The sequence below is a fragment of the Polyodon spathula genome, chromosome 9 (genome assembly GCF_017654505.1).
Source record: "Polyodon spathula isolate WHYD16114869_AA chromosome 9, ASM1765450v1, whole genome shotgun sequence".
NCBI classification, from domain to species: Eukaryota; Metazoa; Chordata; class Actinopteri; order Acipenseriformes; family Polyodontidae; genus Polyodon; species Polyodon spathula.
This window is the reverse complement of record NC_054542.1, coordinates 25,061,123-25,133,211: the sequence shown is the minus strand read 5'-3', so window position 1 is coordinate 25,133,211 and position 72,089 is coordinate 25,061,123. Positions and strand designations below refer to the sequence as shown.

Here is a 72,089-nt window from a genome sequence, read left to right as displayed (position 1 = left end):
TTTCTCACTTTCTTGCGAATACTTTGCTCATTTATGCCAAGAATGACACATTGGTGCCGATAAGCCTTCAGACAGTGATATTATTGCTAATGTTACTGTAACATACGCACAGGTGTTTGTCGAACCCCATTACTCAAAAGCTAGAGCAAAATATTTATACTTATTTTTTAAAATGGCATTAACAGGAGGTAAGTTTAATCTTTTTAATAATAGTTAATACTGTATGTTGTGTCTGCCTAATTAACAGTTATTGTGCTGCACTTGTTTTTAATAAGGGTCAGCCCATGTCAAATCAATCACTTCAGGAAGATTTCTGACCAATTTTAATGCTGTTTGGCGGGGATGTTTGTGCCATAGAGATATAAGATTTCCCCAAGTTTCATGTCTCTAGGTCAAACATTTTATATGAGAGGACACCAAATATTTGACCCAAAATGGCTCCCAGGTCAGACCAATGACAAAAGTACCAATAACTTTTTTTTACTTTTAATGCTATAGTGAAAAGTAAACTTTTGTTGGAAAGCTCTCTTGAGCTCTCCAAATATGCTATTTTTGTATATTTAAAGTCAAACAGAATTTTGACCTTTGACCTCAACTGACCTGTCAGCCCCAACATGGACAACTAAAATCAAGGTTGAATACTGAAGTTCATACCATCCTCCAAATTTGTACCACAGATCAGCCTGTGATCTTGACTGGATCAGGAGGTATTCACTCATTACACTGTGTCACTGGGTGATACATTTAGGAATGACTGGAAAGGAAAAACAACTTGGAGAGGGGGAGGGTAGAGGGTTCAGTCAGTCTGTAATAACATGTATAGGACACCTCAACAATGCAGTGTGCTTATGATGCATCGTGTGTTGACTAATGGGATGGAAAACTGGTATAAAATGCCATTATACGTGTATGTAATGGAACATATAACTCAATGTGATGCAGACCCAAGAATTCATAGCTATGAACTGCTGATGGTCTTCTTTCTAGATGGCTTGCTCCATAGGGAGTTTCATTGAGGATACTTGTGAGTCAAGTAGCAGTGGACAGCTGTATGAACATCTACCAAGTGAAAAGCAGCTGACTGAGCTACGAGCGAGGTGTTTTCTGGAGCCGAAGTTGGCCACCGAAAAAAGTTCCTCACCAATTATGCCTGCCTCCAGGCAGATTTCTGGCATTTTTGGGTAGAGCACAAAAGAGAGCTTTCCAGCAATAGTTTACTTTGAACTGTAGCATTAAGAATACAAAAGTTACTGGTTCTTTTATGTCAATAGCTCATAACACACTTGTACTAGGCCTATATAATGTGTAAAAGTCCCCCCAGTTGAAACTGCACATTCCTTTGGTTTTGCTTTCTAAATGCTCAAGTATGTTTTCAAGAGAAAAACAAAGGGGATTTTCCAGCCATGTAAATTGGACATTAAATACATTTACAGTACTTGCGTTCTTTTCATCAACTTGACTGTGCAGAGCTGCAATACTACAGCTGGTTTCCAGTGACACAAGATACAGTAACTAAAACAGAGAGAGCTGCAGCTGCATTCATCTCTTTAGAGCTGTAAAGTACTGAAACTATATAGAGCGTAAATAGTTGCAATTGAGGATTTTATGTGTGTACTCTTTGTTTTTTTTTTTTTTTTTTTTTTTTTAATTTTAACATTTAAATGCATGCATAATAGCGCTCTCTCTCTCTCTCTCTCTCTCTCTCTCTCTCTCTCTCTCTCTCTCTCTCTCTCTCTCTCTCTCTCTCTCTCTCCTCCTCCCCCCCTCCCTCCCTCCCTCCCTCCCTCTCACCACAATCAAATCTCTCCCAAATGGTAGGGTTCTGATAATGAATTTTAAAACCCTGATGAAGTGCAATTAATATGAAAGCATGATCGCACTCCCTTCTAGCATAGTGATCTGTGTGATCTTTATGTGGGGCAGAATCCAATTTATAAAGGTGAATAATAATGTCTTTTACAGAAAGTCCACAACTGTTCTGTAGATCCTCTTTACAGTCAGGTGGTTTCCAGCAAACAGGTAGAAATCCTTGGAGTGAAATCAACACAGTCACCGTATACTTTTGTACCTTAATCATTGGTCTTCAGTTTGCCATTCGAAAAGCCCATAATAATTTAAGCGTGCAGAGATGTTTCCAATAATCACAAAGTCTAAAGAAACCATTTAGGCCTATACTACTACTAGATTTATTCAGTAAGTGATTTTTTTTGGGTACACCGGTAGCAGAAAACAAACAACATTTTAATTTGTGAACTTTTATCACACACAATCTCTACCTTTATTTATTTATTTAAAAGGTACAGCCAGGCTACTATAGTATGTCAGTTTCACACACTGCCCTGTCAATGTGGCTCAGCTGTGACTTATACAGTATGGGACCACCTTCTAAAGAGAGAATCACCGGATTCAGAAGCTGCAGTCTCAGCTCCCTTGTCTACTGGAATCGTCTATGTGTGGTGGTTTTGTGATTTGAACAACTGCTTGGACTAAGCGGAGACCATCAATCTCATTTCAACCTGTTATCAAACCAAGGCCTGCAGCAGTGAGAGGATTGAAAGATGATGAATGAACTTGCCATGCCACCTAGCCCCTGCAGTACTACTGCTTACATGGTTCAAAAATATATACAAATACACATATCCTTTTAATTCACAAATCCTGAGTCGCACACAGTAACAAAGTTTGACCTCCAGCTCTAGGAAGAATATTTAACATAATAAAAATTACAAAAACCATTAGACTGTTTCACATATGTATCGGATTAGCAATTTAAAGCTATTTAAATTGGGTAGTTGGCAGTAGGTTTGTAAAGCTATAGAGCGACTTCATTATTTTTAATACAACTTTCAAATTACTCCACAGCATTGCACTCTTACTAAACTGCTACCTTCACCGAATTCTAACTCGACTTTGCACTGAGTACCTCAGTCTCTCACAGCGCAGGGGAGACCGACAGCGCAACGCCCACAAAACTAAATGATTTTTCTTTATCCAGTGGCCATATAGAAAACCAAAACATATTAAACAAGTGTCCTCATTGTTCTTCTGGGCAATGTAGTTTAGAAACAAATCCTTGAACCCCATCTACCTGTTTAGCATAATGTGACTTTCAGGTTGTGTATCAGGACAAATAATTATACCTTTCTAAATAACTGAGAATCTGAAGATTATAATCCCCAACGATTATCTAGTTTAAATGTAAAATATAAGTTTTAAAATGTACTCAAACTTTTCTTTAGAATCTTTTTAGTGTATTATTTTTCATGCACAAAAATTAGATGGGCTCAGTTTTGGCAAGTATGTTTGGACCGAATTACATTTTCTTTATTAATTTTCAAGAAGCAAAAAATATTATTAAACCACTAATTGATTGTGTTCATTGTTTAATAAAAGCAAAATCCTTCAAGTTAGACTCTATTTTTGTGTCTGTTTTGTGCGACGGGGAGGGGGCAAGTAGATTGTTCTAGCAGTTTGTTCAAGAGGCTTTTTTAAAAAATTGCACACCCCTGGTTAATAGAATTGTGCAACCAGTTCAACTGTATTTTCAAATTTAAAATGCACCAGTTCTAAATGGGATTGTTCTACCATTCAGACAAGTGTACACATTTCAGATTTATTTCTTGGCTGGGTTACCCCTGAACATGAATGGAACCCACAGCCTCCCAATGCATAGGCATCTGGACTAACTGCTGCCCTGCTAAGTTGGTAGGATTTAATTACACTTTTTGGTTCGTTTAATTTCCTGAACCAGTGTTTAAATTCCAAACCTAAAGCGTGCTTGTTTGTATGATGTGTTAGCTTTGAGACTTTGCGTTTGGCTGGCAAGTGAAACTTGGTTATAGTTGCAGTGTAAAATGAGCAGGGCCGTTAAAGCTTGGGCTTGACTGATAAGCTGGAACTTGAGGCAGTGTGCCAAGTGATTCACACAGTGGACCTCAGACTTTGTAATAGATAGAAAAGTACCTTCAAGTTGCTACAGGAACACGCTGCTTGTGCAGAAACAAAATAAATATGATCATAAGTTAGATATTAAAATAAAAACAGAGAACATTTTCTTTTGAAGCGCTAACGCCTGTCGATGAAGGCTCTACTGTGTAGTAGCTGACTGCAATGGAAGTTATGTGTATAGAACTGAAGGGGAAGGTGCTAACGAAAGTCAAGGTCAACTTCCACACGGTAAAGCCTTCATCGAGAGGGCATGTGCCTAGATGTACCTCATATTGTACTTGTCAGAGTTGCTTATAGTTTATCTGGACAGTGTCACGTATCTGGAGTAATATTATTGAACCGTATGTGTCTGTGTCTCGGTTTGTTATTGCTGACGTCCAGTCGAGCTGACAGGCTGTGATTGGATATTTCTGCAGCAGGAATCCCCAAAAATCGAATCATTTGTATTACGGGGGAGAACAAAATAATACGCTAAATAATCTATGTAGAGTCAATTCTCGTTAATACAACTTTCAAGGGACCAGCAACTAGTTGTATTATCATGAGTCTAAGCCAAATGCATTTAAATGAAATTTCAATTACAGAAAAATGAAAAATATTATACATTTAAAAGTATTGTGCATTTGAAAATACAGCTGAAAGTGCACTTTTAAAAAGCATACACTGCAAATGAACTGCACTTGTAATCTGCATGTCCCATTCTGATCAAGCGCATTTTTAAAACAGCAAAGGCGTCCTCAATAAGTATTGAGCAATAGGAAATGCTGAACACTTGCATCCACAGTTTTCTGTTCATAGGCCTGCATTATTACATCCCATTTTTTCTGAATGGTTGAGAAAGCGTTCGCGGTAATGTTGAAATCTGCAGCAACATTAGAGTTATGCGGTTTAGAGTTACGCATTTTTATTTATTTTTATTTTCATTTGTGTTTGCGAGACTTCAGGACCTTGCGTGACTCCATAGAAATCTACGGGAGTTTTTCTAACAACAAAACATTCTGCCCGTAGAAGAAAAAAAGTGATTGTCCGATGGGCACGGTATAATGGTAAAACTTGTTGTCCCTCACACAAATCTTCTTGTCCCGGGCGTCCGGCGATATGAATTGCACACCTGTTAACCCTTTCATGCCTGCCTGTACCACTACAAGACGGGCTTATTATTAAACACCTTATAATGTAAACTTTCTGTAAGTGGTTACCTATATTACTTACTATTTCTGGAATCATCAATTGAAACTAACACCACCATAAGCCATACACTTTACTTAATTTCCCTAACTCTGAACTGACAATATGTTTGTCTAGGTCACACACACACACACACACACACACACACACACACACACACACACACACACACACACACACATATATATATATATATATATATATATATATATATATATATATATATATATATATATATATATAAAACTGGTGAGCACTTTATTCAATGGGCTCATCCAGTTGATGTCACCTATAATAACAAGCCAGTTATTACAGGAATCACGCGCTCATTAACAGCAGCAACAGAGCGCTACCCTAGTGCGAGCTGTCAAACCGAAAGGAATTGCAACCATACACAAACAACACATAACTTTAGCAGGAAAACATTGCTTAACGAAATGCTCATATCACACACTACTCCATGCAGTATTCTCTCTCATACATATATACTCCATACCAAAACATACCCTTCATATGCTGCATATGCATCCCAAGGCATATATCCAGCTGTTGGAATACTAAATCAAAAAGGTAGGATTCAACAGATATGAAACTGAAATGAAACACATACCGAACAGAGTGGTCTGTAGAACTTTAAAATTGGGATTTCAGCTTGTCATACAAAACTAGTGCGAACATACCTACATTTACTTTTCTGCTTAAACGAATTAAGTGCTTACATTCTGGCATGACACAAATGTACAAATGGCAAATTACCACACTTCTGGTAAATGTATTTATTTACTTTAAATTATTTTATACTTCACCATTGTGCGTTTAAAACAACATATAAAATGATTTCAACTTGTAATAGGCTAAAGACAATCAACTTCCACTTACAGAACAAGACTTCCAATACATTATTTGAAACATATAGCAGGCTGATAAAAATGCAAATTATCAAGATGCACATTATACAGTAGGGTACGCTGTTTCTTACCTGCCTGGACTGTATCAGTGAGATCGTGGTTTAAGGCTGTCCTCGGGAATTCTTTCAGTTTTCTCGCACTGAGGTTCAAAAGCCCAGAGTTGGCAGCTTCTTCCAAAGCTCTTTCCAGACCCCGGTTCAGCGGCAGATTACTGCATCCCAAACTGTTCATGTTAGTTTGGACAATACCCGAAGCGAGTTGAGAATGCGGTTGGGGCTCCGACCCCACCGTCGCCATATTCGTACCTTAGTTGTAATGTAAACAAATGTAACGTTTTTCTGGATCGAGATAACAGACACGGAGTTTAGTAGTGCACACTGCTAGAGAATTTCCTTTCTAAATATCTTGGATGAAGCCCACTGCGGCTGCGCTCCTATTGAAAAAAACATTGATCTCCTGCCAAGGGAAGTCAAGGAGAGCGGCAGCGAGAGGCTAGCGCCCCTTGCTGGATAGTCCAATTTCCAACGCGACACGGCTGCTGCAGCAGACTTGACTGGCCTCCTCACCGTCGCTGCTGAAGTGCAATTCAATGCAGCAAAATCGCACAACTAGGGTTCAGTAACGGGCTGGTACCTCAGGAAAACTGAAAATAATACGTCACTAGTTCCAAGATACATTATCCGTTTCCTGCTTATTAACTGTAAAATATGAGAGGAGCTTTTTTTTTATTTTTTTTTTTTTTTTTTTTTTTTTTTTTTTTTTTTTTTTTACAGTCAGAAGCACTACGGTATATTTGCACGGGACCATTTGCGATACCGCTGTACAAAAGAGCCGGCTTCTTTGCAAGGAGCGTATATCAGGCTTATGTCTTCGTATGTGATTACGTCACCTACCAGCCCTGCTGCTATCTTCCCCCGTGCACGCTACACTGTGTAACAAATGTCAAACTTAAAATTTGACGTTTTTCTAGACTAGAGAACCATTTGCCAAGTTGTGATGAAACTGAATTATTTAGCACAAATTATTATTGAGTGCATCATAATCTGGGGTTTTTGGAGGCTGTCAGTCCAACTGTCTGTATGTCATACTTTCAATATTGTGTATGTATGGAGAACCGCTTGATGAAACTTTCTTTAAAAAAAAAAAAAAAAAACTTTCTTTACCTACTTTAGTGTGTCATAGTCTATGTATTGGGGTTGTCTTTGTGGCAGTATTTTACAAATATCTAGTGAACCACTTTTCCAGTTATGATGCAACTTGATCTGCATTGTCACGCTTGAGCACAAGTTATTAAGAGCATCAAGTGTTATCTGCAATCCAAAAACTTTTTCATGATTTTCTCCAAATGTACAATTGTCTCACTTAATATTTAAGGACTGTATTCTGCAGCTGCATAAACACATTTACAGAAAATAATAAATAAATAAATAATAGCCCATTGTTCATATTAAAAGAGTACAAGCCTGACTTCTATGGTGCAAAGGATGCAGTGCACGTGACGAGGTCATGACATCCCAGCAGTGCAGCCTAGGAGGTACCATGTACAAGTTTTTGCCAATCAGAGCACCCGGTTTGCCGAAGCCAGTTTATAATTTGCATATGATCCTGGAACCGTAACTCCTGGTGCCTGGCTTGTGATTCCTGGCATCATGCCTGCTTTTGCAAGACCAGTATATAAAGCATCTCATTCATAATGTATCAGATTGAATACAATACCTTGTTGTGGATCCATGCAAAGCAAAAAAGCTATTTACATTACCTTTGATTTGCATTCTGTGAGTGTAGACGAGTCTGTCCTGTTGACTCAGCATAATATATATATATATATATATATATATATATATATATATATATATATTTAACATGCAGCACTGTAGGTACGGACGATAACACCATTAACATCCCAGGCAAGGGAAAAGAGAAAAGCAGGCCTTGCAAATCATGTTGTGAATGGGCAGAGGAAAACAAAACCCAATCCCTAGAATCAGCAGTATCATACCCTTTTGCTATTTTAGTATCGTCACCTTTATATCTTCCTAGTCACTGTTTTAACATTGCTTTTTGACTCTAATGCAAAAATATGGTGTGGTATTGGGTGTTACAATAAATAGCATGTCTGGAAAGACCTCTTAGATTAATGGCGTCTTTAAAAGGAAACAACTACTCAGTAATTATTCATAAGAAACATCAATTGTGTGGTGGAGTAGGGGGAGTAAAGAAGAAAAATATAGTCATGTGGTTTCAAACCAGAATACATTCCCCGAAGACCTTGAGAGCTAATTGGCTATTGAGTCAATAATGAGGCGCACCTGGTACCAATATAGAGGTGTATAAAAGCAGGTCACAAGTGTTTTTTGGGAGGCTGTGTGAAGGCCAAAGTCTGCTTGAATGGTTGTGAAGAGACCTGAAGAAAGGTACTGTGAATATTGTGTAACCTGTTTTTGTTAAGTGTTTTGGTAACCAGATAATGGCTTAGCTGTTCTTAGCTAGGACTTGTGAAAAGTTTAGTTAGCACTACAAAAAAAGGAGGTCAGGTTTTGTTTCATTGCTGTGTTTTGTTTATTTGTGGTTGTAAATAAATGTGTAGAAAAGTGCTAAAAAAAAGGGAGGGGGGGATAGCACCCCCTACTGACCCAGCTTGGAAATGTAAGAAATGCTAGGACTGTTGCTACAGCCCACTACTGTACAACAAGAGGCCAGCCACCCACAACGAGAGGCCAACAGTGTACAGCGAGAAACCAGTCAGTGGCTGAGGTAAAAATGGCAGCTGCTAGAAAGAGTTGCTGTTGCTGGAACCAGAGTTACTGCTGCCTGAACCTGAGTTGCCGTTATGTGCAGTGAGAGAGACGGGAGCTAAAAGTAACCAATAGATGGCTCTAGTGTTTCACAGACAATACAGTCCCCCCAAAAAACTGTTTACTGTAAAACCTGGACAAAGATGACACCCACTACATTTTACCAGATTAAAAACTAAATGTATTGATTTTTTCATTTGTGACTATTACAACTACACAATGTATTGCATTTTTATTGCATGGGAGTAGCTGTTATTTACTTCATGCTAATATTGGACAAGATAAAATGAGATAGTAGTGGTGGGGACCAACCAAGACTAAGCTTTGCCAGATGAAGTGGATTTCTTATTGGCCTGGTGTTGAGGGCTGAAGTATAATGCTGGCTCCAGGGATCAGCCTATTTGCGGCCTCTCTGGCGAATCTGCATACAGAAAGTGTGGCCTCTGGCAACCGTCCGGAATGGGCTGGGTGGGGCACTTTGCTGGGTTAAAAAAGAAAATAAGGTGCTGGCCAAAATCTGCCTGCATTCTCCAATGTATAGCAGCCTCCAATGCGAAGGCATATAGTGGAGGTGGTCCTTCATCTGTGTGTCACACTTTACACATTTGTGCATATATCTGTAGAACTGCTTTTCGACTATGATAAACATTTCACTGTAATTTTTGTTAAACATTATTCACTACACACTATTAATATATGTCATGGTCATCAATTATTTAATCATACATATACCTCTGATTTAGACTTTACAGCCATGGCGGGGGATAGATGTTATCGAAGTACTTGCTTTTCATAATCTCTAATATCAGAACTATGCTATTCAATTATGTCAGGCACATTCATTTGTTTAAAAGGAAATGGATAAAATGCATAAACATATATTGACAATAGACACTGAACTTAAATCTAACTAATTTAAATTAACTATATACTGTACAGACCCTAATGGAATACAAAATACATTTGTTTTATTTCATTGAAATTGATATGTATTGTAAACTTGATTTAATTAGGAGTTTTTGCCACTGATCAACACAAAAAAAGTCCATAATGTCAAAATGAAAACTAAAATCTACAAATTATTCTAAATTAATAACAAAACACGAAAGAGAAAATAATTGATTGCATAGAGTATTCACCCCCTTGAGTCAATATTTGGTAGAGGCACCTTTGGCAGCATTTACAGTCATGAGTCTATTTGGATAAGTCTCTACCGGCTTTGTACATCTGGACACTGCAATTTTTGTCCATTCCACATATTCTCAATTGGATTGAGGTCCGGGCTTTGACTGGGCCACTCCAGGACACTGACCTTTTTGTTTTTAAGCCACTCCAGTGTGGCTTTGGCTGTATGTTTGGGGTCATTGTCCTGCTGGAAAATAAATCTTCTCCCAAGTCCCAGGTCTCTTGCAGACTTCAGCAGGTTTTCCTCCAGGATTTCTCTGTACTTTGCTGCATCCATTTTGCCCTCTATCTTCACAAGCCCTGATGCAGAGAAGCATCCCCATAGCATGATGCTGTCACCACCATGCTTCACGGTAGGGATGGTGTTCTCAGGATGATGTGCGGTGTTAGGCTTGCGCCAAACATAGCGCTTAGCGTTGAGGCCAAAAAGCTCTGTTTTGTTCTCAGACCATAGAATCTTCTTCCACTTGTTCTCAGAGTCTCCCACATGCCTTCTGGCAAACTCTAGCTGAGATTTGGTGCAAGTTTTTTTCAAAAATGCCTTTCTTTTTGCCACTCTCCCATAAAGGCCAGTTTTTTGTGAAGCACCCAGGCTACTGTTGCTGTATGCACAGTGTCTCCCAGCTCAGCTGTGGAAGACTGTAACTCCTTTAGAGTTGCCATAGGCCTCTTGGTGGCCTCCCTGACTAGTGCCCTTCTCGCCCGGATACTCACTTTTTGAGGACGGCCTGTTCTAGACAGATTCACAGTTGTGCCATATTCTCTCCATTTCTTAATAATGGACTTTACTGTGCTCCGGGGGATATTCAATGCCTTGGAAATGTTCTTATATCCTACCCCTGATTGGTGCTTTTGAAGAACCTTATTCCGGATTTGCTTTGAATGTTCCTTCGTCTTCATGATGTAGTTTTTGTTAGGAAATGTACAAACCAACTGTGGGGCCTCCCAGAGACAGGTATATTTATCCTGAAATCATGTGAAACACCTTAATTGCACACAGGTGGACTCCATTCAACTAATTATGTGACTTCTAAAGACAATTGGTTGCACCAGAGCTTATTTAGGTGTGTCATAGCAAAGGAGGTGAATTCTTATGCAATCCAATTATTTTCTGTTTTATATTTGTAATTAATTTAGAACAATTTGTAGATTTTATTTTTCACTTTGACATTATGGACTTTTTTGTTTTGATCAGTGGCAAAAACTCCTAATTAAATCCATTCTGATTCCATGTTGTAACACAATAAAATGTGGAAAAGTCCAAGGGGGGTGAATACTTTTGAGAGCCATATATACAGTATAATGAGCATCATATCTTCACAAACATAATTATCACATTCCCTTAGCTTCCTATATATTTTATATACAAATATTACACATATTTACAATACGTGAGCACATAGGTTAATCGGGCATGTTGACTGAGGGCTGGGAAAGGAAATATACAGAAGAGAAAAAAAAGGATAAAGAAGAAGAATTTTTACTAGTGATATTTCTCATCAACCTTCAAGGTTTAGGTTTGTCCACACAAGGGCAGCAAAAACATGTTAAATCAAATAGACCCTATATAAATGTGTTTTAATATGTCTCCCTATGGGGAAATGCTTTCCCATTGCCACTACATCAGAAAGTAAGTTACACCTGGAGACTGCCATAAAAAGTTAGGTCTCTGTTTTTGCTCGTCTTCCAGATACTGAGCTTGCTCATTTTGAAGGGACTGACTTTAATGTGTGCTGTGTTAGCACAGTATATTGATCTAGCGCTCTTTTTTTAGAAGGGCCATGTCTCAATATTATTTGAAAGACATTAATTCAGACAATTTGGAGAAATGATGGTATTCCACATTGGGATCCTCATAAATAGTTGCCAGAGATATCATGGCACCAGTACATCTGGCATCATTCAAATGCTTATAGGACTGCACTCTTGGAAACCTTTCTTGTTTTGGTTGTTGCTTTTCCTGTTTCTGCCCCATCTGCTTTTGCTCCTGTACAGAGTGTTATTTTATGAATGGGTATTGTCAGCACCTTTTACACAGTACCTCAACAAATGTGTTGATTGCTCTCCATAAAGACATGTGAGCCATCATTATTGTAATGTGAACGTTGTACAATTATATGATGAATATATTTCCTTCTATGCTATGTTAAAGTGGTCTACCTAAAATAGAATTATATCAAACATCAATATCAATATCAAACTCCATATTGATTTGTTGAACCACGTAGGAACAATTCAACAATTTATAATAATTTCTAGTTTATCAGGGTTGATTAGTTCTCTTATTAAAAATACTGGTGCGCTTGCACCTTAGACTCTTGGGTGTTTGCCTCCATGCAAAACGGCTATGCGCTTTAGTTCAGCTTGAGGGGATCAGAGTAATTAAATATCTTGACGACTGGTTGATCTGTTCACAGTCCAGAAAGGGAGCACTGGCCCACATGATGGTTGTGATAGGACATCTGATGAGGCTGAGCCTCACCATAAACATTGCAAAGAGTTGGCTTACACCAGTGCAGTGCACTGCATACTTGGGGCTCCGGCTGGACACCACTATGATGCATGCATACTTGTCGGATGACAGAGTTGCAGCTATCCAAGGTTGCCACTCCCTTTTTCAAAAGGGATAGCAGGTCACCCTTAGATTGTGCTAGAAACTATTGGGTCTGATGGCCGCAGCTATATCTGCCATTCAGCTGGGTCTGCTTCTCATGCACCCGCTACAAGTGTGGCTCGATGCGTTCCACCTCAATGCCAAACGCGACAGATACCTTCGGCTGACTGTCTGACACGTGCTCGGCAGCCCTATGCTGCTGGAGGGCTACCTCTCACTTGTGCAAAGGTGTGCGAATGGGAGTACTGCTGAATCGCCAAGTAGTGATGATAGACATCTCCAACTTGGGTTGGGGAGCGGTCTGAGAAGGTAAAACAGTACACGGATCCTGGCCGGACCGTTGGATATCCCTGCACTTAAACATGCTGGAGTTGCAAGTGGCATCTCTTGCTCTCCACCACTTCCTCCAAGTGTTGATGCGAACGGACAACACGACAGTGGCCTACGGTCCCTGGGGTTGCATCGCTTGGCCTTCAGGCCATTGACATGGGGTCAGAGGAACTTGCTGTCCCTACAGGGCGACGCACATTCCCGGAGAGGTGAACTGGGCAGCCGACTTCCTCTCCAGGAGCGGCCCGCATCCGTCAGAGTGGCGACTCCACCCTCAGATAGTAGAGCGCATTTGGGAATGGTTCGGGAAGGCACAGGTCGACTTCTTAGGCTGTCCACTCGGAGTAGACGCCCTAGCGCACAAATGGCCGACAGCGTTTTTGTGCACTTTTCCACTTATACTGCTGTTCCAGGCTTTTCTCAAAGTCCAGTTACAGAAATGTCAGTTCTCCTAGTGGCCCCCAAGTGGCCCAGAAGAGTATGGTTTTCGACCCTGTGCCAGGCTCTCTTTAGCACCCAGAACGGGGCAGGTTCCCACTATAGGTCTGGCCCCTGAAAGGGTATATTGCAGAGTGCTAGGACAGACTCCACTAGGTCTTTATATACCTGTAAGTGAGAGTATTTCCAGGCTTGGTGTCTGGCTAGAAGCCATGACTCCAGATCTTGCCCTATGCCAGTTATCTTGCAGTTTCTGCAAGAACTGCTTGATGCTGGAAGGTCACCTTACACCTTGAAGGTGTATTTAGCGGCTATCTCTGCTTGCCGTGCCCCTATAGATTCAATGTCTCCGGGCACGCATTTTTTTGCTACCCATTTTCTTAAAGGCACATGGCGATTATGCCCTCCTAGGAGGACTGTTCTCCCAGAATAGAGCTTTAATGTTGTACTGGAGGTTCTCACGAAGGCCCTGTTTGAGCCCATACACTCCATAGAGCTGAAGTACCGGTCTATGAAGACAGCCTCCTTCTTGGCTATCACCTCCGCTAAGGGGATGATTGAGCAGCTGGCACTGTCTGTGCGCAGATCCTGATGGCTATTTAGGAGGATGGCAGCAGTGTGTCTCTGCGCACCAACCCTGCTTTTCTCCTCAAGGTGATCACAGCCTTCCACATAAATAAGTCTATGAAACTGCAGTCCGTAATGTTGTGGTGGTCATCTTCGAATTGAAAGGGAATGTTTGGTTACTTACCGTAACCCTGGTTCCCTGAAAGAGAAGACAACCACCACCCGCGAGGTCACTTCGGTCGCCCTCACGGGTTCGATGGAAAAAGAGAAAAGGCTTCCTTTGGATGGCAGTTTTATCAACTTGGTGGGCGGGACCGACTGCATCATCCCAGGAAGGGGCCTATCGGTAGCTCTGATATAAAGAGCACTGCAGTACCTACCCAATGGGCAGGCATATCCCATACCTAACGTCTTGGTGGTTGTCTTCTCTTTCAGGGAACCAGGGTTACAGTAAGTAACCTAACGTTATTATGGATATTACCTTTACAAGACATTTTGATGTTTAATTTAAGCATTCTGAATGTCTACTAATAACACAAGAGTTTTCATACAGAGGGATCCACAATACATTCAACTTATTAATAGTTAATGAGTGAGTTGTCTCAAATTACATTTTCTTAATGTTTATGACTTTTGCATTCTCACTGGTTTTAAAATTAAAATAGGTGTTTGCAAAAACTTTGATTTCTTTCAAAGCTGTGCATTATAAGCTAAACGGTCCATTGTCTGTAACAACATAAGGTAAATCTGTAACAAAAAAAAGACAAAAAGTTTTTGCTAATGCAAAACTTCTATTAGGGACATAAATGAGACTCCTCACTTGACTACATAGGAATGAAAGACCAAATCAACTTGTAGAATTCACTGGACTACATGTACCTCCAGAGTGGACAGATTTACTATTTTCTAAAAGGCATTGTTTAAACCTCTTTGGATTTTTTTTTCTACAAAGTGGTCGTCAAACTTTTTAAACCACTTTGTAAAAGGGAGGGGGTTAAAGTGGTTACAGTTAGGAAGATTATGCAATGAACTGGCAGATCAGCCCATTGAATTGAATGGAAAGGGAAATAAATGATGAACGCGAACCATACGGTTCTGTAGTGACATTCTGTTATTGGTTTTGAATGAATAATAATAACAATAACAACAACAACAACAACAACAACAACTGTGAACCACTAATATGAAAAAGTTATTCCATGCTAGATCTCCAAGTCTGTTTAATTTGCGCAATTTATTGCGTGTCAAAAGAAGAAACACGTGCCTTGCTACAGTTGCTATACTGTTTGGTTAAACCCTAGGGTGGAATAAGCGGCAGTCCCATGCGTACACAGTTATTGCGCTTTATCAGTGAACTTGAAGATTTCGAGCTGGGTGTGTCTCCAGAACAAATGCAAACTTGTTTTCCTCGGGTAAACTGGCCAACAGGCAGCTAATAAAAAGACAGGAAGTACAGGTTGAACTGACTCTCCCATTTGCTCTGTTGTGATGAGGAGCGAGTGAGGTATGTAATCGCTTTAATTTACATAAACTGTTGTTCAACTGGAGCGGCGACTCACAGTCAAGATTTAACAGGAACACACAAACGACAAACTACACAGGGTTCAAGAAGACCGTGACACAGTTCGTCTGCGTCCTCGGTGTTTATATTATAGCAGAATTGAAACTGCACTAAATTAAGTAAGTAAGTATTATTATTATTATAACGGAGTTCACAAAAATTGGGTTAGAGTTCGCGTGTTTATTTTTACTATTTAACTCGGTGGTGGCTGTGTACAGTGTGTGTATAACGCATAATTCAATGTAACACGGACTAGGTTGTAATCATTGATGCAGGATTAATTTGCCAAACTGTCACAAAGAAACCGAGCGCCCATTGAGCCGTGTATTCTCTTGTTAATCCGAGGCACCAATCGTGTCAGTACTAATGATGATAATTCAAATCAAAAGTATAAATGGGCGTAGATGTTATGATTTCACATTTCTACACCACAGTTAAATGAAAAAAAAAAAACTTGATAAAGTTACACAAGTAGAAGATTGTTTGAAGCATTAACATACACGGTGAAATATGTTCATCAGTGTAATAAATGTGTTGGATTAGAGCTGGTATGTTGTTTGAGTGGCTTTATCTTCCGAATACTACTAGAGAAGGCTGCAGTTTTACTTTTGGCTTGCTTGTTGGTTGTTTTTTCCTTTTATTGGCCGTATTGTATTAATTTACAATTATTAGACCTTAAGGTATAAGCACGGGTAATGATTAATGGCCAAGTAATGAATACATTTACAACACGGACTATCATACTCTGGTATTCACACAGCCACTTAATCCTCCGTAACATCAGACAACTTGCATGCAGTTTTTCTGGATCAAATGATACACGGCTTTAGAGGGAAACCAGAAAGTAACAGAAATTCAAGTGGAATAAATTATTTTGAAGGAAAAATAAGTTTTTTTTTTTTTTTTTTTTTTTTTTTTTAATAGGTTATTAACTTAATGCAGTGTTTTAATTAGGGACTGTTAAGTATTTATATTTCTTGCATTTATAAATGTATGCATTTGATGTAATTTATGCAATCACTCTTGTATGTTATTGTTTATTTGTCCATGTAGTTAGCAATGGACATTATTTATTGATCTTCAATAATAATAATAAAAAAAGTAATATCAACAAATCAAGTTTAGATGTAGCTTGAACTATGCTTAAAATAGAACATACAACAAGTTGCTTCATGAGTTGCCAAAATATACTTGTTTCATGGGTTTTTACGCAGACATCGTTCTATCGACTGCACTGTTCTTTGTGGCATGGTACTTTCAGACGCACAGAGGGTGCCCCTAAATGTTTGATTGTTGTGATTCTAGATTTATTGTAAAATGAATAGGAGCCAGCTTTGTATCTGTTGTACAAATGTTTGTCAAAGAGGATGGCATTGACCAGGACGTAAAAGGTTAAATGTTCCTTGCAGTGCTTGTACTGTAAATCATCTGGATAATTTGTGTGATTTCTTACTTTCTGTACATAATTTGTGAGGTGTTGAGAGTGGCCAGAAGGCCAGAAAGCAGTTTACTTAATCCTGTTTTGCATGGCTGCAGATTTACAAAATACAAAAAATGAATCTCATGACACAGTTAATGAGTTTTGGTCAGCCAAGGTAGCACTAAATTGATAAGTCCCATCTGCACAGTGTTATCTCTTTCAGCACCAAGGAAAAACCCCTTGCAGGTCTGTAGTGTAGAAAAATGTTTCTTTTGAGGTAGAAGTGAAAATCAGGTCTCCAATAATTCCGCTGTTATGACAGATTCCATCAGTCTAGTTGTTTGTGATGTCATAATGTGATACTAAAATATTGAATTATGATGACATAAATCATGCCTCAGTGAATTTTATTCTGTACACTTTTTTATGTTACGGTACAGGTCAGTGCACTGAATATTTGAAATTACGTGATTTATTTATTTTTTTTAATTAGGTTGTTCTTAATAGGATGGTTTGTTTTTTCTTCATTACAATCAGTATTTGTTGGGGTGTGTGTGTGTAATATATACATTTTTTATTATTTTTGCATTTTTATATTTTTAGCATGTGTCCAACCAGTGTTTGTTCAAACCATTGAAACAAAACAGTTCCTGGCAGCTAATGACCCAATCTCAGCCAGACACACGTTTGACTCCTAAGGTTTATAAATATTTGTAATGCATCATTTAAGAGAATCTTAGAGTGAACTTCTGCATCCCATGCGGACCTTGGATCAGATATCCAATTGTCTTTATAAATGTGTTGCTACTAAGCTTCCTTTTAGTACTATACAGGTTTAAAGTGGTAGAACTGATCGAGGAATTCCACTTTTACAGAGACATTTTAAAATCTGACAGCCTTGTTTTGCAACAGAATTATTTTTATAAAACAAGACTACACTGAAGTAGCAACACAAAATGGTATTGTAACCAGTAAGAAGTGATGAAAGCGGTCAATAGACTATGACTGCTTATAACAGTAATAGTATGTGTGTGTGTGTGTGTGTGTGTGTGTGTGTGTGTGTGTGTGTGTGTGTGTTTTAGGCACTGTGCAATGAGTTCCTGCAGAATCTCCAGAAAAAGATATGGCACTGTGAGAAAAAGACACAGTAGAAAGAATGACGTGGATCAACGCATTTCACAGATGGTAAGGCTTCTTAAATTTGTTATTAATGTGTAATCAAGTGTCAGACCTTTTTTCCACTTATTGATGGGCATTGGAGACTTCCTCAATGACTTTATGCATGTATTTGATTTGTTTGCCTAGTTCTGGTTATTAAATATATACTATATGTAGAACAAATAATATAATAATGTAGTATAATTGAATTGTTAAAGGTTATATATTCAAAGGTTTGGATAAAGTTTGAACCTGTGATGTGAAGCGCGTATAAAAGCTGGATATCCCCGTTCATGTCAGTTTCAGTAACAATGAACAGGGCATCAGATCCAACAGCATTTCATAGGTACTGTAAGTGCATCCATACACTAGACTGCAGATGTTACTGATGATTTTATAATGGAGGCATTAACCATTAAGAGGTCTTCTCTTATTCTGTTCTGTTACTTGTAGACTTGTTAAAGTAGTCAGTGAGGTTCTGATTGTCCAAGTCTGCTCTTGAGCGCATAGTCAGGTATTTGTAATATAACTCTCTTTTTTTTTTTTTTTTTAGCCTGGCAGCTCAGTTTAGGCATGTTTCAAATTGCACAGAATTAACCACAAATATAGGCATGCTTAGACATTTTAAATGTGCCCTGTCTTGTGTGAACTTAGAGTTGGTGTGAGTTTCTTGACATTGCTGGCAGTTTGGATATTTATCCTACTAGTATATTAACTGCAAGCAGCTTTTTGCTAGTTCTTCCTTGGAAAATGTTACAAATAGATGGATGGGGAGCAAGGTAAGATTTCATAAAGGACTGTCCCATTTCAATTTGTAGGAGACACTGGCAGGGGGAATGTAACCTTATGTCTGTTCACTTTTGATCACGGCACTATTTTGAATCAGGAGAGACCCACGGGAGGTATTATCCTCCCTTGCCCATTTATTGACGTAAAACCTCTAAAACTGAATGCAGACTCCTTAATTAGTGTATTGTGGTCACAAAAGCATCGTCTGCGGGTTGGGCCAGTTAAATAAGTAACTGGTTTCGCGAAACATTTTCCCATATAACCTACTGTCCTTGCATTGCACAGAGACTGCACGAAACAAGTTGTCTTTCATGATTATTAACACAACTGTGCAGTTACACTTTGCTTTAAACATGCAAGGTATGGCTACATTGTTAGATGGGGGAAGCACATTGACAACAGAGTAGGAAAATATTCCACCTGGCTAAATTCCATGGTATTTGGGTATGGTGGGGCTGTGCAATGCAGTGAGGTCAGCGTTTACGGATATAGGTGAAGGTACAGTACAATGGTCCATTTATTTTGCAATTGTAAGGAACCAAAAAAAACCAAAAAAACATGCAAAATATCAGAGTTGTACAGCCATGTTTTACATTTTTTTTTTTTTAGATTGACAAAGGCAACACTCCTCTTCCCCTCCTTGTGTCTGAATGTGAACCGTCAAAGGGAGGGAACCTTCAAAAGACCTCTTCTGTCAACCAGACTCCTCTCACCTCATTGCTTTCAGGTAAAGGATGTGACTGGATGAAATTTTCTGGATATCGAGCCCCATTCCCAAAGCTTTAACTGAAAGGTAGCATTTGAACGTTGTTGTTTATGGAGCTGACAATGTGAAACAGTTTAATGAATATCACATTTTATTAGTTCATATATTTGTATTTCTTTGTGAAAGGGCTCATTGTTGTGGACTACTGTTAAGCTGTCTGTTATTTTATTGTAAAAGACCAATAGAAATGCAGTACCTCCTGTTAACCAAAGATTTTTTTTAATATTGACTTGTTGTTAACATGGGCTTCTATTATCAAACAAGTTTTAACTGGATGCACACGTTAAAAAAAAAAAAAAATCTGTTCTGCTGACCTGTATTTAAAAAAAATAAACCTTAACCACATTTCCCTGATATTTACAAAAAGAAATGTAATGTAATGTAATTTCCTGTTGACGGGTAGATACTGTAAAGTGATGCACTGTTAGGGTGTGATGCACTGCTGTTACTGATTCTGTCCCCTGACTGTGAGAAGAGATTAGTTTTAAAAACTCTAAAACTATGAGTGATTAAGATGCTCACTAGTGGTGTGCATGGCCAGTAGTTTGTTCCCAGCCTCTGCCCAGTTACATAAACATGTTATATAATTTGGAGAATATTTTTACCTGTAATTCTAAATGATTATGGGGTATGTTATTAAAAACTGCAAACTCAATGAACATTCCCTGTGTCTTGCAGGGGAGTTTTCGAAGCCGGCAGTAATTGGACACTCTGACAGTCCTGCAGCAATAAAAGAGATTCTCATGTCGGTGCTGGAAACTTCAGGTGGACTGAAATACCAGCCTGTGCCCAAGAATGCTGCTGCAGCCAGAGACTGGTCAGATAGTAGTGATGAGGAACTTACGGGGGGAGGGGGGAACTCCGCTGATGGCTATGATGGATACTACAGAAACAGCAACGCTACTTGTCAAATGGACAATGAGACAACAGGACAGCTGGATTCTGTCCATTTAGACGGAGGTTTTGACCTCTTATCTCTACCTAGAAGTAGCCCTGTCATTTCCCGGGAAATGATTTCCTCACCTGTAGAGAGGTCCTCCTCCAATGTGCTGCTTTCATCTTCACCTGAAACATCTACCACCCCAGAAACGCACCAAGCAGAGTCACAGGATGAGCGGAGAAGCCCTTCCCCTCCACCCCCTAAACCGAGGAGCAACTCCCTGACAGACAACTTCAACAGGGTGTTTTCTACTGGCCTCTACTTTCCTTTCAGAGGCTCTGCGTTTATGGAAGGAGTTTGGGGAAACTCTGAAGAGGGATCCAACTTGGATGTCTGCATATATTCTGGTAGAGTGTTGCTTTTAATACAAATTATTGTATGTGTGTGGCATAAGTTTGGTCCCTCAGCATGGCTACAATTTTTGCTAGGTGGATACAATTTTATTTTCAATTCAATGTCAGTTTATTTTATTTATACAGCACCAGTGTATTAAAGTTCTTTACATGTCAGTTAAAATTGGAACAGAAGTATGCAGTATCAAGAAGTAGTAAGAATTACAAAATAACAGTACATAATTCTAATAATAATATCAATAAGTAATAACAAATATAAATAAAACCATTGAAGAAAACAAGACATTAATAAGAATGACAGATAAAACACAAAAACAAGCACATAAAATAGACAACTATTTTCTAACATTAAAACAGGTTAAAAAGGCTAAACTAGAAAATATTTAATCTTGACTTAAATATTGATCGATGCAGCATCTCTAATAGGAAGGGGTCAATGAGTTCCACAATCTGGGGGCATAATAACTAAATTCACTTCCTCCTCTCCTGTTCAGTTGTTCCTTCTGGAGGCACAGAATGCCAGCGTTAGCTGACCTTAAAGAACGTAGAGATTCATATGGGGACAGAATCTCTGTTATGTAATCCAGCGCTTTGTGTCAATAGTAAGATTGTAAAGGCAGTTTTAAAGTACACTGGAGTTTATATGAGCCCTTTTCTTTGTTCTAGTGAGACGTGGAAGTCCAGCAAATATAGCATTGAATTAACTTCTGAGCATCAGACAAAAAGAAAAAACCGGACTTTAGCAATGTTTTTTTGTAGATGAGGATATTGTGAAAAACATTTTTTTTTTTTTTTTTTTTTTTTTTTTTTACCATTTTGCTTCTGTGCTTTTGTAAAACTTTTCATATCTAAGAAACCATTTGAGGTAGTGGTTTAGTAGGGTTATTAGGGTTACCTTTAGTAGAGTTATATAAATCCTGCATACTAAATGTATTGAGAACCATTAGCTTGGTACATAGCTGTGTTATACAATTCTCGCACTAAAGTTCCTTTTATAAGTTGTGTTAAAATTACACTTCCACATTGTTTTAATGTTTGGGCACATGTTTTTCACACGTCCATTTTACATTCAGTAAATGCCATTATCTCCCCGTGGAAGCTGTGTTTTGGTTCTCAAAAATTGTTTCTTGAACTCTAGTAAAATTCTGTGAAAGACCTGTTTTGACCCCCCCCCCCCCCCCCCCCCCTTTTTTTTTCACCTGTACATTTTTTTACAACATTGCTGTGTATTACATTTATCATGTTGACAAGAACATTCTTAACCCATATTTGATAAAGGAAAAACAATGAACTGTAACATGACAACTTGGTTTCTTCTTCAGTGAGAAGTGAGCAAAACGTTGAAGAGCTGGTCAGTCCAGTGGATTACTCTGTCGGGCCTTTGAGTGCTAGCACTGAAATTGACAAGGTGAGGCAACAACTTCTGTATGAGCTGTTGCATGTGACATTATATGATTTACTATATTTTATAGGGGTGCAACTACATTTTTGCTGGTTAAACAGTGGTCAGCTTTCATTAAGTTTCCCTATGAGATTAATTGCAGCTCAAGAAACCACATACTGGGGAGGTGCTTGTGGTTGATGATACACATACATCATATGTACATGACACTACTCTCATGGGATGGGGGAGGGGGATGGTGACCTAGACTACTGGTTATCAAACTGGGGAGGGGATGGAGAATGTATCCTGGGGATGCATGAGAAGATTTTATTTTATTTATTTATGTTACCATTCACATCTTAACCCATATATTAAATGTCAGAATTTCTATTTGCCGATCTGACTGGTGCATTTTAAGCTTGCATATTATTGATCAAAGTCTACAATGTGTGTTGTTTATCGGCTTACTACGTGGTGTGTACATTAGTAAGTGTTGGACACAATAAGTAAATAATTATTTGCTGTGTTAAGTTTGCTCTTATTACAATGAAACAGTGGCTGATTCATGCAAAAAAATAAAACACAACCGCATTGACATACAGAGAAGCCCGTGGTTTGTTGTATTTTTTTACCGTATATGTACGTGTGTGGAGGGGGCCGCCAAGTACCAGAGATAAGAGGAAGTGGGGTGTGAAAGTTTGAGAACCAGTTAATTTAGATAAATAACGTTAGTATCATTTTGAAGCTTGTTTCAAAGAGTGGTTAAACACTTCATTACATTGGCTATACTAAGAACTTTTTTAAACACTCAAATTGCAAAGACTGCCCCCTACTAAGGACATTTTTTTGGTCCCTTGACTGGTTTAAATAGAGAGGTTTCACTGTACAGGAGACTAGCTAGTCTAGTACATGTCAACATACCACACTGTGACATAAGGGATTTTATTTTTGTTCAGTTACATTTGAGTTCTGCTTACTTGTCACTTTCAATTTCACCAGAAACCAGGCCTTGACTTTATATATTTATATATTCGCTAAAGGGCATTCAAGCTTTCTGCGTCCTTCTTTAGGCTTTCATACCACTGTGATCTAAATAGACATGTTCATGAGTGTGATCTACAGCTATGTTATACTGTAAATTTACATCAGAACGAAAATGCCCTTTTTCATCAGAATTGTTTTGTTACATCGGAAACACCTACTGTACTATGTAGAGATAATATTTCCTTGAAGTGTAGTTTTAAAACAATGTGGGGCACCACATCATTAATTGTCTTTGTTGCTAACTGCCTGCTTTAACCCCCCAGGAGAATGCACACTTCATCATTGCAGATATGATCGTGGCAGCTTTGGAGAACATGAAGTGTACTGTTCTGAGCAGGAGAGCTAACATGTCGGGGAAAGCAAGCGCTGCCTCTGGAGTCTCGGAAGAGGTTTCCGATGGCTGTCACTCAGTCACCAAGAAACACTCTGAGTCCACTGCGTCCTCAGATAGTGGCTATGAAGGTTCTGTGGTTCATTCTTTCTAACCTCTGTTATCCAAAGTAACTGTTCGGAAAATCAAATTACAACTGAAATTGTTGACTTTCCAATCAAAAGTATATTCTAAAACCCCTTTACCTTTAAATAAATATGTAACCTACCACACTGTGATGTACTGTAAATAGCAGAGACTGAGGACTGAATAACTAATTTACCATGACAACAGGGCTGAAGAGCACTGTGCAGAACAAAAGTTGCCATGGGGCTGTTGACAAAGCAAAGGTGTTCAGATAATCAAGGTTTAACTGTAGGTGTATATTTAAGGGTTTAAAAAGGATTGACAACTCTCATCATGTGGTTGGTATCTGGAACCTGACCATAGGTTGACCTTTTCATATTTTTTCTTCCTGATGTCATTGCATCATTAGTGTGATCTTGGTTCAAGCATTATACAACACAGTCCATTTTTGAGGACTCTTTTAATCATGACGGTCGATAGGGATACAGGCGGGGAATGGTTCATTAGCAGGGAATAGTATACCAGACAGTTTAGTTCTAGGTTATGAGGAAGTCTTTTCTATCAGGGGGGAAAAGTCTTGAACTGAGGTCATTGCCATTTACAATGACTTAACTTGTTTTGGCAGTTGAAATAGAATGTATACGTTCACCATCTTGTTTTCATGAAGCTTTATCCTCTTTTGTCCTATTCTAGGGTCCTAAAAATGGGGACCCTTCTGTGCGGATCAGTTTCATCTGTCCCACTCTGCATTGTGAACACAAGAACTGCCTTGATCGTCAACAAACTTGCACACTCCCAGCCCCGTACAGATTGTATTTGACTGCAATCTGATAAACTCTAGATGTGTGTATTGTGCGGCTATTGTGGCCCCCTTGTCTGTGCTCTGGTTTGAGTATAAGATGATTAAGTTGTCTCCTTGTTGATTTTGTTCCTATTTAGGTTACCCAGGGCACCAGTCCATCACAAAACATTCTCCTGACCTGACTGCCTCAAACCCACACCTTGAAAAGGAGGAAGAAGTATCTGGTAAGGGATCATAATCCTCACAATACAGATATTGAACATGCAACCAAAAGTCTTGCATTACCTAGAAATGTAGGATTGACACATTAATTTAATTAAATTTTATATATATATATATATATATATATATATATATATATATATATATATATATATATATATATATATGAACATAAATTTTGATATTTTATTTAACATCATGTAATAAAAGAAACTACAAACTGATATAGCAAAAGTCTTCTAGAAGCCACAATAGCTGTACAGTATTTCATGTTAGATTGAGAAATGTCAATTTTTTTCAGTTTGACAAATACAAAGCAGTATGCATTTCAATACGTGAACGTGACATAATTCAGCAGGTTTCATTTGACTTTATGAAGCAAAATTAGTTAATTCTATAAGGTGATTCACAACTTTTGGCCATAGCTGTACATGTGTGGTTCAGGAAATGGCACAATAGACATTGAAACAGCAGCTACACTTGACTAGCTGATTATCACCCATTATTGTGATAAATTGAGTTGATAATCGATAACTGAAAATGTAATTGTTTTCCAGATCTAGTTTAGGTGTTAAAATTGAATTTGGTCGGCTATTCATAAAACACTTCTTGACTGCTTATTTCCGCTCTGTTCTCTGGAGAAAGCTTATAAATATTTAATAATAATTATTTAGAGAACTCATTGCAGCAGAAACAAGGATCACAACAGCCCTGCAGTAGAAGTAAAAAATTGACAAAAGCTTTTTAATATTGGCGCTGTTCTAGTTTACACTTGTCAGTGATGCACATAGAAATGTAATGCAGATACGTTTGTTTTTATTTCTAGAATGCAAATTAGATGAAAACAAGCCAAGCACAGAAGACACTGAAACTACAAGGTACATTGGTGTCTGATGAAATAGATTTAACTATATATTCTACTTCTAAACAATAAATCAGCAATGTCGTGTTTAACTGTAAAACAGAGGTAGGTGTACTGAAGTGTTGCAGAGTCACAAACAAGTCTAAGTCTAGGGTGAAATGTACTAAACATGCGCAGTGCTGTTAGCGGCTTTTTAGGGAATGCTTTGCGGCAGCAGTTTTTCTTTGCAGTTCAGCTTTAGATGAATATATAATTATGGGCATTCCTGTATAAGTTTGCAAAAAGGGGACAGAGATAGCGCAAATGAGAGTTCACAAATATTATAATGAGATGTACTAAAGCTGCCGGCAATTACAACACTTACAATTGCATCAATTTGTTAAGAACTTTTGAAAGCACGTTTTAAACAGTTGCAGTTGTTGGCATTGTTCTGCTTTTTCTTGTGCGTTGCCAGTTGTACTCAATACATTTTATACCTAATATACCTAATTTTCACTAAAGTCCGGGTGTACTTTTACAAGACTTAAACACATTTCTATGACATTTCTGGTTTTCCCAGCGTGTTGAGAGCAATAGACTGCACACATGTGCCACTAACCCCTCCAGCTCATTCTGAGCTTCTGAGCAAATAATAATTTAAAATAATAACCCTGAAATCATTTAGTTTGTTTAAATGTGTACAATGCAGCATGATTTGATTTTGTTTTATCAGTAGGCTAAAGTAAAAAAGTGTGCTAGGTGTTCATTAGATTTTTACCTCCTGTACAGATTTATATTTACATAATGTAATGTGTAGCGTACCCAAAACACATTTAGTGTTATGATTATATTTAAAATAGAGAACTGTAAATGTATGTGTTTGCGATTTTTATTGTATTGTTTTTAAACCAGACACCTCCTTATGACGAGAGGCTACTGTATGACTATGAAAAGCTTTTTGGGTGTGAAGGTTGGGGCCCCACTATAGAATCTGATGGGATTAATTTTTTTCATTTTTTATATATAGAACAGTATTAAAATAGGTAAAATGAAGACGGAACAGAATGCACTGTACAGATGACGTTTGCATTTAACAAAAACAATGTTTTGATTCTTGCATGTATAGACGTTATCCTTCGGGCACCCTCTGCTGCAGCAAACCACAACTCAACACCAGCTATTTATTTGAACAATGTCGCATGACTCTCACAATGTATGCAAGAGGTCTTGCAATGAAGTATTTAAATAGGCGTATTGTGGATCTATTCGTTAACATATTTTTTCTTGGTACATACAACAATGTATACTTTGTGAATCGTCGCAACGAAAATGCAAATATGCAAAGCGGTATGTTGGCACTGTAGTATACTGTCATTGAGACCTTGATATAGACCTACAGTGTGAAGCGTTTGTCACTGAATTGTATACATTTCTTTCAGTATTACTAGTGTCGGGAACAAGAAAGATAATGTACTGTGAGAAATTAATATAGTTTAAATTAGACTGAAAGTGAGCTTACTGACCTGAATTCTTATTAAAAGCAAGTCATTTCAAAAGTCAGTGGGATTTTGGAGGCTCAGGCAAAGTATATTTTTCAATACATTCAGTTTATATTTAGCAACAGAAACTGACTAGTGAGTCAACTTCAGTTCAGGAGAGGGAATGGGAGAAACAGCTTTAATGTGGAAATAGTACTGTTAAACCTACAGGGGGGACACTGGGGACCCTACTGGAAGTCCTGCAGAAAAACACCACTAAATAGAACCTACAGTAACCATTCTAGTAGAGCTGATAACCGAGATTATTATTCAAATGATCATACAAGCATAAAAATGTCCATGTATGATCTCGTTGGGCCAGTCAGCAAGAAAAGAAACATTAGCTGCCTGAAAATCCAAGATGGCTGCCATTTTTCAAGATGGCCACTGGTTTTCTCCATTAATACCCTTTAACACAAATTGATATTGTCCGATTTTAACAATCCTAGTGTATTTGTTTTTGACTATGCTAAAACTAATGTTCTATAAAATAATGCCTCCAAAGTACCTTTGACGTCTTATCAATATGTGTTTGTCAATGAGTCCCTTCAGCCTGACATTTGCAATACAGACGAAAGGGTTATAGTTACAGATACATTAACCAGGCATATTAAATGCACCGCCTCCTGTTATTGTTTTACATCCAACAGTACTGTGGATCTGTAAAACAGATGAGGTTCATTAGATTACCCAGCTAGCTCTGGCACATACAGCTACATAGTATTGTGCAACTAAGACCGCAACGTTAGCACTTGCACCTATTACTAAAGTCTGTCTTTTCAGCCACATTTTGTCAGTTCCTGGCAACTTGCAGCAATAGGCGGAAGAGCAGTCCAACAGATCTGCCCCGTTTCACCTTGTTTGATCCATCCCCAGTCAGCAGGACTTTGGGTGCCTGGCTAACAACAGTCTGTTGCCTGCCCCCACTGTGTATTCTGCCTGATAGGCAGATCGATTTACATGTTGCATGAGGGTCAGATCTTCCAGGTGAAGTGTTCTCCTTCCTTTCTTTGAGCTCTTTTGTAGCTTTGTGTTGAACAGAAGTCTACAGCTATGATGATACTTTACAGTGTTTCTTATCAAAGTATTTTCTCTGCCATCACCTTCGTCTAGTGTGTTTGGGTCCAGCATGATCGGTATTGATAGCATGAAATGGAGGAATGTTTGTGGCAATGTTGCTATAGCCATCTTGTTCTCTTGTAGGAACTTGGTGGTGACTTGACCTGTCCTAATCCTGTTGACCAAAAGCATTTTACTACAGTCAGTTTACAATTTAGATTTGGTAGGTGTAGCCATTTTCCTTTTCCTGTAGTAGATCAACGGTCTAAGGCCGAGGGTTTATCCTTTGACCGCCTTATGCTGTATGCTCTTTGAAGTATGGGATACAGCTAGGTTTGTGCATTTGCCCTACACCTAGCCTGATCATTCATCCAGTGTCATTTTAAATTCTGTCTGATCTGTACATCATCTGGCTTGGCTCTCCTGCACTGGCACATCCTGTTGATTTTTCAGGTGCGGCTACCTAACCGATATGGGGTCGGTTAGATAACATTTGAGACACTAAATTTAAATTATTGCTACATGTTGAGCACTAATCATTTAGCTGACACTGAACCCCATGCTGAGTTCCATAGCAATGTCACCAATGTGCCCTGGTAGTGCCTTGACATCACTCTCTTTTCTGTGTGACAGTGTTTTCTGATTGCACTAGCAACTACTTGGAGCTATAGGTGAGAGCTGGGGTGAGCAATGAGGACCAGTATCTGTAGTCCATCCAGAGTATGTGGGTGACTGCTGAAGCAAAGGTACTTCCTCTGCTACTACACCAATTACTAATATACTACAAATGACGTTGATCATGCTGTACAACAACACTTATTTTACATCATTGCTTCTTGAAATGATAAAAAGAAACATTGGAGGCATTTACATTGGATAGTAGAATTTCAGCGTGTTCAAAAACATATAAATAGACACTATCAATTTCTGTCTTGAAAATAGACATTGGTAGGGAAAAATGGCAGCCATCATGGATTTTCACATGGCTAATGTTTGTTTTGTTTTTTTTTCTTGAAAAATGATCCCATGTGAATATCTGTGCCAGGTTTCATACTTGTATCATCATTTGAAAAATTCCTCCCCAAAATCTCTGTTATCCGCTCTACTATTAAAAATACTCCTGAGGCCATTGGTCTGCTTGACTCCTTGTGCAGTACCTTGTAGTATGCTGTGATTAGCAACCTTTACAAAGATTTTTTTTATCATGTTATAAACATTTATTTCTTGTAAAAGTGTTGAAAAACTCTACTACCAAAATGCAAAAACGCTTTTGCTCATTTGCAGCTTCAGTGCAAGTCTTCAGTAGAAAATATCTGCATGACACCAATTTGTCTGACAAATATTGCAGTTTAAACTGTGTCATGTCTGTTGTAGGATGACTCTGGGCTCGATTTCCATAGTAAAAGTATAGCAAAATATAAAAGCATAGGTAAGCATTGCAAAGACCAGAGGTATAGTAAAGCACATTTAAAACACATGGTAAACTATAGTGAATGCATATTATAACCATGAGAAAACTGCAGTATTAATGTGGTAAGATTTTATAAAGGTCCTGCTTAACACTAAAGTAGTTGGTATTTTGTTTTTCGATTGCAGTTCCTCATCACCTCCCATGAGGCCCTGCTGTGCTGAAGCCTTGGCTCAGCAGCTGGTCAGGATGTTCCGGAAGCAATGGCTACACTTGGAGTGTGAACAGCAGCAACAGTCTGGCAGTTTGCCCCCCTCGCTGCAGGAAGTGAGTTCAGTGTGTTATAACAGCTACACCAGATGAGCAAGGCTGTGTTAAGAGACTGAAATGTGTTGAAAATTAAACAGACTTCCTCAAATACAAGATTTTAAATAGTAATGATGGTGACATATGAAGTTAGTCATGGTGCCATTTTTACAAGTGGAGTTAGTCATGGTGCTGTCATATGCAAACTCATTAAAGTGTATTTGTGTCAACTGGAGGGCAGTTTGAGCCGGTTCCTTTCTCTGTTATTTGTGCCTGTCAATGTTTTTCAGGGGACAGATTCACAGTCCACTACGGTCTAGTTCTGTGTACAGAGAGCAGGTTGGAGAGGGAAATTTTACACAACCTACTGTGAACTTGTAACTTCACAATGTTGTGTTATTGGTTTTATTGTGTAAATCCACAAGCAGTAAATTACACACCACACATTGGCAGCCAAGGTTTAGGTCCAGGCGGGGATTAATAATATAAAATACAGTATAGAGTTAAGACAAGTATTTAGGTCTATTTAGATTATTAATGTTAGACCCACAATCATAAATAGCTTGTTCAGTGTGATAAACAGTACTGTTTAGTCTCACCATTTTTTTAATATTTTTTTTGTAGTCACAATTTTTACTTCTTGGACCAGACTATATTCTGTGTCTGTAGCACACTATCCCCGGCTAAGCCCATTATCTGTGTGTCTTTGTAACGCAGCTTCTCCCGGGCAGAGCTGATTGGATGGGTGAGTCCAGTCTGGACCTAGCTGAAGAGATTAAGCTGAAGTCCAGAATGCGAGGCACTTGGATTTGGGCTCCACCTCGCTTTCAGATCATCTTTATTATACACCCAGTGTCAAAGTAAGATCTGTAGGGCAACTTGCGTCATTGTGGCCTTTTAAAGTTTGTTATTTTGCAGCATGGAAAGTTGGGGTTTGACCCTCCATGACGGAAGTTGTCTGCAATGGGGTTAGCTGGTATAAAATTAGTTAGTCTCTGTGTTTCTTGACGTTTCTGAAAGCAGGGGCACTTGCAATGTAAACCTTATAGGGTTGTTTTAAAATAAAAAAATAAAAAAAAGTTAGACTTGTATCCCGGTGTAAAGGACCGGTAGGGAGTCTCTCATTGACCTGTCATTCATTAACACTGGTCTATGTGGATAGGCTTGACACCGGGCACGTTACACCCCACTAATAAAAACATTTAGTGCAGCCCTATAGAGATTAGGGCTATAACAGGCATCGGACCTTATCCTTGAAGATATTTCATTCAAAGGGGACTGACTTGTAACTTATTTTATTCATGCTGTAATTGGAGCAATATATATGTTCATTCATTCATTCATTCATTCAATCAATAAGTAATCAATGTGTTAATTGAATGTAAATATTTTTTGTAGCAAAAATAACAAATTCAACTGAAACATTTTGGGAACTATTTATAAATTCCCCTTGCTGCTTTTTAATTTTGAATGATTTGTTTTTTGCTCACATAGGCGGGACTCTGTTGTAGCTTCTCAGCATTACCTCTGTGCGGGTTGTGGAACCCAAGTGGAGCCAAGTATGATTTTATTTATTTATTTAAATTTTATTAATTTGGTAAACAGAAACCCATCATGTTAAATAACTATGAGGAGTCCCCGAGTGGCACACCTGGTAAAAAGCATGGCCGAGTGGTGTTCAGGGTGTCCTACAGTCTGAGGAGTGCAGTTTGCGTCCTGGCTGTGCGAAGTCAACGGTCTTCATAGGAATTCAAGAGTGAGCATTGCAGTGGCTCTGTTACTCCCTGTGGGTTAGGGAGGCAAAACCAAAAGAGACTTTCTTCTCATCACCTGGTGAAAAGCTACAATGTTTCATCGTCCGCCTCGATTAGGCAGCCGAGAGGGAACTGAGCTATGCAGGGCGATGTTGTTTTTATTGTTTGAAGGATGCTTATTGTGTGGGTGTTCTCTTATTTACACAGATGACATGTAAAGCACTCCTGCCAAATAACAGGCAGCAAAAAATACAGTTGTCCTGTTCTTGCTTTAAATAAAGTACTTTCAAAATATTTGTGTCCATGTAGGGTATATTAAGAAGCTGCGATACTGTGAGTACTTGGGGAAGTACTTTTGCGACTGTTGCCATAGCAATTTTGAGTCTGTCATCCCAGGACGAATCCTCATGAAATGGGACTTCAGTAAATATCCAGTGTGTAACTTCTCCAAACAGCTGCTGGATTATATATGGCACAACCCGTTGTTCAACGTTTCCTGCATCAGCAAGTCATTATACACAAAAGTAAAAGAGCTGGACAAATTCAGGGTAAGTTCTGGGTAAACCATTGATATGTAAAGTGTCAGCAGGAGACTGAGTGTGAATCCAGATCAGTCCTGGTCTGCCTTTTAAATTAATGAAGGTGTATTTGAAACATTTCACGTGTTAAAACCAGTTAGACATTTTGCACTGTGGCATCTACGGTATTCGGGTAATCTGGCTCAAAGTTGGCAATGAACACTTCATGAGACCGCATAGGGTGAGAGGAATTATTGCAAAATCCAAACACGTAAGGGTGCATGGAAAGAGGACATAGCTGCAGGAATGAGCATTGCACTGCAAGCAGCCAAAGTAACCTTTAATAGCCAAAGTATATTTAAGAATTGTGCTGATATTGTAACAGTTGTGTTTTTTTTTTTTTTTTTTTTGTCAGGAACTTCAGGAACAGTTAATTATTATAAAGAAGCTGTTGAAGTCATGCAGAGCCTCAGTAAGGTAAATAGCCTTTTTTTTTTTTTTTTGCAAGAGTTCATTTATCAGTTTTTCACATTCACGCTTTCCAAACAAATCCATTATTCAGCCATCCGATTTAATTAAACCTTTTACGAACTGATGATTTGCAAGATCTTTACCGTGCCAATAAGGTGTCCGTAAAATAACCCATGTGGACAAACATGTTTGACTTGGGAACCTGTTTAAATTGTAACGAACAACTCAAGTGCAATATTAAATTACACATGTATCAAGAGTACCGGTGGTCCAGTTATGATGAAACTTGACCTGGAAATTTGCCAGTATCATGACAAGGTCATCAAGACAATGTGCTTAATAAATTGCTAACAGAGTTCTGTAGCTGCATTTACAGATTGAATGCCCCAAGTACATGTTTATCCAGTCCCTATACAGTGGTTCTCAAAAGTATTTTCCACATTTTATTGTGTTACAACATGGAATCAAAATGGATTTAATTAGGAGTTTTTGCCACCGATCAATACAAAAAAGTCCATAATGTCAGTGAAAAAAAAAAAATCTACAGATTGTTCTAAATTAATTACAAACACGAAACAGAAAATAACTGATTGCATAAGTATTCACTCCCTCGAGTCAATATTTGGTAGAGGCACCTTTGGCAGTGATTACAGCCATGAGTCTATTTGGATAAGTCTCTACCAGCTTTGCACATCTGGACACTGCAATTTTTGTCCATTTGCAAAACTGCTCAAGCTTAGTCAAGTTGGATGGGGACCTTTGGTGAACAGCAATTTTCAATTCTTTCCACATATTCTCAATTGGATAGAAGTCCGGGCTTTGACTGGGCCACTCCAGGACATTGACCTTTTTGTTTTTAAGCCACTCCAGTGTGGCTTTGGCTGTATGTTTGGGGTCATTGTCCTGCTGGAAGATGAATCTTCTCCCAAGTCCCAGGTCTCTTGCAGACTTAAGCAGGTTTTCCTCCAGGATTTCTCTGTACTTTGCTGCATCCATTTTGCCCTCTATCTTCACGAGCTTTCCAGGCCCTGACGCAGAGAAGCATCCCCATAGTATGATGCTGCCACCACCATGCTTCACGGTAGGGATGGTGTTCTCAGGATGATGTGCGGTGTTAGGCTTGCGCCAAACATAGCGCTTAGCGTTGAGGCCAAAAAGCTCTGTTTTGTTTTCAGACCATAGAATCATCTTCCACTTGTTCTCAGAGTCTCCCACATGCCTTCTGGCAAACTCCAGCTGAGATTTGGTGCAAGTTTTTTTCAACAGCTTTCTTTTCGCCACTCTCCCATAAAGGCCAGTTTTGTGAAGCACCCGGGCTATTGTGCCGTATGCAGTGTCTCCCAGCTCAGCCCTGGAAGACTAACTCCTTTAGAGTTGCCATAGGCCTCTTGTTGGCCTCTCTGACTAGTGCCCTTCTCGCCCAGATACTCTGTTTTTGAGGACGGCCTGTTCTAGACAGATTCACAGTTGTGCCACATTCTTTCCGTTTCTTAATAATGAACTTTACTGTGCTCCGGGGTATATTCAATGTCTTGGAAATGTTCTTATATCCTACCCCTGATTGGTGCTTTTGAAGAACATTATTCCGGATTTGCTTTGAATGTTCCTTCGTCTCCATGATGTAGTGTTTGTTAGGAAATATAGTAACCAACTGTGGGACCTCCCAGAGACAGGTGTATTTAACCTGAAATCATCTGAAACACCTTAATTGCACTCAGATGAACCCCATTCAACTAATTATGTGTGAAGTAACTTACAAAAAAAATGATGGTGATTAAGTAGATTCAAGAAAATGCACAGAGTCCTTTTCTTCAGTCAGTTGCCAGGTTTATTGAAATATGCAGGGAGTCTGGTCCCAGGTACAGGACAAACAGAATACTCAACATTACAATGTTTGCATGACATTAAATACCCTTCTGTATAGGTGGTCCACCTCCCCTTTCTCTGACACTTAACCAATGGTCAAGGTAATTTAATTTATTGTGTGAGTGTTAATGTGTGTGTGTCTGTGTGTGTAGTCTAGTGTGACAACCTCTGAACTCAGTGCATTCTTCACACTCCTGGAGACAAAAGGTCCATACATCTGCCTTTTGTCATCTCCTTGCGACCCCCTTTGATGCCAGTGGGATTATCTTTTTTGATCTCTCTGAAGTCTTTAGAGCCTGTTCCCTTCTAGTCCACAGCATTGTTATCTCGTTAGCTTGCAGTCATTGTTGGGCAAGAGTTTGTAGACGCAACGTCTCTATCAATGGCTAGCAGTACATGCAATTTGAACCAAACAGTCTGCTATCTGCAATATTAGTCTCTTTTCAGAAAAGAACACCAGTATAGCTCTGCCAGTCCACATGCATAGCAAACCCCTAATCAATTCTCGATCCATGTTTTCCAACAATGTGACTTCTAAATACAATTGGTTGCACCAGAGCTTGTTTAGGTGTGTCATAGCAAAGGGGGTGAATACAGTCAATTATTTTCTGTTTTATATCTGTAATTTAGAACAATTTGTATATTTTATTTTTCATTTTTACATTATGGATTTTTTTTGTGTTGATCAGTGGCAAAAACTCCTAATTTAAATCCATTTTGATTCCATGTTGTAACACAATAAAATGTGGAAAAGTCCAAGGGAGGTGAATACTTTTGAGAGCCACTGTACCTCAAGTTCCTCTTCCACTTAAGTCTGGCTTCTGCAGTTTAACTTCCAAAAAATACTTGTATTTATATTCCAACAGCAGGATAATCTGGGAACCAAAGTAAGGAAACCTGAGTGCTCTCCTTTACTATACTGGACTTGTTTTAATATTTCAAGTAGGCTTTGACACTATTCCTAACTACATGCAGAATGATTTATCTTGGCTTGTCCGTCCCATTACTCCAGGGTTCATGACTGTGAACGAATATTTTCTCCATACACTTTTCAGAATAGTCTTCCATTTGATCACACAGGATATATAGTAAGTGCATGGCATACCTCTGTAGAGAGAAGGCAGATCTTTGTGTTCAGAGAGGGGTCTGCATGGTGAGCTGGTCTGTGTACTTTACTAGCAATATCATTTCAATTGTTTGTTGTGGGGTGATATTAATAGCAGTAACATTGACACACTTCAGAGATTTAAATCTAAATTGTATTGTGCTGTATGTACGTTTCACTACAATTAAAATGCAGTGGCTTTTCAGAGTAGGACTTTAACAACACTTGTTTGGGGTGTTTAGTAGCCATTTAATTAAGCTTTTAAACTTCAGGATTAAACAAGTTTAAACATATATTGTGAATCTTTTTAACCAATCAAAGCCATCATAAAAAGCCATCCATAACTTTTTAGATTACTGCAGTTTTGACAGACAGTAAGTATATAGCATTTCATTGAACTGTATACGGAAAATAATAATACTGAATATGAAATCGACTTGCACTGTACACCTACAACTATGTGAACACTAAGGCTACCACCTACATTTGGCCTGCATATTTTTGACAGCTGTTAAATATTAAGGCAAGCATTTAGAAAGCTTAATAGTGAAACATTTAAACTCTAAACTATAAACACCCTCAAAAGCATGCAGGGGTCTTGATGTGCTGCTGCCCAGTGCTTCACTTCCTCTTTAATTTGCCTGTCTTGCATTCCCAGTCTCCTGCAGGAGTTTGAACAGCTACCAGAGCACTTGACTCAGGAGCAGCACCTCTTCTCAATGGATGACTTCATGAAAATCAAGCGTGGCGTTCTAGTCCCTCAGGCCAAGGGGCTTCTGAAAACTGCTTTGTCTCACATTGAAAACTGTGAGGTAAGGTGCCCCTTTTGTTTCTCTAAGGTTGTAGAAAACCAGTTTCTCATGATACAGTACAGTGCTGCAACATTTTATTGATTCAAAAATGGGGTTAATTCACCTTTAAACCATGTTAACTAAGTTAAGGGCCCTTTTTGTGTTTGCTGATACCAGTATTAACCTATGGTGAAATTAAAAGGATGTACTGGATGCCACTGACATACACTGTACCTTTTTCCTACAATCTGTTTAGCGATTTGTGAGGGGTCCTTGTCTTGAAAGACGAAATATAATTGAAATGATCTATTTCTTTTTGTCTTCATTTTTTCAGTTGTGCCAGGCCAAGGGTTTTATCTGTGAGATCTGCAGGAACAATGACGTGCTGTTCCCCTTCCAGACAGACATCTGTAAGAGATGTGCAGGTGAGGGCTTAGCCATTTCTAAAGTGAAGAAGTGTGCAATTGCATCAAGGAAGATACAGACGTAGCCGTGGCTATAAAGCAATAATACTGCAGCTCACAAAACAGTTCCATAAATCTTACCTGTTCTCCACTTCCATTAGCTACATAGGTCTCACGTGTGACATTTTGAAAGATACACTTGTTCTTGCACACATGTATTGGTATTGGAAAACATGATATCTGGTACTGCTTTAGGCAAAATGAAGTTTCAGTTTCTATGCATGTTACTGTCTAAACACAGGTTGCTTAATGACAGGAAGGTTGTCATGTTTTAAAATAAAAATGTTGAATGGATTTCTTTAGAAACTTGACATTTGAGACTTGTATAATGAATGGGAGTGCACAGCAATCTAGATTTATGAAAACTATTTTTAAAGAAGTATAAAATGTAATTCAAATCACTTATTACAAAGCAATTGCCTAATTCAAGAACAGAATTACTACAGAATGTACAGATGTCACATAGCTGACCGAAACCAACGAGTTACCATGTGCCAGGCCATTGAAAGAGCTTAATTCAAACTGGCTCTAATGGTTTTTTTTTTTTTTTTTTTTTTTCAAATGGTGCGTTGTTTGTCGCCCTGCAAAGCATATACATGTACAAAACATTTCTTAATCAAGTGGGTTTTTTTTTGTTTTGTTTTTTGCATTCATCTTTTAGCACCCATGATTATTAGGCATTGCAAATTTCTGTTTTGTTTTGCAGTATGCAAAGCCTGTTTTCATAAAGACTGCTTCCGATTTGAACAGTGCCCCAAATGCACCCGGATTGAAACTCGGGAAAACCGGATTTCCCAACTGGTTGTGTAGAAAGGATTGCAATATGTAATGTATACTATATATTAAATAAAACAGTTACTGAAAAGAGAAAATAATGTTTATTCAGAAAAAACAACAACTTTATATTAGTCTTTTAACCCATTCAATGCCAAGCATCTGTACATCTAACTGGTCACCAAAGTGTTTTATTTTTTTTACTACAGTACAAATGTATATGTGTGTCATGCAGAACATAAATGAATAAATAAATAGAAACTTAGTTGCGTTTTGTGTTTCTATTGAATGTATTTGTGATGTTGTAGGTGGGGTGTGTTTGCTGTTCTTCTTCTACAGTGCAACTTATAAACTGATACTGAAATAAACCAGATCATGATATGCATTTTATTGCATGACCAAATGAAACGGCTCTACCAGCACTCATTTATCAAGATCAGACACCTTCACTGTCTGTTCAGAATGAAAGCATTCACCCCAGAAACATGTTGACATGTTATTTTTAATCTGCTGATCATTTCCTATGGTAGGAAATCTGTATGTACCGTCAATGGATATTGAGAATTGTAATAACACAGAACGGTTTTGTTGTGAGTTACAAATATTCAGTCAGCAACTGTGTTTCTTGTGTGCTCATGCATTTTGCTTACTATGAATACCAATGTAATAAATGCATGAACAGTAAAATTTCAGTTCTCCGACTGGTACAATAGAAGTGTCTAGGGTTTGTTTGATAATGTTCTCTGCTGTAAATCCTTAATTATGGCATGCTGTCATTTGTTCTATTTTTACTGAGGGAACATTACTTTAATTTGCTTGACAAGTTATTTACTGATTTTATAAATAGTATGAGGCTAGAGTACAAACAGTGTGAGGAACGGAGTCCTGATGTAAAGATTTACCTCATTTCTAATAGAATCAGATGCAGTCATGAAACATGTTTGTAAAAGAGATCATAGCTATTAGATTACCTGATATATATGCTGGTGTTTGTGCTGTTTCAAAGCTGCTGAAATCATGTTGCAGTATATAGAAAAACATTAGTCATGCTTTATTTCCGTGGTCACTCTTTCAGTGTATTCATTGTTAACAACTATATTACTGACTTGGGAACAAGTGCTCATCAAATGGTGTTTTAAATATTGTATATATTTATGAAATTGCAAAAAGCCAGCTGCTGTAAAAAGTATTGCCTGACTTGGTCATTAGCCCAAAATATTTTGCCATCTTATTTTTCAATTACATTTTCCCCCAGTGTCTTAATTTAAAAAATATATATAGTTCTCTTAAATCCACAATTCACTTGTGAAGAGTGAACATCTTGTGTAGCACCATTCCTCCACTAGATGGTGCTGATGAGCTGTACTTCAAGATTTAAAAACCCCTGAAAGGTACCAAGTAGAAGGGACCTTGTAATACAAGCTAAAACAATTTACAACCTACAGCTTATTTTTTTCCAGTTATGAAATCTCCATGTTGCTTTTCAAATATGAACAAGCTTAATATTAGTCAACATTTACACTCCTCTTAATTCTGTAAGTATCTTCAACACTTTTTTTTTTTTTTTTTTTTTCAAATTTCAAACCACCTGTAAACTTCCGCGGAGCATGTATTTTATTTCAATAATAAATTGCAGGGAAAAATCTTCGAAAAAGAATAACTGCAAATTACTTGTAAAATAACTGCTGTCAATTGGGTGGGGACAATTTCACTCAACAGGTGAAATTACTAAATAAGATGTAAGACCATCTGAAAAGAAGGCTGTCAAACAAAGATTTCTTCAGTCCAGTACTAGATAGTGTGTTTTAAAATTTAAATACATGTATGTTTCTTTCTGCTCAAACTTCATTTGAGACCTGTATAGTGAAAAGATTTGCATAGTGATAAAAAAGACCTCTTATATTTTAGTCTTGACCCAATCAATATAGGAAATCAAATACCCAAAACAACTGTTACATTTAATTAACAGACGAAATGACAAAAAACATTGTAAATGAAGCCTGTTTATTTGAGAAGCTGTTCACTTTAAATTGATAAAGTGCTTCAGGAAATGTAGAATGAATGGCACCATACAACTGAGAAACAAAGCAGATGCTTTCTTGATTGAACTGATCTTACCACATTTCCATATGAACCACAAAACCAATCTGTAAAACTCAATCTCATCCCGTCACCTGGACTACCTCCAAGTTACTTGAACCTGATTATCTTCTGAAGTGTTTTGTAGGAATTACATATATTGTAGAATCATTTACATATTGTGTAGTCTTTTATATTACTCACTGACACTGTCTAAAGTGTTGTATTATTGTTGCTGTGTTTTATGAAGATGGCCCTCCATAGAGAATGTCATTCAAGTCAGTCTGAGTCCTAAAGGTCTTGTAGCAGGATGGAGAGCAAGAACAGAACATGAAGGGCAGATTATTTATTCCAAATATCTTCTCACAAGGGCAGACAATCTGCAGTCTTGAACCATAAAGTGCCCCTTTGCAGTAGTTGCACACATTGATGCTAATGACAGAAATATAACAAATTGTTATTTATAATTCAAATACACCAATATTATCAGAGAACACTTTAACAATATTGCTACACACTGCTTATTGTGGCTATTTCTTTTGAACTTGTTCTATGCTAGTTGCCCCTGTAGTAATGCATTGGTTGACTTACTCACTAGAAAAAGTGCAAAAATCTGCAAATTTGATTCTTCGTGTCCCTGAGCTCTTTTTTTTGTCACAGACTGGCTTGATACTGAGACTTAAGCAAATGCAATTCACAGAGATGCAAAGCTGCTGAGTGATTTTTTAAATTATTATTTTTATTGGATCGTTTTTTAATCTACCTTGCATTTCTACAAATCAACAACAGAACGACCGTGCAAATTGCATTGTTCCACAGTATGCTGTGTTGCACAACACGCAACTGCCTAATAGGAAGATTCAGAGCTCTGCAGGGTAGAGCACACAACTCGTTCCCCTCCACATTTAGACACTCCAGCGCTCTGCAAAAGAAAAGAAGATGCCTGAAGTCAGGCTCATCTTGTATTATGAAAGATGTGATACAGCTACTTACTGCGTAGATCATAAAAATCACAATAACAGTTTTTAGCTAAACATTGCGGCACCATGTCTCATGAGAAAGGGTGCTCCTGAGTTATTGACCTAATTGTTAATGTAATTATGTGAACACTCTTTTTGATACTGTATATGACTCATAATAACATCTGTAAACTGTTGTTAGCTGTAGAAGCATTCTCCCCACGTAAGACAAACGGGAAAAACAGCAACTGTGCATGCTTTCAATAGGTTAAATTATTAAATATTAAATATTCCCTGTGGCACAATGCTTCTGTTATTTGTGATTGAGAAAGGGGACAGTCATTACTGCGTTAGTTAACATGAGGAGACCAATCTACATTGACTGGCCAAAAAAATCTGAGAATGCATGTAGAAAATCCCCTAGTTTGTCACATGCAGTATACTATCAGGACCTAAATGGTGGTTCTTCTAATCAAGAGAGGTGTAATTTCTTAAGTCTCATATCTGGGCATCTCTGTGAAGGAGTATAACTTTGAAACATACTAATTATGGTTGCTTTTGTCCAATAAAATGATACCTGTGGTTCCTAATGTCATTGGGGATAAAAGTAATCTTATTGTAAGAGACATCCAGCAACTGCAGGCATGGTAAAAGAAACATCCTGCAAAATCAAGACACAATTGCTTATTGCTATATAATTGGCTGAAACGACCTATGACACTATATAAGAGGAAATACTTAATAAACATAGTTTCATCAGTAATACACACATACTATGCTTTACGGCACTGTTTTTCAGTTGTGTCAGCTGTCCTTAATTACAAATGCTAGTTGCAGATGCGCATGGTTGAAAGGTTGTTGCTATCTACAGGGCATCTGTGTCCCCTATTTAACTTCTCCAAATAATTACTCCTCTCCTGTAACTTCTGTATTTCCTCAAGGTTGCTATTTAAATGCTTGTTGTTCACCCTAGTCCACTTTTGTCACTGAAAATTATTCAAATGTATTTTATGCGTGCCCACACAAAGTGGTGGTGGTGGGGATTTCTGTAATTTCTAATTGTGCTATTAAAAGATATAAATTAAACTAGAGATTCAGCTTTATAATAAAAAAAAACACATTATTACATAGCATGCATGAAATGAAAAAAAACAGTGCTGCTTTATCCTCGTCAGGTCAGTTTGCCTGGGAATGTCAAAGCTGCTATCAGCTATCAGCGCAGCCAAGTTTCTGCCTACAGCCTGCAATTATGTTTTTTTCTCCTCACCACAACGAGTCTCCACACAGCACAGACGTTCTGAGGGCATGTGAGCGTCCTCCAACCTCACAAGCCTAAAGCTAGAATCGCTTTTACACTGAGCAATCCAGAGCAGAGGTGGGCGGGCTACCAATCTTGGATAACAGAGATCAGTCCTGCTTTTTATCCATTCTGAATAGCCAATGTGACGTCCCATTCGGAGTCCAGCGAAGTTCAGCCTCTTTGCACAGCCTGGATGCAAACTGGTGCCATCCAAGCTATGTGACTCATCCTGCACTCCCAGCGGCAGTACTTTAACTGGATGAGCCACTCGGGGACCCCCCAATAGGACCGTGGAGATGCCTTCCTACTTTTCGGGGTGCATTGTCTAGTCTCCCTTGGCACAGCACCATGGAGCGAGGATGCAGCCACCTCTATCAGAGGATGATGAGGAAGTGCACTGTGCAGGAGTGAGGGACACAGAGCGCTCTGTATAGCTGCTGGAGAGACGTTTCTCCAGTGTGCACTTGGAGAAAGATGCACAAAACTCACAGAAACTGCAGTTAGTCAGTGGCTCTCTGGCATGCTCTGGCCCCAGGCAGAAAAAGCATCTGCTGTGCTTGTCCTCAACAGGGAGATTGGCCTTGCATGTCTCGCAAAGATAAAACCCAGGCAAGAAGCAAGCAATGCAGTGTATAGTTTATACAAACGCACAGGTGCTGCCTCAATCTGGTTATATACCACAACAAGGTCAAGCCCCGAACAAGACCAGTTTGGTACCTGTCCAGGGACATAAGCACCAGTCAGTAGCGGGTCAGGGCTCGTATCAGATCAGTTTGGTAGTGATTCAGTGACTGTAGCACCGGGTTTGGTACCCGTGCGGTGACTTTAGCACCAGATCGGTACAAGCACGATACCGATGTGGTAACCCCGGCCTGGTTTGGTACGGTATGGTAGTGGGTTGGGAATGGAGCAGGTCACAACAAACAGGTTGTAGTGCACAATATACTCACAATTATTATTTTTTTTAACCTATTACAGAGTAAATAAATTATCGTATAAATTATGTAAAACACAATACTTAGTGAACTTATACAGTCATAAGCAACACATGCTTATCTGATACCAGGCATTTTTTTTTATCATTGCAGCTGATGGTTCCACAAAACAGCTTTTGATGTAGGTGTTATGATCTCAAGCTGAAATACAACTCATCAACATGTATCTTTGTTATTTCAGTATGTTAAAATAGGTAAGATGCCAAAGAGGGACCTATTCAATGAATTAAACGATGCCAGCATTTTGAACAGCCACCATTTACTGTATATCAATTAAATTGACCCCTCTTTATGCAAAGGTTGAAGTAGTAGTAGTTCCTCATGCCAGTGCACATTTGAAATCCCAATATATTTCAGCAGTAAAAAGGCAATGTCAAATCAGTTATTAACCGAAGAGGAAGGGATGAAACCAAACAGAAAGAAATGACAAAGGTTCTCAGCTTCTTGAGCTGGTGAATCCCTTCAGGAATCTCTTTAATGGGATTGTCTCTTAGTTTCAACACTTCTAAGTACCGGAGATTATACACCTTGAAAGGAATTAATCATACTGTGCTGCACACTTCCTTGTCAGGAAGAGAAGTATTCTTTCTTGTTCCTCTTTACAAAGTTAGATCATGAGAAAATGTGCAATCATGGCCTATTGCCTATTCAGTTTATCTAACCTAGGCTCACATGCAGTTAGACAGATTTTCGTTAATGACAATATTTAAATAGTGCTATTATTTAGATCATGGTGTGAACATCTAAAGGTGTGACAGCCCACCTACTATAAAGACATAACATTTTGATCCCCAAGTCATTGTTATGAGAGCACAAAAAAAATTTAAACAGACCCCCTGGGCTCTCCTAATGGTAAGTGTAGGGTAAATCATAGAGGGGAGCGTAGTTTTGTGTCCTGGCTGTGCGAAGTCACAGGTCAGATGTGAGCTCTGTGCACAAAGAAGCGACTGTATGGAACTTTGGCAACACAAATCTATGCTGTGTTTGAACAGAACCAAGGCATATAGTTTCATCCTATACTGTAGTATAACTACATGCCTAAAATTATAAGTTTAATAGTATAACTGCATGGTTGACAATACAGTAACATGGTTTAGATCAGATTGCTGTTGTTGCTGCACAATACATTAATGGCAATCTGTGCTCTGATTGGCTGAAATGATGTATGGCGCTGTAGAAGAAATGATGAATAAACACATTTTCATCAGTAATGCACACATACAATGTCTTGTGAGGCTGAGAAATCTTCCTTCCTCTTTTGTTTAGTTAACCCTTGATTAAAAACCCCATTGCTAAGAATTGTAAATAAGCCCTATTTTTGATCATGATATTTCCCTACATTTATAAAAGCAGCTTCAAGTATTCATCTGAAATTAGGATTCTGCAGTGTATATATACAGTACTGTGCAAAAGTTTTAGGCAGGTGTGAAAAAATGCTGTAAAGTAAGAATGCTTTCAAAAATAGACATATTAATAGATTATATTTATCAATTAACTAAATGCAAAGTGTGTGAACAGAAGAAAAATCTAAATCAAATCCATATTTGAAAGACACATCATGCTTACTTCCCTTCGCAATCGGAAGATGTCCAGCAGTGCCATCAGCTCAGAATTGGCAGAAAACAGTGGGACCCTGGTACACCCATCTACTGTCCGGAGAAGTTTGATCAGAAGTGGCCTTCATGGAAGACTTGCGGCCAAAAAGCCATACCTCCGACATGGAAGCAAGGCCAAGCGACTCAACTGTGCACGAAAACACAGGAACTGGGGTGCAGAAAAATGGCAGCAGGTGCTCTGGACTGATGAGTCAAAATTTGAAATATTTGGCTGTAGCAGAAGGCAGTTTGTTCACCGAAGGGCTGGAGAGCGGTACACAAATGAGTGTCTGCAGGCAACAGTGAAGCATGGTGGAGGTTCCTTGCAAGTTTGGGGCTGCATTTCTGCAAATGGAGTTGGGGATTTGGTCAGAATTAATGGTCTCCTCAATGCTGAGAAGTACAGGCAGATACTTATCCATCATGCAATACCATCAGGGAGGCATCTGATTGGCCCCAGATTTATTCTGCAGCATGACAATGACCCCAAACATACAGCAAAAGTCATTAAGAACTCTCTTCAGCGTAAAGAAGAACAAGGAGTCCTGGAAGTGATGGTATGGCACCCACAGAGCCCTGATCTCAACATCATCGAGTCTGGGATTACATGAAGAGAGAGAAGCAACTGAGGCTGCCTAAATCCACAGAAGAACCGTGGTTAGTTCTCCAAGATGTTTGGGCCAACCTACCTGCCGAGTTCCTTCAAAAACTGTGTGCAAGTGTACCTAGAAGAATTGATGCTGTTTTGAAGGCAAAGGGTAGTCACACCAAATATTGATTTGATGTAGATTTTTCTTCTGTTCACTCACTTTGCATTTTGTTAATTGATAAATATAATCTATTAACATGTCTATTTTTGAAAGCATTCTTACTTTACAGCATTTTTTCACACCTGCCTAAAACTTTTGCACAGTACTGTATATATATATATATATTATATATATATATATATATATATATATATATATATATATATATATATATACAAACAGTTGTGTATGGCAAGTTACCGGAAGAAAGGCATCAGGACTATACTTTGTAAAGACAACATCCACTTAAAGCTCAATTTATATAGATCATATTAGACAAACTACGCTGACAATAGAAAGAAAATTAAGTAATGAGGTAGGAAAGTATATATATAGGTAGAATCAGTGTTAATATAGCCAGCAAGCAACTCACATATTATTCTAACTGCTGAACATTTATAGCATCTGAACAAATGTAAGGTACCCACATTTTGTAAAGAGATCATCATGCATAAAATGTATTCAAATTATAGCCACTGAAAAACACTTCTAGTCTGTCATAGAAGTTTATTTTAGCATTACAACATATACCACCATTGAATGTTTTATAGTTATGGTTGGAAAAGCTACATTATTAAATTGTCCAATAATATAAGCTAATGTGAGCTAATCAGGAGATATCGGGGAACTGTCTGGGTAAACTGACACAATTCTTGACAGATAAAAATGATTGTCTCACCTCCACAGGCAAGCTGTCTAAATTGTTTAAGGAAAGGTTAAGGTAGAGCAAGCTGTTAACTAATGGTGTCAGATCAGAAACTTGAGATAGAAAATGAGCCTGAAAAAGAAAACAATATTAAACAATATTAAATGGACTTGCATTATCTACAAATTACCTACATAGTACATAATTATACACATGTCACTACTGTATTTTTTTCTTTCATTTCAGCAGTGGAGTGTACATGTATTGAAGTGTCCAACAATCAAAAGGGAGAAAAGAACAATATGCATTTTTCCATATAAGAGTTTCCCACAGTAAAAACACACAGTACAGTGTAATAAAACATAGTGAAAGCTCAAGTAAGCATTGTAAAGCACAGATAGGTATGGTAAAGCATATTAAAAAATGTGACAAACCATAGCAATGGTAAGTGCATAGTACAACTATGGGATAAGCATCGGAAAACTGCAAAGATGCCATGGTAAACTTTTATAAGGGTTAGACTTAGTTTCTCTAAAATAATCACGGAAAAGTAATAGCAATTATTTTCTTTGCAAATGTACTGAACTTGGAAGTAAACATTTCAGACAGTCATCACTTTGTGCACTACAATTAAAAATTGTAACCTGTATTGTCTTATGTTGCAATAAATTCATTTACAATAACTTCCCATACAAGGAGCTTTCTGTGAACATCCATGAGTTTTTTCTGAAGAATAATGACATGTAAGAATGCACTTTATCTCAGCTTGCTATCGAATTATAAATGCCTGTTTTACCTTTCACAGCTGAAAAGACAGATCCTATTGTGTGCAGGTATGCAATCACTTCCTCTTTCTATGTAACACATTTATTTACAAAATGGCCAAAAACCAAAAATGTTGAAAGGTGGATGAAGCAACACTTGTATGCCATGACAGAGTCTGTGTTTTATAATTCATGAATGGGATGCATGACATTTGAAGTATGGATTGCTTTTGTTTATACATTATCAAAAACTGTATCAATCATACTACAGGTGAACCAGACAAAAGTTACTAAGAGCAAAAGTTGTTGTCAGTGTCTTTTGTGTTGTAGTTTTATACTTGCAAAAATATTTTTTAAACTTGAGCAAGAACGTAATACAGTACATCTTCAGATTAAGTAAAACCCCTCCTTGCGCTAGGCTGTCTAGTATTGCTAACTCTGCTGGAGTAATGATCCCACGCTTCTCATCATTCAGGACACTGTTATCATTCAGTACAGTTTTAGTTACTGTATGAGGAGATAATAAATTGAACAACAACCACATGAAGTACTATGGATTGATAATTTGTATCTTATAAAAACAATTCTGGTAACTTATAGTACAGTAGGATTCTCTTTCACTTTTACATGGCATGCCACACTTGTGAAGCTTAAAATGTGAGCTGCATTTAAAACTGATAACAGGGTAGACACCATGTTAACATGCAAATATAAAGACATATCTATGAAAATATGATTTGCACATTATAGACGTTATTCAGGTTTTGTTTTTACTTAAAGCAAGTTAATCCAGTCCCTATTGTAGTTACTCATCTAGTGCTTAGAATTGTAAAAACATTGACAGGAGCAACTATTTAAATCCACAAGCTGAGGCCTCCTCTTCCTCAGCATTGTGCTCATGCCTTTTCTCTCTCATCAAAGCAGTCAACTCTAAAAATAGAAACAAACAAAAAAGTGACACCAAATGCTCCCACCCATTTACTATTTTATGCTAAGAATGTTTGATTCAGTAGTCATTCTTACACAGTATTTAATTGAGCCCACAGTTTTAAATTGATTTTGAAAGGGACTCCATATAAAACAAAATCCTACAAATGTTTAAATTCTATCTATAGACTGTGTTTGTTAGTTGACAAAAACTGAGCTCTTATGTATTTTTGATTAAAAGCACATACCTAACAGACTATATGCATTATCTTAAATTAAACAAAAACAATAACATGTGCCATGCCAAAGACTTTGTCACTATATAATGCATACTTACCATAGTCCATCTGTCTTTGAGGGATTCTTGATGAAGCCACAGGGACAGATTTGCTGGACAGTACTTGTGTGTCTATTTCACACTGATTGCTCTTATGGAGTTCACCCTTCTCTATCAGCTTTTTGTAGGTTTGGCGCAAATGCATTTCCTCTTTGAGATCCTTCATTTTAAACGTTGGGCTGGACGCAGGGTCTAACAAAAAATCATCCAGCGTAAACTCAGGAAGAGACTGGAAGCGAGGCTCGTCCCAGAGAAGGTGCAGAAGATGAACCCTGGGTGGATTTGGAGGAGGTCGGGAGGGAAACCCGCCATGGCCCAAGGGCTTTAAAAAAAAAATCATCCTGGGACTGTGGAGCACCTTATCATGTCGGTTGTAAGGCTGGTGGCTTGCTCTATTGCTAGATGTTGGAATTATGCTTGGTGCTGGTGTAGAAGGTCCAAATAGTGACTCTGAACAATAAAAGTAGGAAAGAAAATAATAAAAAATGAGTAAATGATTTACTTCCAAACACTACCATTAATGTATTTGAAATAGAATCGTTCTAAAAGTTTAGGTAAGCACTGGAAAGCCCAGAAAGTTCAGAGAGTTGTGGTAAAGCATATTAAAAATAAACAAAAGAAAACAACATGGCAAACCATGGTAAACTATGGGAAACACATGGGAAACCTACAAAATGTACCGTACACTACAGGGAAAACCCAGAGATGAACATTTCAGCTGGCTCCACTACAAAAAAGCCAGATACAAATATCGAGTTATTAGTTATAAGGGGAAAAGGATAACAGCAGCTATTCTGTAATGCATTTAGCAGAATGTGATAAAGAAGTGGCAAAGAAGTGATTCAAAACAAATTGCTGGAAGATAGCAAATAACTTCTAACCATTGCTTTCCATGATATCAGTTATCATAGATGTTTTAAATCAAATTCCATAGAAACTGTGTGTGTGTGTGTGTGTGTGTATATACCCTTTTACAATGATGTTCTGAAAACTGTTCTGTGTATATACTGAAACACCAAAGCTCTTTCTAAGCTTTGGTGGAGAAACACAGTTACTTGCCCACAGATTAACTTGCTGTAGGTTCTGGAGAAGGCTGCAGAGGTGACAGGATCTTAGGTGGCAAGGGCCTCCTCAGAAGTTTTGAATGTTCTGGCATGTTGTAAGTGACATCAACACACCTTCATCACACATCCTAAGAAACAGGAAAAAGTGGATCAAGTTAGATTAGTTTTCTACTTCAAGAGCACTTTCTGACCACAATATGACCTGTCAGAATTTATTACCACTTTCCCCTGTTGTAAAAAAAAAAACAGGGATAGCAATTTCTGATGGAGAGGCAAATTGTGACATCTATAGCTGTAACATTTTGCAACTAGAAGCAAATTCTGATGGGGAGGCATATTGTGATGGTACACCAGCCCTCATAAACATTTCCAATCACAAAAGCAAAGTAAAACATATTTTAAAATCATAGGGAAAACCCCACTATGGTAACATAATTGCATATGAGAAAACCATGGGATAACTACAAAATTACTATTCAGATTTACCATGACACATTTTTAAAAGGGGGGGTCTCTCAGCTTATAGTGGGCCCTTAGCAAATCAAGGTCATTCCGTTTTCAAAGAACAGCCTTCCCAACGTTAATGTCTAAACTACATCCAGTCTACTGCATACAATACACTATTTGAGTTATTTTCAAAACTAAGTTCGTAGATTTTGAATACGAAGCTACATAAACTGCACTCACTTTTATTATATTCAAAAGTAATAATATGCTTTCCTTTTGCTTTTCGAACCTAACAGTTCATATTCAGATTTGCCTTGAAGTAATTAGGCATATAATGTTATTTCTCTTTTTTATTTACATAAGTTACCAATCCCTCTTGTGCTGTATTACACTCTGTAACCTGTACGTTTGGGTTTCATTGTGAGTGGCCTCGAAAAGGTTGTGAAACTGCCTGCTATAACACTGCAGGTTTGTTTTTTTGTCACTGAGGGGTTGCTGGTTGACTGTTTTGTCTTATGAAACCTACTCTGTCAGCAATGATGTTAATTATATCAGAACCTGTAAAAAAAAAAAAAAAAAAAAAAAAAAAAAAAAAAAAAAAAAAAAAAGGTGACAAAAGGTAGAACTTACTAGGTCGCTCTGGTTTCTCTCCCCATATCCCAGCAACAGGGGCGTTCACAGCACTTCACCCCCTGGATTGAAATGCTGTGAACCGGCTTCCATCATATACATGGGTTACAGTTTTGCTCTAAGACTTTCAGCACTCCCACTCGCACTTTGCCCAGCAAACACTTTTTTTTTTTTTTTTTTTTTTTTTTAAACGCGACTTTAATTCAGAGTACACTATCAACTAATAAAGATAATCACACAATTAATATAATGTAATAAGAAATAAATGACAACAACCCCCAAATAACTTCACCAAATAATCGCTAAAGAAACAAGAAAATATAACTTTTAGTTTACCTACCGGTTTCAATAACAATGGAATGTTATTTTTTTAAAAATCATCATCAATCTTCACAAAGAAAAACGGGAAAATTATATTCTGTTGCAATTATAAAGTTACATTGCCATTTTTTAGGACTGAAAACTTGCAAAAATTGTGAACAGTCCAATGCTTTGTGCACGTTTCTGTTCTGCGGGCGTCCTTGGAGACGGCCCTAGCAACGTTGAAGATTCGCTCTGCACACCAGCCCACTTTTCAGCTGCCTGATTGACAGCTCTGCGATTGTGCTCCTGCAGAGCAAATATAACAGGGTGCCTCTGCCGGGTGCATACGAGCGGCACATCTGGTTCACTGCAGTGGTACACTGTGGAATGCTAGGTAAAGTACAGTATCGGTCGGTTTAAACTTTGTTTATTGGTATACTGAAGGATGCTGATTAAGTTTCCCATGAATGACAAGTAAGACCAAATACACGTTTTACAGTAAGTATTCAGCAAAGTAATTTAGTGTAAGTTATTTCACAGATTTAATACGATACCGCGTGTATTGTAATGTGTTGAGTTCATGAGTGGACTATTCTGTATGTTTATTTGTAATTTTTATATTTTTATATATATATATATATATATATATATATATATATATATATATATATATATATATATATATATATATATATATATATATACTGTTAGTGTATTGCCTTTGCAAAATATGTGTAAAATTGTATACCACTGGATTATTGAATAAATTCATAAGTTGACGTTATTTCATTTATAATTATAAAGAGTATCCTAGGCCCGGGTTAAATACAATTATGGTGCTGAAACAGCCATATTATATATAACTATAGTGTTGCCATAAATAAGATTGAATGAATTCAGCCCTAGTCAAATTTGTTGAGGTGATTGTCTGTCCCTATTGCCTTATTGGGGCAAACAACTTTATTATCTGTGTACTATTAATACTACCTTACCTACAAAACCTGAATCTTGTTTTTCAATTTAAAAACTGTACTGTATGTGTTGTTGTTTTTTTAAGAAAAGCTTCTCATTTTGTGGTGTAGGAATATCACTTGTACAGCACAGGTATTACAATGAAGTGCACCATACAAATTTACTGTTATAAACTTTTATAAAGGATATGCCAATGTATTTGAATGACTTGGTCCTATCATTACGCGAACAGGATACATTGTGTGAATAATTGATGTTGGGTTGTAGCAGTACAATGTAGACCGATTGAACTGCTGGTCTATCAGTTTAAAGACAACCACATCTATTGCTGATTAGAGTACTGAGCGCTGATTACATAAACAAAACTTCTCATGGTTAATTTATTTTCTAACATCTTCATGCCAAATAACCTCAGATGCCTCAGCAAATCATTATATTTCATGTCACAGATTTGTGCAATTTGACCGGTGTCCCTCAGAGCTGTGCCCAAGAGGCCATTGTGTTGCCACCTTACATAATCTGGAATACTGCAATACTGATGTAGTAGCTAAGGATGTTATAAATATAGAAATATAGAACACAACAAGTGCATGGGCTGATTCAATTAACGAATCCCTGAAAATTAAAGATATGTTGGACTTTCCTCATAATATCCGAAGATGTTGTGTAAATGTGGTATGTGTAAAATACAGGGCTGTGATTTCTCGTGATTCCAGTACCCACACACTGCTCTTTTGTGTTTTCTCTAATGTAAATGCAGTGGTACGGGGAATAGAGTACAATGCACTTCCCAGAGTAGTGGAATAGTATAAAAGAGTACCTGAGCTATAATGCAATTTTGTTCTCTACATTTTACAAAAAAATTGTAACTTTCATTTTTTGTGTTTGCTGTATTGTTGATTATGGTGAAGTAAAGACTTATGCATGTCTGAAGAATTTACCCAGAGTATTCATGCAGTTACAATACTATAATGCATCCTGTGTATGTGGATCCGTAGGCAGGAAATGATTACGAGCACCTTCGGCAGTGACACAAGCTGTCTTCCTCAATATCTGAATAATATGCACACACATTTCTTTGACCCAGCTTAGGGCAGGGTTAGACTTGCAGTGCTGTGGTGGATTGATTTTTCTGTGACATTGACATTTCTGTTTATTCAGATGTACAGTTTCTGCTGCCCATATACTGTTTCACAGCCAAGGACATCTGCAAATTACTGTTCTTGCCAAATTTTCAGTTACACTTTTAATTATTAATAAACTGACACACAATTATGGATTGATATCATCAATATTAAACCCTTACTTTTATACTACATATAAACAGGCTATTTATAAAATTGTGGCAAAAACAATGGCTGTTTCATTCCAGTAGAGCTCTTTTCCAATGATATTCTGCTTATGTATAATATTTAAAGTTAGTATCACTATGAGGTTCACACATCATTTTAAAGCTATTCAGGTGATATTCATATAGTATCCTAAATAAAGATATATTCATTTGGGGTGGCTTTTATAATCATTCTAATTTAGGACCATAGAATTTACAACAACTGTAGTTGAAAAGTACATTATTATCCCATTATACAGCAAAGGCTGGAAGAAGTTCATGTTCTTCAGTAAGAAAAGCACATGTTTTTATATTCAGGAAAGTAGATAAAAAGTATATGTACATTCTCAGGAAAACCATTCTTGTTTACTGGATATATATATATAATAATTTACACTTATTCCAGATGATTCTAGAATAAATGTCTTTATTTTATTATCCATACATAATGTTAGTTCTGAGATATTCCAACTAACACAGCCTGAAATGTATTTGTTGACAACAATGACAAGGTTTGTATACGTTCATATAAGATGCTGTACTCCCGACAGATTTACCATGATATGGTATGAATTGGAAGTTTGTTTTCCACACATCCAGGCAAGGACATTAATGTAAATAAACATAATATTAAGAACATAAGAACATTGCTGAACAAGAGGGAGCCATCAATGCTCGTCTGGTTCCACAACCGGCACTAAAGTTGTAGCAGTTATACAAGAAATGTTTCCAACATACTTTTAGAAAGCCAATTTTAAGTGTACTGTGTAACAAATCAAATACTGCCTGCTGCAGTACTTGGCAGTGGGACTCTGCTTAAGATATGCAGGAGTTTGCAGAAGCCTGTGACTGGTTGCCCAGCTTTACTTTGTATAAGATGTTTTTATCTTTGTAGGCAACTGGACAATGAGAGCACTGTGAGCAATAACACAATTCAAACGTTTTAATCTAAGAGAAATTTTAAGGAAACAATGTCACTTCCCATATTAGAAATAATGTGGTCATCTATGATTTACACAACCAAATTAGGAGTATGACGTTAGCTACTTAATTAGTTTTCTGATTCTGTAAATGCATCTGCCTTGTTATAATACGCTATACTGCTGACAGCAAATGTTTCATAAAATTCATAATATATGTTATTGTCATTGTGGTATTCATTAATCCATATGAGTAGAAGATACTTAAGCAGTATAGCGCCGTTTAGATATCTTATTACAACCAATGTATTGAGAATTGAACAGAAGTTGAAGAAAATTAATCTTCATTTCAAAAGAATAGTGGGATCTTTAATATCTAGACACAATAACTCCTCCCAGAAAGGTCTAAGGCATATGCTAGAAATTTCAATTATTTTTAATACACTCTGTAGAAGGTTCTGAAATGGAAATGTTCTGTTAATTTAATTTGCAAGGGACTTTGCACATGTGAGAAGGTGGGAGTTCATCAGTTAGATTGCCTTATAAAGACACAACACGAATTATGATTTGTCACTTCCTTCCCTTTTAGTTTGGGTTTAGTTGTCGCTTTTGCTGTGGCCGCTACTGATTGTCTTTCTGCAGAGCAGAACAAAGAGTTTTTTTACTCAGAGTGAACCAAGAGTGACATTTTAACAAGGTAATATTTGAATTTGTCGCTTTTTATCCCGAGTGTCTCCATTAGAGTTGGGCCCTGGAACTGTGCAGGGAGACCTTTGCTGGGCACGTCTGTCTGCTAATTTGTTAATGCACTGCTGCTGTTTGAGCTCAAGAGATTTTTGCAGGTTGTACCACAGCTCAACAGGAACCCAGTGGCCTCGCTCTGCAGAACACAGGCATTAATGCTTAGATGGCACATGGTTAATATAACTGCCTTGGGCAAGTTACAAACACTGTTCATTTACTACAGTACAGACCTGCATTCTTTTCTGTAAAGTTGATCAATTGTAATTTCTCTAAAAAGATTTGGAAAGCAAGTCAGCAATGTGTGATTTTTTGTAAGCTTTTAAATTGTAATATTGTGATCTTGGTTATATTACAATGTGTTTAAAAATTCACAGGGCTGGATACTATTTCAAGTTCTCAGCTTTTTATATTATACTTCTGGGATTCGCGGGATGCTGCAATTTGAAGTATTTCAGATTCTAGACTTTATCTGTATTTCTGCTATATTGGGTTATTTAACATTATGGTATATTCTCACTGCACCTTCAAGGAATGCTGGCTGTACAGAATTACACCCAAATATTTATAATCAGTTTTTGTCTTATTAAAGTAAGTTTCACATGAAATCTGTTCACCAAAATGAAGGCAAATGAGAATTGCTGACCAGATTGATTCACATAAAGGGATTTGACTAGACAGGAAAATATCGCTTATTAAAACTGTACGTCCTATTTTTGGATCATGACTTTAGGGATTTCCCACTGCCAGTATAACAAAAACTTATATGAGCAGAAATTAGCAGAAATATTGTTAACATAAATGTGCTATTTAATGATGTATTAATTGCTTTATTCAATTTGAAGTGAAAGTTTCTTCTTTCAAATGAAACAGTTGTCCCGAAGCTAAGTATAAAAACAAAATGCTACCCTTTTCAGTATGAACCTAAAATTAATTACAGCATGTGTACTGTGAAGTTACTAAAGTTTTATATGTTTTGTTTAATCGCAGTTTATCATACTGTACTGTTGTTTGTTAAATTTAACATTTTGGTTTTATTGTCAAAATAAAACAGTAACTGTAAATACAGTTAGATTCATCATGGGATGCAATGTGGTCAATTGAATGAAATAACAGATATAACTCTTTTTTGGTTTATTAATCACAGCAAACATATTACACATCGTCCATCTACTAAATGAGTCTGGCTTGATTTTGATTCAGCCCTCATGTCTGTTTGTAATGTGTGAAAGTGTTACTGTCTGACTGGTTCACCATTACAGCTGGTGTGAATTATTGTCTTTGCTGTCTTTGAGTCAGGCCAAGGATTGCATGTGCATAGAACAGAGGGCAGGGTTCAATTTAAAATACCCCACCATGCTCTGCCCTTGCAGCAGCTTTAAAGACATCTGTACATCTGGTACATCACTACCAAAAACTGAGACAAATACAATGGATGTTTTGTCTTTATTTTAATAGCGATTTTAATCAGTTTTTGTTCCTTGGTTCTTGTTTTAGAGGATGCAAGGGCACCACCATATTTGAAATATAATACTAGGCTGTGCTTTCATCACCTATGGTCCCACTGCTCATATGAATCATTAATTGTGAATACTATTTCAGCATTAACAGGAACATTACTGAAGTATAGATTAAGTAGGCCCCTAAGCCTCTCAAGAAAGAAATGGAAATTTTCTTGGAAATTTTCTGACACAACTTGGAAGAAAAGGGGAAACCCTAAGCATAATCGCCTGTATGTCAGGTCCCCCTTGAGTCTGATGAAGTTTAATTAGGAAATAGAATTGAAAATAATAATAAAGGGAAAAAATTAAGAAATCCACACCATTCATGGCTTTTTTTCACGTAGTGATTACCATTACTGTAGCTTAAGAAATCCAGCACCTTAAACAACCCATGCAAAAAGATATGTCTTAAGTTAAAAAAAAAAGTATTTTAGATCTGATAATTTTGCATTGGAACCACTCTAGAAGGTTGATTTTAAACACTTTTCTAAAGGTTACCAATTCTGGGAATTTATGCTACAGGATGTGGTACAGATGCAAACTATACAGAGGATGCCACTCTATGATGGCTGCATGCATCCCACAGTGAATGGCTATGCATCTGATGAGTCTGCTGAGATGGAATATGCTGTGGGTGTTCGCATAAAGCTGTTTCTATGCTATTTACAGGCTGGATATGTACAACAGAAAAAAAGATACAAAAATAGATATTCTATGCTTAATCTATATTTCATGATTTGATAATCCATCTTTTCACATACAGTATTCTTGACAGAACATCTTTTCACATACAGTAGTCTTCACAGAACCAAATTACAACAATACAGTGTTAGGAGTCTCTAAAGACTCCCGTTTTTACAACATCCACTGCACCATGTTGTGTACAGATTCAAGACTGAAAACATTCGTAACCGTGAGGGTTTTTAGCGTCTGTCTAATTTCCTAAAAACTTTTGTATTAAATGCTTTTAAAAGTTTAAACTTAATTGTATTGGGAATGTCTGTAACCAAACAGTGTATAAGAAATGTAATTGCATATGAAATAAATAGGCCCTCACTGTACACTTACTATTATGTAGACACTATGGCTAACCCCTGTATTAGCATGCGTAATCTCTACATATTTCTGATGCAAAATTCTATATGTTTAACACTTGGAAACAAAATGTAAGCATTTAAACTTTTTAAGTGTTCACATCCCTAGTTACTGTGCAATGGTGTGAAATGGACAGGCATTTTAGGATTGGTAAATATTTATGGGGATTTTTACACAATGCTTTTACTGTGTCTGCTTTACTGCAAACTCTTAGAGGGGATTGTTTGTATATGACTCAAGCTATCCTGGATGAGATAAAAAATGTTCAAATATGCTTGTGGTTTTTTGCTGAAGTAGAAGTTGTTAGAGGCAGTTTCATAACGAAACCTCAGCAGAAGTTACTGCTGCAGGCACTGCACAGTTGTAAAGAGAGTGCTGTTTAAAGTCTGCAGCAATTTCGTTTGGTGTTGAAGGAACATTCCAGATTTTAAAATAGGTATTACTTTTGAAAAATAAAAGGGAACTAAATTAAAACCAAATGAAAAAGGGATTACTAAGTTTTGTAACTGATGAGGTCTGTCACTTAGTAAAACAAGAATATGATCCCTGTTATGTCAAACATTTCATTCAAAGTTGTGACAATTAAAAGGTTTTAACAGAGTTATACCACTGCTATGAGAAATACCCATAGCCCTAGTGAGAATATCATTGTGAATGTGGACAAAGAAACAAGCTTCTCTTTTTGTATTACTGTACTACCCTCTTGTGCCTGATCGCTAGTTTCTATGACAGAGGATACATGCACTAAATAAGAATATGTGATTTTAGGTTTCAGCTGCTGAGCATTTGAGACGATGGCTGCACCAACACAGTACTCTCAGGAGGAAGTAGAGGAGCTGAGAGAAGCTTTTGCAAAGATCGGTGAGAGATCCTCTCAGAATCCCTCAGAACCTAACAAATCACACCTACCTCGCATCTGACACCTGTCACCAACGTATCAAGAGACACACAGTACCTCAGCTGTTACTGATTTATAATGTGTGTATAGCAGACCCCAATATCGATGTGATACAGCCTTCTAAATATTTTCTGATAGTTTGTATCAGATGGCTTGTATCTGATGGAAACAATGTTTGATTAAATTCACTGTACTTTTGAATTATTCTTATTTAACTGTATATTATAAGCTAGTTGTAAAGTTCATGTCAGCATGTAGTTGTTAGAACCCTGCAATATTATATATATTCTATTCAGTTGCTACAGCAGTTCCATTACCAGCATGGCAGGTTGCTTTCAGACAATTTGTTAATTATTGCATCAGATGTCTACTCTGTCTCCCCCCCCCCCCCCCATTGATTTATTAGTAAGGATGTGGTCATCCTCAGCCATCTCGGTTTGCAGGTATTGAACCAAACTTCCTTTTTCACTTAACAAGCACAGATGGTTTAACTCTACCTAAATCCTAAACTAAGAGACACTGGTCCACTCATGGTTTGAATTGTAACACCTTATCTGTTATAATTTGTTATTATATACCCGATGATACATCATGATACTAAAAATAATTCAATAAGATGCCATACTGATTAATACATTTGTACAGTAAAATCTTTTTATCCAGAAACAATTAAGTGATGCTTTAGCAGAAAGGGAGTCAAACAAAAGTTTAAAAATATGCATGAAAGATGTGTTTCACAATGTGTAATGTTCTTTCTTTCTTTCTTTCTTTCTTTCTTTCTTTCTTTCTTTCTTTTGCAGATGTTGATTCCAATGGGTTCATCACCACCAATGATCTCAATGACTTATTCAAGGCAGCAAATTTTTCCTTACCTGGTTACAGAATCCGTGAAATCATTCAAAACCTCACGTCTGCTGGAGACTTGAACAATGATGGACAGATCAGCTTTGACAAGTTTATAAACGTAAGTTAGTGGTGGTCTTGTGCTCGCAAATGTTTCCTTCTTGGCAGGTAACATAGAAACTGTTAAACTGAGGAAAATGTTCGCATGAAGGAATAGTGGGCCCTATTCACAAAAAGGTTAGGATTGTTTTAAACAATGTTTGATCTGTCTGTTTTTCAGTATTACTTCAGCATAATTAAGGCTTCTAGTTCTCCCTCCCTTTAAACCTTAATTAATTATTAAGCCTGAACTGAATACCAGATTGTTTAAATTAGCAATGCACTACTAGAAACTAATGCCGTGGAAATTAATAAACTGAATTCGGATTAGAGCCAGAACAAAATGCGGGTTCAGATATAATCAGGTGAGATCAATGAAAAATGTGTTTAAAGGGACATCACGTGATCAAAAATAAAACCTGAAAACTGGAAGCCCTAAACATAATGTTCATAAAACACTCTTCAAAAAACAGACCTTAAAGTTTTATGAATAGGAATTCCTGAATAATTAGACATTTAAGAATCAGGTATAATAAAAGCAAACACAGCATATTGTGATGTCTCTTATGAAAGTTTACCATGCTTTTCCCATGGTACTATACATTTACCATAGTTTACCCTAGTTTGCCATGTTTATTAATATTCTTTTCTATAGCTTGCAATATTTTAGTGTTTACCTATGCTTTACCATGCTTTCACTATGCTTTATTACACTTTGCTATGCTTTTACTATGGTAAACTTTTATGATGTTTTTTAAAAGGCCTTTTCTTTTTAAAAAATAAAAAAGGTTGTCCATGGGCTAAAGAGCACAGAAGTTGCCAAAACCTTCAGAAAGGCAATCAATAAGAAGGAAGGAATCTGTGCCATTGGGGGAACCTCGGAGCAGTCTAGCGTAGGAACACAGCACTCCTACTCAGGTAAGCAGCAGAGCCACGTCAGAGCACAGTCACTGCTCAATAGAGCACAGTCACTGCTCAATAGATGGGCAAGAGTTGATCCATTAATCAATTATTGATCGCCATTGCTTTTTTTTGCCTCAATTAACCATTCATTGATCGACTAATCACCCTGGTTCCCTATTTGGAGCTTCTTAGTAACATGTGCTTTCTTGTTATGTTGCTTGACTGAAGCTCCCCTGTTTGAATTTGTTTTGTGATGAGAAATGGCAAAATGTAATGAATTAAAAAAAAGATATACACAGGCATGTTTTGAGCTGTATTTGAAGGCTTTAATGAGGTCACATTTTTTGCTTCTTGTGTTTGAATAATAAAGTCCTCTCAATGCATCATCAATTTGAATTATATATGTGTGCATTGTAGTGGAACTCAAATATAGTACTAGGTATAGTCTAGTTATTGTCTGCATTAATAAAATGCATTTTCACTGTACAGTCAGCATGTCCAAAACACCGCAAGAAAGCTGCACACATACACATTGCAGTGTTCTGTAGACGATTTTGTGCTACTGTACGTTATATTCATAACATTTCAATACTGTACAACAACTTATTCTTTTTTTCTCCTAAGTGATATTACAGACGATTAATTGTGAGTGATATTACCAGTGTGTGATAATAACCAAAGTGATATTATCAGGAACTTGCCGCTAATGACTTCCATTATAATTATTGTGGGAATAATAAACGGAAGGTGACATTAACAATGGTAGGTTTAAGCGGTTTTGACTGTATTTACGGTATGGTTATATTATAAAAACAATATCAGACTATTATAGAACCTGCCTCAAAGGTAAGCATTAAATGTGTGGTTTAAAAATCATCTGTCATATAATGTGCCATATTCATATCCGTTTTCAGTGCTCCCGTTCTTGCTGTGCAGTCAAACTTTCTGTATACTTCTTTATAGACAAGCACACCAGCCCTTTGTTGAAATGAGTATATAAGCCTTCCTTTCAGGGTTTATGGGTTTAAAGTTACCTTCAGTAATTTGGAATACCTGTTCTTGTATTAATAGAGGAAGAAAAGTACGCCTTTGTTAACTGGGTTAATACAAAGCTGGAAAGTGATCCAGACTGTAAGCATGTTCTCCCGATGGACCCCAATACAGACGACCTGTTCAGCGCAGTCAGGGATGGGATTGTTCTCTGGTAGGGGCTCCTGTATTTACTTCTAACTGCTAAAGCATTACTGCTTTGTTTCACTTTTTTTTTTTTTATTTAACTATGGGATCTTTCTAGGTATAACTGTTTTGTATTAAAGGGCTTGTCTTTTTAAAATAAATTCTTAAATTTGATTTTTAACTCACGTCTGAATATTTATTTATTTATTTATTTATTTATGTATTTATGTATTTATTTGTATTGTTTATCCCGCTGATTTCACAATTCTGGGTCCACAGTGTTTTGGGGAAAAGAAGTGTGATTTGAATTTTGTATTTAAAGAGCCACACTGCAGGTGTACAAGTCACAGGTTAATGGACACACTCAAGGGTACCTGTTAAAGACGTGTTTGAGAGCTCTGTAAAGGCCAGAGGGAATTCTTTAAACGTCTGAGTTTGTAAAAGTCACCAGGATGTGATGACTGAAACCAAGATACACAAGGTGAATCTAAACAAGAATACATTAGTTAAAATTAATTTTCTCTTTCCAGTAAGATGATCAACCTTTCAGTGCCTGACACCATTGACGAAAGAACAATCAACAAAAAGAAACTCACACCTTTTACCATCCAGGTACTGGATATACAAGCATAATGCAGCTCAAGTATTCTTTATTACATATTGCATCTCTAAATGTTTACCATGATTAATTTGAAGATTAGCATGCAAGCATTATGCATTTACTTTCAGTTATGCTACAAAGAAAACAATTACAAAGCTTTAATCATGTGTATTTTAACTGATATTTGACAGGAAAACCTTAACCTGGCTCTGAACTCTGCCTCAGCTATTGGGTGTCACGTAGTGAATATTGGGGCGGAGGACCTGAAGGAGGGGAAGCCCTACCTGGTGCTGGGTCTGCTGTGGCAGGTCATCAAGATTGGCTTGTTTGCAGACATTGAAATCAGCAGGAACGAAGGTAAAAAAGAAGCTTTGAGTAGATAGCTACAATATGTAAAAAGCAGATATGCTAACCAAGGTTTTTTAAATCCATTTTCTTACCTCTTATTACCTTTTGTTGAATATGATGTACAATCACCTGCATAATACACGTAACAGGATTTAAAAAAGGAGAGGAGAGGAGAGGAGAGGAGAGGAGAGGAGAGGAGAGGAGAGTCATGCACGGTGTTATAAAATAACTGTAAATAGTAGCAAGTATCTGTTAAGCTTGTGTTGCAGGAGCTGAGACTAGCTCAACTTGCTTATAAGTTAGTTTTGTAAAACAGGAATGCCCCAGTATATAAGGTAGGACTCCGTTGACCGCTAGTAAAAGTGTGACACTGGTGTTTCAGCCCAACAGAGGCTCCATTATTTGCCAGCACTGTAGTCGAGCTGGCAACTGACATACACTGCCCGTGCAGCAAGGGGGCGCTACATCACAGACACACAGTTACAAATCTGCAGATCTACAGACTGCTTATTCGGTACACTGTGTTAATTTATACTAGTGATATTTTAGATGAGATTGTATTAAACTGGGAATCTGGTTCTAAGGGGTTTACTTTTTGTCCATACGCCACCTGGTGGATGTCATCTATTACCACTATATGTAAATATGATTCCAACATTGGAACTTGGGACACTGTTTTAAGCACTTCAAATTTCAAAAAGTCTTGAGGTGCACAAATGCTTTATTTGTTAGTTTATTTGTTTTACTACGTACAGTATGCAATTGCGTGATTGTCTTTTGGTACTTGTGAAAGGGGTGTGGGAAAACACAAGGCAGACACAAAGGTTAATGAAGAAACGCCAGCACAGGTGTCCTTATTTATTAGCCTGTGCTCAGCTGGCAGGGGCTTCTATGATAGTTTGGGGCACTCTACCAGCAATGGTATTGTGCCCCGTCTCCAGACAAACACACACACACAGGTGTGACAACAAAAACGAATAAGGAGAAGGCGAAAGGAAAAAGGAAAAAAAAAAAAAGACTTTAAGGAAAAACTACAAAATATAGGGTGCAGGTTTTTATTTTCAACCATGGCTCGTTCCTCCCTCTAGCGGTGGAAGCCCCGAGAATCAGGTACTGTTCTATACCCTCTCCTGTGTACTGTGGGATGGCTCAGTTCCGCTACGCTAACTATCTAAAATAGTTGAACTGAAAGAATCATTAGTGCTTGGCTTGCTTGCACCATCGGTCCTGGATCTCACGCTGGAGCTGCCGCGCTGTCTCTCTAACTCGCTGCTCCAAAGTTTCTCGTTTTCCCCTTTTTAGGTCAGAATTCCGCTGGGAAGTCACGCTCTTCTGTACTACCTGCATGAGCCAGAGAGGATACAAAACAGTGCCTTTTTATTCAGTCATACACCCTGTATAGTCTCACCCCCCAGCCAATCACAGAACATCAGCCAAATTCCTTACAACTGATTCCTGTCAACCAAGCATTGCCTGACAGCGTGGGAATATACGGGGTATCTGAACTCCCCACACTCACTTCTGCGCCCATTGGCCAGTCCAGATCCCTCCCCTCTCACAGTACTGTATTTATGTTTTGAAAGACATCCTATTCATTAATTAGGATATGCTCATCAATCCACTGTTCTGTCTCTGCCCAGCCCTGATTGCTCTGCTGCGGGACGGGGAGAGTCTAGAGGACCTGATGAAGCTTTCACCAGAGGAGCTGCTTCTGCGTTGGGCCAACTACCACCTGGAGAAAGCTGGCTGCAACAAAGTCAACAACTTCAGCTCAGACATCAAGGTAACCACTGCGGTCAACTTAATTTCATCAGTTTTACCTAAGAATTCTGTTGGAGCATTTTGAATGACCTGCCTACAAATACTGCAATTCACATTGATACAAGACAAAATGATTACCAAGTCTCTAAAATGCTTGCTGTTACTTTGCAGAAAGATTTTCAGTTTACACTTTTTTTTTACAATCTAACACATCTTGCTGTCATGCTGTTGCTTTATCTCATCTTAGTCACCTTCTGCTGATTCTCATGTAAGTCTGCATTTTTCTGGTTTCTATAAGTATTTGCTATTCTACTCCAAGGATTATCCTGAATTGGTTTATGCTCCTTTAATGACTGATTGTGCAAACTTGTGTCTGTTGAAGTAATAAGCTGCACATCCTTTAACTTCTAACTACTTTGAATCCTAAATAATCCCCACATAATAATGGAATGTCCCAAGCCATCATTTATAAGTCCTGGACCACGCTCCATGAATCTCTACTGCAATATTGTGCTCCATTGAGTTAGAAAACATCAATAATACCACACCTTGCAAAATAATAATTGGCTTAGAAAGCTGTGGCCAGTATCCTATAGAATTAACTAATTTAGCTTCATAAAGTCAAATGAAACCTGCTGAATAAGGTTAAGTTAAAATCTTGCATTACATACTGCTTTGTAGTTTTCCGTATACATAATGAAAAACGTACAAATTGAAAAATCAAAATCTAACTTGAAATACTGTACTGTTGGGGCTTCTGGTAGACTTTTACAATATCATTTTGTAGTTTCTTTGATTACCTAGATAAGAGCGTCTGCTAAGAAATAATACACGATGATAAATAAAAAATCTAAGTTATGTTCATATAGTTTTTTTTTTAAATATGTCTCAATCCTAAAACTCTAGTTGATATTAATAATAATCTTTAGTTAGGGCCTTTCATAATGGACAACCATCATAAAGCGCTTTACAAGATACGATATTAGGGGGTGTGAACCACGCATCGTCACTTACAATGTCTCACCCAAAAGATGGAGCACAAAGAGGTTAAGTGACTTGCTCAGGGTCACAGAATGAATCAGTGGGTGAACTGGGATTTGAACCCGGGATCTTTTAGTTACAAGCCCATTTCTTTAACCACCAGACCACACAACCTCCTAATGCAATAAAACGTTGACAAATTGTCAGCATCTGTTGATGTTATGAATCCAGATGTGTGTAGTATCTGAACCTACCTTAGGGCCAAAAACATGTTCAAATCTAAAACTTATCATTTCTGTATGAGTTAATATATGCTAATATACGTTCTGTTTTTTTTGTAGCGGCTTTATCATGTCTGATGCTGTAGTCCACCCTGGCTTCTCTCTCTCTCTCTCTCTCTCTCTCTCTCTCTCTCTCTCTCTCTCTCTCTCTCTCTGGCTTAACCCTTTCATCCTTGTTTATTTTGTATTGTATCTGTTGTTCTTTGGATTTTTCGCTGTCTTCTGCCTCTTAACTTAACTGAATGACTTCTGCAACCTTGCAAAGGTATCTTTCTTCAGATGTACAAGTTTGACATAACTTTATGTTGTATAGTATTTATAAGATTATTTGTTGTATCAGTTAAAAGTATTTAAGTTTTGGCGTTCTTTGCTATTAGTTACTGATTTCCTTTGTTTAATTGCTGAAGGACTCCAAAGCCTACTATCAGCTGCTCAGCCAGATTGCACCCAAGGGAGAGGAAGATGGGATACCTGCCATTGAAGTTGACATGACTGGTTTAAGAGTAAGTCCTTACGGTTCGTGTTTTGGTCTTTAAATGATCATCCCCCAGCCATACAAGTTTGTTGGTTGTTTTTTGGATCTTTTAAGACTACATGAAAAAACGTAAATAAAATGGCTAACTTGTATGACAATTTAGAATAACAAGCTTTGAAATTTTAACCCGATGTCTGTTATTTCAAAGAAGAGATGTTTTGTGTTATTTTCTCCTGCACTCTTACCACATCCTAACCCAAGATGGTAACCAAGGCAGCAGGGAGGTCAGTGAGGAAATGGCACCGGTGCTCAATTCAATCCAAAAACTTGATTGAACCCCTTTAGGAACAGGATGATGTCAAGAGAGCCGAGTGCATGCTGGTACAGGCTGATCGACTGGGATGTCGGCAGTTTGTCACGGCCACTGATGTTGTGCGTGGAAATCCCAAGCTGAACTTGGCTTTTGTTGCCAACCTGTTCAACAAATACCCAGCTCTACAGAAACCAGAAAACCAGGACATCGACTGGAGTTCTATTGAAGGTGAGGAGACATCTCTGATCAAAAGGCAAACCACCCAGAAAACTGGAAATGTTGTTTCTTTGCTTTTGTAACTATTCAATGCTTGGAAAAGGGTAACCTTTCCTCAATTGCCTAGGTGAAACAAGAGAAGAAAGGACTTTTAGGAACTGGGTGAATTCACTGGGCGTCAATCCACGAGTCAATCATCTTTATGGGTAAGGAGACAGACATGTTTAGCCAGACTGTTAAATGTCTCTTGAATCTTGGGAGTTTAGACATTTTGTTGAAGTTATTGAATTTCTGTATTAGCACTAGCACTTGGACTGCCTTACTTAAAATAACATTACTTCAGGATTAGTGTTAATTGGGGTCTGTGAAACCTGCTGGTTTTGCCCAAAAAAATCTAGTAAATGATAATAGTCATTGTAGACCAGTCGGGCCCAGTTAGAGGACTGAGAATTCTGAAACGTTTGTTTGTCATGTTTGCTCTTGCTGCGTTTTATATTGATTTATTTATCTCACAAGCAGAACTGTAGGATAGTATTCACTTGCACAGAAAAGGATGGGTTACTAGGTTTTGGTCCAGCTCAGTATTAGCAACCTTTTCTTTTATCTGAACAAGCAAAAAGGCAGTTAATATTATCAGAACAAGCATGTCAGTGCCATTCACCCCAGCAATGGGTGCAAATACAACATCAGAGTCATCAATGACATGAAAAAGTTGATTACCATGATTTGATTTCCACTGCATGCACTCTAAATGTTTTTTTTTATTGTTTTTTTATAAATAATATACAGTTCGATATTCATCTATTGTCCTAGAATTTTGCTGACTTCTTTAACAACAGTTTAGAACACTTTTCATGAACCTCTGGCTTTGTAAATGGGGTACAGCCATTTGCTGTTGACATTTTTAAATCTGGTTACACACTTGCAAGAAAAAAAGAAAACAAATCCAGAATCTACTGTTCAAGTGCCTGTGACAGGGATGGCTGTGTGGTAACGTCAGGCCAGAAAGCAGGAACCAGACACAGGCATTACTGCAGGGAAAAGAGGCTGCGGCGCCATTTATTTAAACAACAAAAATAAAATAAAAGGTTTAACAAAAACAAAACACTTTCTCACAGAACAAAACTAAAGTTTAAACAAAACAAATCATGAACACAAAACACAAGTAAGGCTGGGCAGATTGCTTTCACTGATGTTTTTTTTTTTAATCTCCGTTTATTTCTCCTCTCGTTCACTCTCGTTCCTACTCTCGAACACCCACCCTGAGTGTAGAGAGTTGCAGGCTTTAATTTACTATGGTTGAGGGGTTAACTATTAATTATCTCATTACCCCTCAGCCACAATCTGCACAAGTTTTATTTTTTATTATTCCTGGCAGAGGACGAGCTGCCGACCCTGCCTCTGCCAGAACACATTTAAATAACAACAAAACAAAAACGCACGGCTACGCCATCACACATATACATACCTAAATCATAACAATAATAATAAACAAATACAAAATAATACACCTGCACAAGAATGGAGGGGTACCCCGTTCTAAAAGAAATACACAATACATTTTTAAATCGAAATACAAAACAAATACATTTTACAGCAGGGCTATGCCCTGCCCCTTTTTCATGTGCTGGCCTTCTAGCCCTGTCACAGTGCCCTTCACTGATTAATTGTTTTCATCATTTCAAGAAGTCAGGGAGCACTGTACTTGTCTTTGTCCTGTTATTATGAAACAGCTGAATACGACTTTGAAGTTTCTAATTGCATTCAAATACATTAGAGAATGCATTGTGGCCAGTAGAGGTGTTGTAACAAAGTCACAATTATTTTATGTAAAACCACATCCTGAAAAAGTTATCTGGCTGTAAGATATTAATTTACCTCTTGCAGGGATCTGGCTGATGCTCTGGTAATCTTCCAGTTGTATGAGAAGATCAAGGTTCCAGTCGAATGGAGCAGAGTGAACAAACCACCTTACCCCAAACTAGGAGGCAACATGAAGAAAGTAAGTTGCCACCCCAGCCAAATCACCCCCCATTATATAAGGCAAGTGCAATGCCATGAGCAAGGGAGAATGGTGATGTAAAAGTAAAATGATCAGATTTCTATACAACAGTGGTACTAGTTTTTTTTTTTTTTTTAAATAGTATTTACAATAATGATTATTCTTATATTGTTGCAAAGCTGGAAAACTGCAACTATGCGGTTGAATTGGGGAAGAACAAAGCCAACTTTTCCCTAGTGGGTATTGCCGGGCAGGACCTGAATGAAGGAAATCACAAACTAACCCTGGCCTTGATGTGGCAGCTGATGAGAAGGTAACTTCACCTTGTGGCCTGATGGGAATCTTTTATTGAATAAAAAAGAAAAGAAAACGTCAAACTGAGATTTTTTCATTGGAATTCTCTGAACTGCTTTTGAGCAGTCAGCCATCACAAAGCTATCCTGTGAGATTGTGACAGCTCAGTATATTTATGTTCGAAGCTAAATTGGCAAAAATGTTATGAGTAAAAGAAAAAAAAGACCTAAACTTCTTTATACAAAAACAGGTAACAGATTCAATTATATGGCTAACAAGAACTTACTTCAGAATTACTTATATTGTAATAAAGGGTATTTGTCTACCAAATATAACTTAGAAGAACTATTTCTAATATAAATAGTTATATAATGTTGTCACTCTTCCTGTCATTGGATTTAATTGTTATTACATATGTTGAAAACTGTTACTACAGTGTAACTACATTGTAAACAGTAATTAGTTCTGCCCTTTATTATAAAGTATTTTATAATGTTTAGCAATGCTGTCCATCCCTTCTTTTATTTTATTTTTTTGCTATTTTTACTATTTTTCAGATTAGACTGGCACGTTATTTCAGTACTTAAGCGAAAAACTTGTTAGTTTTGTTGCATTTTGCAACAAAGTAGCTTCTATTAAAGACAACCATCTGTCTTTGTACTCTTTTCAAACCTATTAGCAGCCTTAAATGAGATACGAAACCTCGTAATCAAAAGAGCCACATTGTGAACCTCGGTGAGATTATACTGCATATTGGTCAAGAGCCATCAGTTGCACAGCTGTGATGTACAGCGTTAATTTACAAACTGTCATTAAATGCAAATAAAAGTTGTAATAAAAAGACCACCAAGATATGTAATTCTATACAAGAGCAGTAATTTTAATAAGAAGTATGTATATTGATATTTATAGAAAGCGCATGTTTACCACATCATTCCATATTGTTTGTAGATACACCCTGAATATCCTTGAAGATATTGGTGGTGGTGAGAAGGTCAACGATGACACCATTGTCAGTTGGGTTAACCAAACACTGTCAGAGGCTGGGAAAGACACCATCTCAGGCTTCAAGGTATGTCACAGTCTTCCATTGTGAATGTGAGAAAATACCACATTTGTTCTATGCAGTATGTATTACGAACGTATTTCTTAAGTCCACCAGAAGCATCCATAGTTTTGATCATCTTGTTTTTGCTTCATGAACCCTTTCCCATCTTAAACCTACCAGGGTCAGTATGAAATAAGTGCTGATAATGCCTTTGTTATGTAGGATGGTCAAATCAGCACCAGCATGCCAGTACTGAATCTAATTGATGCAATCCAGCCCGGGTCAATAAGATATGACCTCCTGAAGATGGAGGATCTGTCAGAGGAAGAGAAGCTCAACAATGCCAAGTATGTGTTTATTTCAGATATCCTGTTCTTAACATGGCTTCATTGTGATGAAAATCTGATGGTTCTTTGCTTTTTACTCACTGTAATTAGGGACATGCAGATTTACAAGTACAACACTGCTTTATCGTGTGCATACAATATAAGCATGTCAAGCACAACAAATTGAGGGCAGGTGACATTGTTGCTAGTGATTAAAGCCTTGAAGGCTATACTAAAGCCATATGTACTATATTCTAAAACAAATATCCAGTTGTCTTCATTCCTCTTTTAATTAATTTACACAGCCAATTGCAGTGAGGTAACAATGGTTTTTAAAATCCATTTGTCTTCAGCACCCTTTGTATTGTTCAGTTTCCTACAATTTGAAAGACCTCTGAATGTACCAAGGACCTCTATTTTTAAAACTTTAAGTGGATTTTGGGTACATACTGTATATTCACTTGTACCTTCAATGTCAGTAGTATAAATCTGCAATGTTCAAAAATAAAATGGATAGGCTTTTTTAATTCCAGAGCTTTATTATCTGCCCAACAGAAGTTTTGAAAATCAAACCCTAGGTCCAGGAGGTGAAGGGTGTCTTGATAACCCAGTTTAATATGCTTTAGATATAACTTGCTATAACCAATCAAATACAGTTTTCATGGTTTTCTCCTGACATGTCTGTGGGTTATCCATTTTTTTTTTGATAAGCCACTCTTTAAATTTTGCAGAAAAAAAATGATGATGATGATGATAAGCTTATTAAGTAGACACTGACATTGTGTCATAATTCATTCCATTATTTTTCATTTTAGATACGCCATCTCCATGGCGAGGAAGATCGGAGCCAGAGTATATGCCCTCCCAGAAGATCTGGTTGAAGTGAAGCCCAAAATGGTCATGACGGTGTTTGCCTGCCTGATGGGCAGAGGCATGAAGAAAGTGTGAAGAGACAATACAATCTCTCTTCCCAGATGCTTTCCCTCACTCTCTCACACTGGACTTAACCAATAGATGTAGTGCCTCTACCAGGAAAATTAACAAATACGTGCCAATGAATTGCACTCTTTGCAGCAGACACATTTTATGTAACCTTTCTTGTGAAACAGTTCAGATAAAAAAAACAAAATCATTGGCTGCTGATGGGAAATGCAAATTAGTCACGTTGGAATTTTACTTTGAAAGCCTGTCACTGATAATTACTACTGGTATTATTATTTTATTTTTTTTAAACAAATGAACTGTTTTGTAATAAAAGGGTCACAATAACATGTATATTTACGCACTAAAAACGCCATAAGGCAGTAATAAATGTCAGCTTCAAAAGTGCTGCAGTAAACTTATTTTCCAAATTCTCAAAATGATGCATGGTTGCTTCAGTTAAATCTATATGTTCTCTACTAGATCTGGTAGATGTGCTGCCTTGATTAAGTTAATTTAGCAACAGATATTTTAAGTATTGCTACTTGTAATTAGAGCAGAAGATTTATGATTTACAAAAATAATAGATCTCAAAGTAGGATCCAAAACAAAGAAAGGAGCACTGTCATTTTAAATGATACTAAGACCTGAATTAAAAGTTCATGATGGCGCCATAACTATACTTCTGAAGGATGCTGTTATAATTTAGATTCAGTCCAGGTCTTAATTAAAGAATGAGTGTGTCCTCTATTAAAATTGCAAGAAACCACTTACACATTGTTGTCATATCCTTTGTCATTTATTTCTTTCTTATTGTGTATAAGGATCCTGTTACTGACTTTTGAATAAACTTTTGTACTAAAATCAGTGGCATTTTGTATTTATAATAAGTGATAAACATCATATAAATAAATATGAATTGCACATTCTACAGCAATTCCACAGATGAATACCCTGCTAACTCCTCAGTTGCCGGAGAAGGGCAATGGAGTAAAACACATTGCCCATTAGGCAGAAACAACTTCATTTCCGTGCTGATGCTTATTTCATACATAACTATTATCATAGTTGGACTGATTGGAAACAGCACTGAAGTTGGGATGATGTGTCTCCTACGATGCAGGTCTTCAGTGGATATGCACATTGTCAACTTAACTAGAGTCAACTATTATTCATTTCCACTCTTCCATTTTGGACTCTTAGCACCCTCCAGAATAGGTGGCCCTCTGGGTCAGTTATGTGTAAGCTTTGCTCATTTGCCTCATCACTCTATATGTATTCAAGAGTCTTCTTCATTACATGCTTGAGCATTGATCGATACCTTTCTATCGCTTATCCAGGGGCATCACTCAAGATACAGTGCATTGGCAGTGAGAACATGGTGGGGTTCGTTATCCCTTTTCTGCTTCTGGGAGTTATCTACC

The 72,089-nt window shown here is 37.6% G+C and overlaps 3 protein-coding genes across 10 annotated transcripts in view; 2 read left to right on the top strand and 1 right to left on the bottom strand.

Moving 5' to 3' along the window:
• LOC121320550 (leucine-rich repeat and calponin homology domain-containing protein 1-like) overlaps positions 1-6,611 on the bottom strand; it is an 83,370-nt gene extending 76,759 nt beyond the window's left edge. For 2 of the 5 annotated variants that reach the window (XM_041258966.1, XM_041258968.1), the window contains exon 1: positions 6,116-6,611. In XM_041258966.1, the coding sequence (XP_041114900.1) occupies positions 6,116-6,341 (226 nt within the window). In that variant the 5' untranslated portion in view covers positions 6,342-6,611. The remainder of the gene's footprint in view (positions 1-6,115) is intronic. The other 3 variants (XM_041258970.1, XM_041258967.1, XM_041258971.1) reach the window with 3 other exon arrangements.
• Positions 6,612-15,352: 8,741 nt separating this feature from the next.
• On the top strand, positions 15,353-38,120 carry LOC121320549 (protein associated with UVRAG as autophagy enhancer-like). 4 transcript variants are annotated; one of them, XM_041258964.1, is made up of 16 exons: positions 15,353-15,477; positions 18,037-18,139; positions 19,511-19,628; positions 20,346-20,954; positions 22,283-22,368; positions 23,652-23,850; positions 24,785-24,871; positions 25,696-25,747; positions 29,904-30,042; positions 30,739-30,881; positions 31,516-31,580; positions 32,085-32,323; positions 32,709-32,770; positions 36,394-36,547; positions 36,861-36,951; positions 37,697-38,120. In XM_041258964.1, exons 2-16 carry the CDS (start codon positions 18,047-18,049, stop codon positions 37,798-37,800), a joined length of 2,241 nt encoding a protein of 746 aa, XP_041114898.1. In that variant the 5' UTR covers positions 15,353-15,477; positions 18,037-18,046; the 3' UTR covers positions 37,801-38,120. The 4 variants fall into 4 exon arrangements, with proteins under 4 accessions (XP_041114898.1, XP_041114899.1, XP_041114897.1 ...); XM_041258963.1 differs by lacking the exon at positions 15,353-15,477 and adding an exon at positions 15,496-15,657; XM_041258962.1 differs by lacking the exon at positions 15,353-15,477 and adding an exon at positions 15,497-15,653.
• A 16,310-nt stretch (positions 38,121-54,430) lies between these two features.
• Positions 54,431-71,524, top strand: LOC121320548 (plastin-2-like). The gene is made up of 16 exons (XM_041258961.1): positions 54,431-54,538; positions 57,948-58,040; positions 58,878-59,041; positions 59,808-59,937; positions 60,994-61,126; positions 61,629-61,710; positions 61,891-62,056; positions 63,688-63,830; positions 65,478-65,573; positions 65,891-66,086; positions 66,202-66,280; positions 67,962-68,076; positions 68,256-68,389; positions 69,322-69,442; positions 69,641-69,765; positions 70,560-71,524. Exons 2-16 carry the CDS (start codon positions 57,974-57,976, stop codon positions 70,690-70,692), a joined length of 1,884 nt encoding a protein of 627 aa, XP_041114895.1. The 5' UTR covers positions 54,431-54,538; positions 57,948-57,973; the 3' UTR covers positions 70,693-71,524.
• The last annotated feature ends 565 nt before the right edge of the window (positions 71,525-72,089 follow it).

What these genes read in the sequence shown, in the direction of transcription:
- LOC121320548 (XM_041258961.1), top strand. Translation starts at nt 57,974, where the DNA reads ATGGCTGCACCAACACAGTACTCTCAGGAGGAAGTAGAGGAGCTGAGA. An exon ending in TTGACATGACTGGTTTAAGA is followed by an intron (nt 65,574 to 65,890) that starts GTAAGTCCTTAC and finishes GAACCCCTTTAG; the next exon opens with GAACAGGATGATGTCAAGAG. An exon ending in CGAGTCAATCATCTTTATGG is followed by an intron (nt 66,281 to 67,961) that starts GTAAGGAGACAG and finishes TACCTCTTGCAG; the next exon opens with GGATCTGGCTGATGCTCTGG.
- LOC121320549 (XM_041258964.1), top strand. Translation starts at nt 18,047, where the DNA reads ATGAGTTCCTGCAGAATCTCCAGAAAAAGATATGGCACTGTGAGAAAA. An exon ending in TGGAACCCAAGTGGAGCCAA is followed by an intron (nt 31,581 to 32,084) that starts GTATGATTTTAT and finishes GTGTCCATGTAG; the next exon opens with GGTATATTAAGAAGCTGCGA. An exon ending in CTCACATTGAAAACTGTGAG is followed by an intron (nt 36,548 to 36,860) that starts GTAAGGTGCCCC and finishes TCATTTTTTCAG; the next exon opens with TTGTGCCAGGCCAAGGGTTT.